Source organism: Vitis riparia, chromosome 9 (genome assembly GCF_004353265.1).
Source record: "Vitis riparia cultivar Riparia Gloire de Montpellier isolate 1030 chromosome 9, EGFV_Vit.rip_1.0, whole genome shotgun sequence".
NCBI classification, from domain to species: domain Eukaryota; kingdom Viridiplantae; phylum Streptophyta; class Magnoliopsida; order Vitales; family Vitaceae; genus Vitis; species Vitis riparia.
The window spans coordinates 10,723,966-10,792,154 of record NC_048439.1 but is presented as its reverse complement, the minus strand read 5'-3'; the positions used below and the strand labels follow the sequence as shown (position 1 = coordinate 10,792,154).

The 68,189-nt window shown below is 30.1% G+C and overlaps 1 protein-coding gene and 2 non-coding genes across 3 annotated transcripts; all 3 read left to right on the top strand.

Moving 5' to 3' along the window:
* The first annotated feature begins 3,356 nt into the window (after nt 1-3,356).
* On the top strand, nt 3,357-3,429 carry TRNAE-CUC. The gene has a single exon. It is a non-coding gene; the product is annotated as a tRNA-Glu (tRNA).
* A 10,918-nt stretch (nt 3,430-14,347) lies between these two features.
* TRNAE-CUC lies at nt 14,348-14,420 on the top strand. The gene has a single exon. It is a non-coding gene; the product is annotated as a tRNA-Glu (tRNA).
* Nucleotides 14,421-33,648: 19,228 nt separating this feature from the next.
* On the top strand, nt 33,649-39,618 carry LOC117921647. Its single transcript, XM_034839597.1, has 5 exons — nt 33,649-34,039; nt 36,334-36,384; nt 37,188-37,250; nt 37,373-37,441; nt 38,942-39,618. Exons 1-5 carry the CDS (start codon nt 33,746-33,748, stop codon nt 39,212-39,214), a joined length of 750 nt encoding a protein of 249 aa, XP_034695488.1. The 5' UTR covers nt 33,649-33,745; the 3' UTR covers nt 39,215-39,618.
* Nucleotides 39,619-68,189: the final 28,571 nt, after the last annotated feature.

The window sequence follows — 68,189 nt, the reverse complement described above, 5'->3', positions numbered from 1 at the left end:
TGAATGATTTATCAACATACATTTCCAATGTTTCATGAGTAATCATATCTATTCCATGATTTTATGAAAGTTGCAAAAATATGATTAGTAATTTAAATATGTGATTATGGAAATCTCAATAAATAGTTTTTCTATTATGTATGTGTATGTGTGTGTGTGTGTGTCTATATATATGTTGTTCAACTTATGAAACAAGTGTTGATCTACCTAATGGAAGATCATCACTATGTTTGGTTATATGACAAGAGTTTAATAATAAAAGGTTGATGAAGTTTTTACCCAACAATATTAAATTTCTTTATGTTTCAATAATTTTATTTTAATAATTATGTCATATTCATATAATTTATAAATTATTATAATTCAACCCAACGAAAGGATTATAATAATATACTTTTTCAATTATGTGATTGTAGTTCGGTCCAAGAAAAAAACTATGATATGATCTCTTATGTTTTATGATTAATGTGATATCCAACTAATTTTATTTTTATTTATTTATTTGTAGTTAGATTTTTAAAGTGTGGTGTTAAATATTGTCATAACATAAAATAATTTTCTTTTTGAATTAAATTTTATTTTGCAACAACGAATCCTATAGTTATTATAAGCTATTTGTTTGGTATTAAACAATTAAGTTGGCAAACTTTAAAAATGGAAGGAATAAATTGGAATTGATCTTGGTTACATGGATTTAGACTATACCTTAAGAGAGCTTACACCTACAAAGCCTACTTTTGAAAGCACTAATGAACAAAAGGCTTTATATGAAAAGTGAGAGTGTTCTAATAACATGAGTTTAATGATTATGAAAGATTCAATCACCTCTGCAATTCATGGAGCAATCTCAAATTTAGATAATATAATGAGCTATATTAAATCGATTGAAGAATAATTCTTGAGAACTTCCAAGTCTTTGGCAAGTACTCTTATTATCAAAATGATAATAATGTAATATGATGGTTATAGTGGTGTATATGAGCATATTATGAAGATAAGTGATATGGCTTCTCAATTAAAAGGAATCGACATGGTAATTTATGAAGGTTTTCTTGTTCACTTCATAATGCTTCCATTCCTCCACAATTTGGGCCTTTCAAAATTAATTATAATATACAAAAGGATAAGTGGAAAATGAGTGAATTAATTACCATGTGTGTCCAAGAAGAAGAGAGGCTTAAAGTGGAAAAGCTCGATATGACTCATCTCACTATTACAAGTCCAAGTAAAAAGTCCTTTAAGAAATGTAAGGCTAAGAAAAAAAAAAAGCAAGGTAATGATGCACCTCACAATAGGCAAAATGATGAAAATAAGATACAATGTCTTTTTTTTTTTTTTTTCTTTTTTCACACAAGAAAGGTAACAAAAAGAAGAGATTATCTAGTTTTAAGGCTTGGTTGGAAAAAAAAGGTAAAACTCAATACTTAGTGTCTTATGAATCTTATTTAGTTTATATACCACCAAACTCTTGGTAAATTGACATTGGTGTAAGCATTCACATAATGAATTCATTATAAGGATACCTTACAAGAAAGAGACTAAGTAAAGGAGAGCGAACCATTATTTTGGGAAATGGAACAGAAGTGGAAATTGAGGTTCTTGGCACTGTTCATTTAATTTTGGATACTGGTTTTATTATGGATTTGGTAGATATAGTTTATGTTCCTGTTTTTACTAAAAACCTAATTTCAATTCCAAGACTTGATTCTTATAGTTATGAATAAAAGTTTATACATAATGAAGTTTTCTTGTTCTATAATTCTTGTTTAGCTAACTTTGATGCTTTACGTGGTAATCCCTATTCATTGAATTTAGATTACAAATATTCATAGTCTCTTTTATCTTATTATGTGCATGAATTCTCTTAAAAATTAAATCAAGTGAATGGAAATTCATACATATTGTGGCATGAGCCTTTGGATAACATTTCAAGAGAAAGGATGAAATGTCTTATTAAAGATGAAATTTTAACTTCACTTGATTTTTCTAATTTTAATAGTTGTGTTGAATGCATGAAGGGAAAATACACTAAGGTTAAGAAAAAAGGTGCCTTAAGGGTTATTGATTTGTTAGAATGTATTCATATTGACATTTGGGGACCTTATCCAATTCCAACTATCAGTGGACATAAGTATTTTATTAGTTTTATTGATGCTGTTCAAGGTATTCTTATGTGCATCTTATTAGTGAAAAATTTGAAGCATTAGATGTTTTCAAGATTTATAAAGCTGAGGTTGAAAATCAACTTAATCGATGAATTTAACATGTAAGATTTGATAGAGGTGGTGAATATTACGATAGGTTCATCGAATCAAATCAATATCCTAGCGCTTTTGCCTTACTTTTAAGAAATCATGGTATCATTGCAAACTACACAATGCTTGGAGAACCAGAGCGAAAATGGTGTAACATAGCAATGAAATTGTACTGTAATTGACATGGTGAGAAGTATGATAAGTAACTTGATCTTGCTTGAATTTTTGTGGGTGAAGCATTGAAAACTGTTGTTCACATTCTCAATCGTGTTCTTAGTAAGGTTGTATCCAAAGCTCCTTATGAGTTATGGGCAGGCATGAAGACAACTTTAAATTATTTATATATTTGCATAGGAATGTCCAATTGAAGCAAAAAAATTTAACCCAAAAATAAAGAAATTGGATTAGAACACCATAAGTTGTTATTTCATTAGGTATCCTGAAAGATCAAAAGGTTTTAGATTTTGTTGTCATTAAAACTTATTTCAAGGTGTAGAAAATAAAAGAGAACAAGAAGAAAAAGTAGGTGAGGAAATTGGAGTGTTTGTTTTTGGATTTGCAAGTTTATTGCCTACACCACCATTATCATTTTTATAATATCAAATCAAGTCCTACTTCATATTCTCCTTCGTTTCTTCTCCCATACATCCTCCCCAATACAAGTGCCTATAACCTTAATTTATATTATTTCTTTGTATTTTATGTTTAGATACATTCAACAGTCATTTTTTAAAATCAATCTCAACTATCCACTTTTTTTTCTTTCTATTTTTTGTTCATGGACATTCCTAAATTGTGAATAAATTTGTTTTTGTTTTGAGTGTTTGGAATTGACATTTATTTTGCTCATTCCAAATTCAATAATATAATATTTTAATTTTATTTAATTTCATATAATTTCTCAATAATGAATGTAGGGGTGATTTCAAAAGAAATTAATTATAAATTAGCGCAATTATACTTAAAGTAGGTGTGCTTTATGATACATTGAAATGATATGTATGCTTGGATTTGGAATTTTTTTAGCCTTATGTTTTTCTGACAAACTTTGCTATATAAATTTTATTATTATATTTTATTATTCTAACAATCTATGCACAATCCGTTGTAGTCTAGTTGGTTAGGATACTCGGCTCTCACCCGAGAGACCCGGGTTCAAGTCCCGGCAACGGAAAATAAAATTTTTTAGTTTTAATTTTTTTCTTTGTTGGGCCTTACTTTGAGTCCCATAATTCCATTTCCATTTCCATTTATTGGGCTCACTTTCAACTACAAAGACCCAATTTTAATGGGCACCCAGAGTCTATAATTAAGGCCTTGCTTGAATTGATTGTGGAAACTAGAAGTCTTTTTGAAAGCCCAATTAAAAGCTTCCCTCCCAGTCCGAAAACAGGATAATTTTTTTGTTGGGATGCTTAAAGCACGTTTGAATTTGCTCATAATTTATCCTATCTGTTTAAAAACATAGCCTTTACCATAAAAAAATAAAAAAATAAAATAAAAGTACAATTTATTTCCTATGAAAGCACTTTGGGTTAATTAAACAAATTCATATTTAATAAAAATTTTATAATACATATTTGAGTTGGTTTAAGTTTCTATTCAAGTCTTGACAATGGAATTTTCTTTTCTTTTTTTTTTTTTTTGAACTTTTGAGACAATCTATACTTCTTGGTTTCAATGGATTTTCATAGCTGGGTTGTTCGAATTGACTTATTTGAAAGCCAAAAGTTTTTAAGGCCTAACTATTTTTTATTTTCTGTTTGCATTTTCTTTAGGTCAAACTATTTTAGACTCATTCCCTTCTGTTAAGTTAACCTACCTTGAGACTCAAAATTAATATGCCCAGGCCTATTTTAGTTGGTTCAAAATCTAAACTTTCGGTAGTCAAAACCATTTTTTTTTTTTAATTTTTAATGTCCAATAAGTTATTTTTATACTTATTAGCATGAGGAATTGTAGCAAAAGAAAACTCTTTAATAACAAGGAGTTTCTATAGAAGAAAACTCTTATAAAAGAGTGTTTTGGAAGATAAACTTGTTACCATAAAAATTTCCTTCTCGTGTGAAAGATATGTGATAAACTTACACTTTTATTTTTTATTTTATTCATATGTGATAAAGTTATATTTTGATTTTCTATTTCATTTATCTTATTTGAATGCATAAACATATACAAATATTATTTAGAAAATATTTTTTCTTTCTAGTAAAAATTATGAAAAAAAAATCATAACAAAAAATTATAAAATATATATATATATATATATATATATAATCCTCGTGATCAAAAGTCATGGGGTAAATTAAAAAATTACAAATACATAGTTTGAAACTATGCATATGATTCATAATTACATTTTTATACTGTATAACCGGAAGTTATACAAAACAACATTATATAACCAAAAGTTATAGAATGAAAAACTCATAACTTAAAGTTATGTGCAAATTTGAATTATGTATTGTTCATAACCTGAAACTATGTACAAATTTGCACAATGAATAGTTCATAATCTGAAACTATATACAAATTTGCATAATGAATAATTTATAGTTTGGAGTTATGTACAAATTTGCACATTTTTTTACTTTGAGAAAATAATTATAGCCCAAAGCTATGAAAAATATTAGTTTTTAATTTCTTTTTCATATTCATGCATTTTTACCATATTTATAACTAACAACAAAATATAGCAAAATCTTTATCATTATATCTTTAGACATTATTTACTTGACGAAATATTGTTAAATAATTTTATTAATTTGTTTATATTTTATTTTGATAAATTGAAATATTTTTCTTATTAAATTATTGCATATATAGTTTTTAGAAAATGTCAACCTTGGCAAAGCTTAAGTTTGTTGTCCTCAATATTTCGGGCAAAAAACAAATTATCTTGGGTTCTGGATGTTAAAATTCACCTAGATGCAACGAACCTTGGAAATACTATTTAAAAAGGAAATGATGCATCCATGCAAGATCATTGGAACAAGATTAAACATATATTGTGATATCTTCATGGGACAAGTGACATAGGTTTATATTCTTCAAATGAATCAAAATTACAATTGATTGGGTATGTAGATGCAAAATATCTTTCAAATCCTCATAAAGCTCAATCTCAAATAGGATATGCTTTTACATGTAGGAATGTTGCAATATCATGGAGATCGATTAAGCAAACAATGGTCATCATTTTCTCAAATCATTCAAAAATACTAGCAATTTATGAAGTCAGTCGTGAATATGTATGGTTGAGATCTATGATAAAGCATATTCAAGTGTCATGTGAATTATCCTCTATCAAATATAGTCCAACAATGTTACATGAAGACAATGTTGCATGTATTGCACAAATCAAAGGAGGATATATTAAAGGTGATCAAACTAAGCATGTTTCTCCAAAGTTCTTCTGTACACATGACTTCAAAAGAAGGGTGAAATTAATGTTCAATAAATAAGATCAAGTGATAATTTTGCCGACTTATTCACAAAAACCCTACCTACTATGACATTCAAGAAATCCGTATATCAAATCGAAATGCGCTAACTCAAAGATCTTAACACTAAGCCATTAAACATAGCATAATTATGTCATCATGAGGGGAAGCATCATCATAGAATATTAGTATATTGTACTATTTTTTCTTTGATCCGGGTTTTGTTACATTGGATTTTATTGTCAAGCTTTTTAATGAGACAGTTCTAACAATCAATGTTTACCTAATTATTTTCAATAGTGATGGTCATTCAAGGAGGAGTATTATAAATATATATAGATAATTGTGAATGACCTCACAACTATCCATATAGGTTTTCAATATTCCCTGTATAGAATTAAATACCATATTTAATTTCGATTCTCCAACTCCTATAAATAAGAGAATTCAATGAATGAAGGGTACACCTTTTAGAGTTCTTTCATAACTCTACTTCTCTATTTTCTTTTTCTTTCATTATTTTTTTCTAACATTTACTATAATATTATTTACAAAAGATAGTTCAATCCAATTCTTATCATTGAAAGAAGATTTTGTAATTTTTTTTATTAAAAAAAAAGACCTTTTATAAATTTATTTGCTAAAAAAATATTTGATTTTTGTTACCATGTATAAAAAAAGGTTCAAACTTTATTGTTAAAATATATATAGTCTAGAAGAAATGTTTAAATTTTACTAATATTAAAAAAGATCATCCTAATTTATAAAAATATATACATAAATACTTCAATTAAATTAAAAATGATTTCAATCATTTTAACTTTCTTTAAACAAGTTTATTTATTTTCATCAAAAAAAGAAGTCATTATTTCTTACTTATAAAACAGATAGTTTCAATTTAAAAAAAGAAAAAGGGTTTTCCAATTTAAAAAACGAATTGCAAAATTTGAATATTTATCTTGTTAAAAAAAGTTTCAAATTTATTGAAGAAATAATCTTCAATTTATTTAAAGAATCCTATTCAAAATTATTTTTAGTAGGAAAAGGTTGTTTACACTTTTACTCGGAGAAAATGAATTTTCCAAGAGAAGATATTTTTACAAATTTATATAAAAAAGAATTTTGCTTAAGTTTTATTAAACGAAGATGGTCAGAGAATTTCACTCAACTTTTTATTAAAAAGAACTCTTTTTTTCTTTTTACAACTTCATTTTAAAAAAATTATAATTTTATATAAAGAAGGATTTGCCTAACTTTTATTATTTTTACATTTTATTGAAAAAAAAAAAAAAGAGTTGTCTTTCCCGAAAAAAAAATTACAAGTTTATCTAAAAATGTTTAATTTTTCATTTTTTTTTTTAAAAAAATTGTAAATTTATTTCACTCAACTCTTATTAGAAAAGAAAATATAATTTTATTTAAAAAAACAAAAAGAATTTTTCTTTTTAAAATATCTTTAATGTTTTTATCTATTAAAAAAAAGTTTTACAATTTTATTAAAAGAAAAGAGAGAGAAAAAACTGTTTCAGATATTTATTTTTTATACAAAAATGACTTATGGATTTATTTAAAAAAAATTTCTCAATTTATAAATATATATATATATATATATATATATATATATATATATATTTGGTTTAAAAATAAATAAATTTCAAACTGCCCAAATATACACCACCAAACAAGGTAAAAACAATAAATAAACAAACAAACAAATAAACAAAATCAAACATAAATAACCAACCAATATTTACAAACTAAATTTATAGAATTGAAATAACCAACCAATATTTACAAACTAAATTTATAGAAATGAAACAACCCACCAATATTTAAAAAATAAAATTCCAAACCGAATAGAATAAATAAAAAATAAATAAATAAAGGGAAGAAGGTTATATCAACAAAACAACCCCAAGCGGCTTCAAAAGTGAAGCTCCGGTTCAATCAAATCCTCAATACGTTCTCTCACCTAAAAAAAAAAACTTAAATGAAGAAATACCGAGAGCCTCCTCCACCCTCTTCCCCCCCACCCACTCTCTGCCTCTCCTAAAATAAATAGTAAAACTCCTTAAAAAATCCTGATGAAAACTTGCAGAGTTGTTTTCCTCTTTCCTAGAGACTTGCCTTTCCATCAATCTCACCACCTCAGTCAATCAAACCATGAAAAACCAAATAGGCCATAGCCCATGTACCAAAGATAGTATAAGCCCAAATATCAATAATTAAAATGAGAAAATCAATCTTAAAAACCAAATAAATAATTAAGCCTAAGTAGCATGGAATCCAAATCAATTTGGCAATCAAGCCAAGCCCAAAAACAAACCCAAACTGATATCTAGATATAACATCTTAAAATAAAACCATTCAAATCAACAATCTAACCCAAATGAAGGGTCAAACTAATTAGGGCCCAAACCCAATAACACTCCATTAAACTACAATATTCTAAGGCTCCAATGAACAACCCAAGCCAAAAGCCCAACCCATGAGCATGAATTAATAATTGAAAGCCCGCAAACAAAACTCAATCTCACAAACAGTTGCCCTAAAGATTAAATGTGAGGGAAACTTACCAATTTTATATAACATGGAGGAGGAACAAAGGGTGGTTGCCATGGATGAGAGAGTGGTAGTGTGGATGGTGGGGGTATTGTCATGACAAGGGTTGTATTGGGGCTCACAGGACAAAATTGTTAAGCCATTCCTTGCCAAGACACCAATTAACATTTGAATGACCAGCCATGGCCAAGATGAGCTCTGTGTTGTTAAGTAATGTAATTAGTTATATTTTCTACATATGCTTAGTTGTAGGAGGTATTCCTTTGTCTCAAGCCTTGCCACATGTGTTATTTGTTTAGATTTTCTCTATTGTAATACTGTTTTGCTACAATATATAAATTTTCAGTCCCAGGCTCATTTTCTATGAGTGTTGGAATTCCATAATATTCCTTAATTCTATTCTCTTTGTTTCTATTTTCTCTGCCTTTCTTTTCTTCTTTGCCTACAATTCGATCTTGGTGTTAGAGCCAAAAATGTCTAGCACAACTTCTTCTTCGACAACCCTAATTGCAAATCCCTAAAATTTTAACCCAACTCCAGCCTCTAGTTTGAACATTACCTAAACCAATTACCCATCTCTTTCTCAGCTTCTAACTATCAAACTTGATGAGACGAATCTGCTACTTTGGAAAAATCAACTTCTGAATGTGATCATAGCTAATAGGTTGGAAGATTTCATTGAGAGAGAGGCACCTATACCAACCAAATTCTTGGATCATGCCCAACTACATATCAACCCACTCTTCATACAATAGGAATGAACAAATAAACTTATCATGAGTTGGATCTATTTCCTTAACTCTTGCCATGGTGGGAAGAATCATAAAATACAAGACTACTTAGGAAATATAGGGAGCTCTTAATAGAGTCTATCATTCTCCTTCGATTGCTATTGTGTTGGGGTTGAACTCTCAACTTCAGAAGATTCATAGTCTCCTTTACACCTATGAATATCGGTTGGAACAAAGGAATATTGCACAACAACTTCATTTTCCCCAGGTTAATCTCACTGCTTATCCTAGCCAAAACAAATTTAAAAAAAATCAGAAACCAAATTTTTCTAAATACCCACAAAGTTCATATTCATCTTTCCCAAACAAGCCTATTCATCCTTATCAGACCTTTCATCCAAATTCCCAACCTAGCATCCTTAGAAAACGTCAAGGACAACCACAATCATCTTCCAAAATGGTTTTAGAAACAAACAACTGGAAATTTTGGACCAAAGCCACAATGTCAAATTTGTGGGAAGTTCGGTCACATAGCTTTTAATTCCTATCATCGAGCCAACTTAAACTACCAACCATAGTTTCCAAATTCTCAACCCAAGCCTCAACTTCCAAATCTTATAACTACAATGTTCACCACTTCAACATCTGCTACTATGCCCTCTAATAGCTATAATAATTCTTGGTATATGGATTCTGAAGTAACACATCGCTTTACACTAGAGTTTAGCAACCTGACAGATCTATGTGTGTTTACTGGCGAGGAGCAAGATATAATGGGCAATGGTAAGTCAATTGGAATTTCACATATTGGTAATGTTATGATTTCTAGTCCTATAAATTGATTCATTTAAAACATGTCTTGCACGCTCCTCAAATCTTAAAACAACTCATCAGTGTTACTAAGCTTTCTTTTGATAATCAAGCTTTTGTTGAATTCTATCGCTCTCATTTTCTTGTGAATGATCAAGCTTTGAGGAGGGTACTTCTTCAAGGAATACTTGAAAATGGACTCTACAAAGTTTCATCATCAATCACTCCTTTGTCATCCCTTGATGCCTTTTCTTCATTAGCTTCACCTTCAATCCTTTTTACTCAACTATCCTTCAACCATGCTTAAGCCTTCATCACTCAACAAAATAATACCATACTGTGGCACAATAGACTAGGACACCCTGCTTCTAATGTAGTTACTCAAGTTATAAGGAGTTGTAATTTGAAATTCTAAATCTTTTTATTTTTGTTCCTCTTGTCAATTGGCTAAGGGTCATAGATTACCCTTTGTACTTTCAAAATCTAAAGAAATGAAACCTTTTTATTTGGTTCATTCTGATCTTTAGGGTCCTTCCCCTATCCACTATGTCACTGGTGCTCATTACTTCCTTCTTTTTATCGATGATTATTCTCGCTTTATTTGGTTTTATTTGTTAAAAGAAAAAAAGATACAGTTTTCTCCTACTTTCTAAAATTCAAAAATCTCATTGAAAACCAATTTAACATAACTATTAAGACCTTGCAAACTGATTGGGGTGGTGAATTTCGTCCACTTAAGTTTTTTCTAGAAAATCTTGGTATTCATCATCGTCATCCTTGTCCTTATACTCCCCAACAAAATGGGCGAGTTGAGTGCAAAAATCGCCACGTTGTTAAAGTTGGTTTCCATGTTGGCTCATTCTTCTGTTCCAATTTCTTATTGGCCATATGCATTCCAATATGTTGTGTACTTAATTAATAGGTTACCTACTACTATATTGAATAATAAAACCCTTTTTGACTTGCTTTATGATAAATTTCCTTCTTATTCTTCATTTTGGGTGTTTGGTTGCTCTTGTTTTCCATTTTTAAGACCTTTGAATCAGCATAAACTTCAGTTTTGCTCCACTAAATGTGTCCTCCTTGGTTTTAGTCCTCACTATAAAGGTTATTTGTGCTTAAATAGACAAACATGTTAGATTTATGTCTCCCGCCATGTGGTTTTCAATGAGTTCTCTTTTCCTTTCTCTTTTTCTCTCTTTCCTTCTTCCTCTCCTACTCCATCTACGTTCACTCCTAATCTCCCTATTTCTTTTTTCTTTCCTTCTTCAGCCACTCCACATCCCATTTTTGTCTCACCTTCTTCTTTTTCCTCTACTTCTCTTCTTTCCCTCTCTTTCTCCTCTCCATTTGTCTTCCTATTGTCTTCTCCCTTTCATTCTTCTCTTCCCTCTCATTCTTCTCCTCCCATATATCTCTCTCTCCATATCTCACAGGACACTCATCCCACTACTTCAATACGTCTAATTCCATTTGTTGTACCTACTGACTTACCGAAATCTATTCTCCATCGCCCCCCACCTCTCACCAACACTCATTCCATGGTGACTAGATCAAAGGTCGGGTTTTATAAACAAAAAACTCTTATGACAACATTTGATTCCCTTGTTGAACTTGCCCTTTTTGAGTTTGTATCTTTTCACCAAGCAGTCAAACATACTCACTAGCAAAATGCTATGATTGCAGAATATGAGGCTCTTAATAAAAATGATACTTGGACATTAATGCCTCTATTACCTGGTCACATAGTCATTGGCTGCAAGTGGGTTTTCAAGGTCAAGCTCAAATCAGATGGCTCCCTTGAAAGATATAAAGCCCAGTTAATTACTAAAGGTTTTCAACAAACACTAGGCTTGGATTATTTTGAAACCTTTAGCTCAGTTATTAAGCCCACTACTATACGAATTGCTTTAAGTTTAACTATTTCTCTTTAGTGGCCTATCAAACAATTGGATGTCCATAATGCATTCTTAAAGGGTGACATATCAGAAACTGTTGTTGGTTTTCTTAGTACTTTTACTCCGAACTATGTTTGCAAGTTGAATAAGGCTTTATATTGTCTTAAAAAAATCTTGGTGCTTGGTATACAAAGCTCAATACTTATCTACTACATTGTGGTTTCCGGGGTTCCAAATTTGATAGTTCAATGTTATTCTCCAATTAGGGCTCCTTCATTCTTATTTTGTTAATTTATGTGGATGATATTATTATCACAGGTAGTCACTCTATCTTAGTGAACCCCTTTATTAACCAACTCTATAATCAATTTGCTCTCAAGGATTTGGGGTATCTTTCTTATTTTTCTAGGCATTCAAGTTAGTCGTACTCCATATTCCCTACATCTATGTTAACACAAGTACATTACTACTTTTCTTCATCGAGCTTAAATGTTTGACTATAAGCACGCTTCTATTCCTATGAGCACCTCATCTTCCTTATCCTTGTGTGATGGTGAGCCTCTTTCAGATCCATCTTTGTACACAAGCATTGTGGGAGCTCTATAGTATTGTACCATCACCCAACCTGACATTAGTTTTTTTATCAACAAAGTTTGCCAATTCATGCACTTTTCAACCATAACTCATTGGCAAGCTATTAAGAGGATTCTCCACTATCTCAAGAGTACCATTTCCCATGGCATTTCTCTTCAACCATCCACTAATCTCTCACTCACTTGTTATACTGATGTTGATTGGGTCGACTGCCTAGATGATCAGAAAAGTACAAGTGGCCATTTTTGTTTCTTTGACCCCAATTTGGTTTCCTGATCTTGTACTAAACAAAAGGTTTTTTCTTGATCAAGTGTGGAGTCCAAATACAGAGGTCTTGCTAAAACAACTTCAGAACTTATTTGGATTGAAACATTCCTCATCAAACTGCACATTCTTTTCTTTACTCCCCTAACCACCCATCTTACTGCTCATATCATTTTTCATGCTTGTACAAAACATATTGAAATAGATTATCATTTCATTTGAGATCATGTGCTCTATAAATCCTTATTGGTCAAATTTACACCATCTGAAGACCAACTTGTAGATGTCTTGACCAAGCCACAGCTTGCACCTTGTTTTCAAAGTCTATTGAACTTTGTCTGCATCTACTTAGCTGTAGGAAATATTCCTTTGTCTCAAGCCTTGCCATGTGTATTGTTTGTTTAGATTTTCTCTATTGTGATACTCCTTTGCTACAATATATAAATTTCTAGTCCCAAACTCATTTTCTATGTGTTGGAATTCTAGAATATTCCTTGTTTCTATTCTCTCTATTTCTATTTTCTCTATCTTTCTTTTCTTCTTTGCCTGCAATTTGATCTCATGTAGACTAGAACTATCATGATTTAAGCAAAAGAAATAAAGGGGATGAGTATGGGGTGGAAGATATAACAATGGTGCTCAGAGAAAGGCTTTTTCTTGCACGTTGATAGAGCAATGAGCATAGAGAGAGAGAGAGAGAGAGAGAGAGAGAGAGAGAGAGAGAGAGAGAGAGATGAAGGGTTTAGGTTTTTGAGGGAGGATGTGTCATGGGTGGGAAGTTATGGGTAGGAAATAATGGGTACAAGGGATGAGTTAGAGAAAGAAAAAAAATTGGGAGAAAATAAAAGAAAATAAAAGGTGAGTGGGTTGTAAATGGGGATAGAAAGTGGGTATGAGAAAATTGGGCCAAAAATTTGGGGTCAACAAACCCATTGTCATCTCTCCTTGCCTTATCCTACCTATAGTAAGCCAACATTGGAAGAAATACAAATGAAATGAAATTTTAAATAATTTTTTATTTATCAAAACTCATATATGAAATACATCTTTATTCTCTATGTTCCAAAGTAAGATGTCTAATAAAAAAAATGAAATTTGTTTTAAAATCACCTTATTTTTAGTGTTTTTTTATTCTTATAATAGTACAAAAATCAAGTGAAAATAGTTAAAATTTATTTTAATAAAATCACTTTACTTTTTGAGAAAAATTTATAATAATTATTTTTAATAAAAAGTTTGTCTTATGTGTTTTTCAATTTATTTTTTAAAAATTCTATCTTAAAATTACAATTTTTTTTTTCTTCTTAAAAAAATAAAATAAAAATGAAGGGGTCAGAGAGACAATGAAGAGGAGAAAGAAGGCGGAGTGTTTGTCTTAGTATTTTATGTATGGGTACGTTCATTGATTATTTTTTAAAATCAAGTTTAATAGTCTACCTTTTTTATTATTTTCTGGTTAACAAAGATGCCTAAATTTTGAATGAATTTGTTGTTGTATTGAATGTGTAAAATTGATATTTATTTTGCTTATTACAAATTCAATAATCCGACATTTTAATTTGATTTGCTTTTACATAAATTCTCACAATGATATGAAATGGAGAGGTAAATTATAAACAAATTGATAATAAATTAACAAAATGAGACTTTTAGTTCGTGTATTGATGGCACGTAGAACCGGGAAATATGCTAGTATTTTTGGAGTTTTTTGGTATCGTATTTCATTATTTGTTGAAAATAAAGGTCAGTAGATTACGTTATATAGACTATATCCTAACCAACTGGGTAAATCCGTTGTAGTCTAGTTGGTTAGGATACTCGGCTCTCACCCGAGAGACCCGGGTTCAAGTCCCGGCAACGGAAAGTTTTTAAATTTTTATATTTTTAATTTGCCTTTGTTGGGCTCATTCCCTGGGCTTACTTTTCAGCCTATGTTCCATTTTCATTCTGTTTTGCTGAGCCAAATTAATTTTTGGCCCATATGTAAACACAAACCCAATTTCAATTTGACACCGTTTATGAGGCATTATTTGAATTGATTTTTTAAAGCCCAATAAAAAGCTTAGCTAAAAAGAGGAGTTTTAAAAGTTACAGTATTGTTTCTTATGAAAACGCTTTTGATTAATTTAAAAAATTATTCTATACTTAATTAAAATTCTATAATATCAAAATCACTTATTTCATAACTTTTTCCGGGCTTTATTTGAAAGTTGATTTTTTAATTGGGCCAAACTTCTTAATATTTGATTTGGCTTAAAAGATTATTTTATATTTAATGAAGATAGAATGAGGTCTTAACAGGATAATTAAGTGGTGTTTGTTTTTTGGCTTTTTGCTTAAAACAATTTGTTTTTAGAATTTAGATTGTTTGTTTTTCTATTTTTTTCATAACTTATTATAAACTTTTTACTAAATAGAAAAAACCAAAATATATAGTTTTTTTTAAATAAAAAAAATAACATATTGACTTTTCTTTATCTTTTAATACTTAATAGAAATAAAATATTATAAAAACAAACAACCTAATATTTAACACTATTAAGTTTTAAGGTTCTATTTAAAATTAAGTAAAAAAACAAACACCACTTTGGTGTTTTGCTTAAGAAGGTTTCATGTTAGACACAAACTAGAACTTCTAATTTTACTCCCATTATTAATGTTTCTATTTGTATTATTTATGATCTAATCCCACATTATAACTTCATTATAAAACCTTTAAGCTCCCCCAAAAAAAAAGAGGAGTGGCCTGCATAAGCAACTCATACATGTGGTTTGGTTCCTAAGAAAATTAAAAAAAAAAAAAAAGTCAAAAATTAATTCTTAGGGTATGTTTGATTGGTGAGAATTTTCACTAAAATTAGCAGAAAAGAAAAAGATAAGACCCCAAGTTTGGTTTCTTTATAAAAGATGTGGGAAATAAACTAAATAATTAAAGAATACACTTGAACTAATCATTACCCAATGAGCTTGATTTTTTAAGCTTATCATTACCCACAGGAGTCTCAGTGCCATTAGCACCTTTTTTTAAGTACTCCTTGAACTAATCCCTCATTGTTTTCGCGGATTAAGCTTAGAAATACGTTTATTTGTTCATATGATGGTCGCTCATGGTAATATATACATAAATATATATTGCTTCCCACAAGAAAAAGAAGGCAAATTCACATGCATTTCCACCCATATTCACGTGCAAAATTGACAAAAACATCTGCTTGATAAAACATATCTCAAATCATGTAAGTAAAAAGTTCTATATGTAATAAAAAATTCAAGATAACAAATTATAAAATGAGGAAAAAAAACATCTTTGATTAATCAACTCAAGGAGATCAAACAATGTTTTAAGTCGGAAGTCAATAAAATTTGTTAATAATGATTTCTATATCCTTAAGGAAATAAAATAAAATATTGAGCTTGACAATTTAAAATAAAGTTATAGAACTTACCAAGCTTAAGAATTTCCATTATTGTTAGCTCTAATGTCCATAAAATCAACTATTGGCTCAAGGTTTCCTTTAATTGGGTTTTAATGATAGCAAAATAATATTGAAGTTATTAATGATGTAATCAAGTTTATCATTCCAAGTTTCAATGAATATGGCTAATTTAAGTCAATTCAATGTTCGATCATAATTAATGAAGACTTGACAAAATTGAAAACCTTTGAAAATTTGGGAACTAATTGTTCATGTTGGTGCCATTGACTCATTTAAAACCATTCATGCACTTGCCGGCTTCAAAATCATGTTTATATGCTTTTTGATTGAATAAAATTTTGTAAAATATGATGATTTCTTATTTTTAAATAAACTCTAGTTTGAATTCTTTCAAAATTGAAAGGGTTTATAAGCTTATCTAGAAGTCTTCCATTATGTTCTCAACCTCTATTTGATCTTAAAAGTAATTTTTTTTTTTTTTTTTTACTTCAAACGATCAAGATTGTGAGAAACATGTTAAACCTATTTGGCTTGATCGATCAAAATGCATTTTGTACACCTTGAAGATCTAATGAGTTGTTTTGAATGGTTAAGGTGAAGCATCGACTGATTGAGGACCAGTTGAACTAGTTGCTCAATTGATGGAGGATCGATCAATCGAATTGGTTGCTCAATTGATTGAGGATAAGTCAAATTAATTGCTCAACCGACCAAGGATTGATCGAATTGATTGCTCAACTAATTCTTCAAATCCCCAATATTGACTTGGGTTCCAAGGTCCTCAAGCTACTATTTTGTATATTTAAACTTCCAAATGCATCTGAATAAGAGAGTTTGAAATCGAATTGCTTACTAACCAAAGATTTCATTCAAAGCTTTTTAGTGCATTTACTCTTATATTTGCAAATATCTTTGTATACAATCAAATAAATCATTATTTCCTTATATTGTGAGCCAAAATTTACTTCTCTAGGATTGGAATTTCTCTTCACTTTTCATTCTAAACTTGTGATAGTTACTGAGGTAGATTTTAGGTTGATTTGAGATTGTAATTATTGAGGGCTTATATTAAAGTTTTTGGAGATAGTGGAAGATAGTGGAAGCCTCATTCAAACAAGAGCTTGAAAAGAGTGGATATAGCCGAATTGCTAGACCACTATAAAAATTGAGTTTGCAAATTCCTCTTTCTATTCTCTTTATATTTATATATTGCATTGTATTTGATTTTTATCAAAGTTCGAAAAAGTAACCGACACTCAATTCACCCTAGTTTGGGTAATTACATCAAGTTTTAATTAACTTGTCTTTACATAACCATTTTAAACTCGTAAAAATGCTCAAAATGTAATAATAAAATGAAATCGGGAAAGCAAAAATTTGCTTATTCAAAGATACCGGGGAAGATTAAAGAGTTAAATTGAAGCTTAATAATAAGGAATTTTCTAACTGCTAAAATAGCAAAAAGAAATTAATGCTATTTTTTTAGAAAATATTGGTCATACTATAATTTTGATTACCTTATTGGACCCAAACAAATTAAAAATATGATTTATTATCTCAATAACTTAAGATAAGTTTAATTAAAAGAAGAAAAAGAAACAAAAGAGAAAAGAAGTCCATCTAGAAAAGGATGTACATGTATGATTTTCCACATGTACCATACTAGCCTTTTTTTTTTTTTTCAATTTATAGAAATATTTAAATAAGGATATTTTAGTCATTGGTTTTTTTTTTAAAAAATATGTTAAGTCTCCTTTCATAAAATAAAATGTATTTTAATCTTTTAAGAATAAAAAAGCAAAAAAGTTTCAGTGGTATTTGTTTTTGAATTAAACAGAAAAAATTTAAATATTTAACTTTTTCTATTCAGTGAAAAACAATTTATTGATATTAACCAACATGATTAAAGTGAATTTGTTATTAATAGTTCAATTTGATTATATTAATTGATATCAATACGATTACTTTAAACTTAATAAAAAAATAAAATATTTTGACTTTTTCTATTCAACTAAAAAACAAACACTACCTTAATTTTATTTTTTCAAATATTTGTGTATTTTATTTCACCTTTACCAATTTTCCTTAAATAATAATAAATGGAAAATACAAAAACTGAAGTCTGAAACCACTTGAGTCTTTAAGCTCAAGAATTTTTTAAAAAATATCTAAAAAAATACTCATTTATCCTTCATCATTCTATACTTTTTTAACATATAAAAATAAATTGCCACTACTCTTTATGATGTAAATATCTTATGTTGAATGGATTGTAATTGTAATGTCATTTGTTATGCACTGTTTGTAATTTAATAAATAGATGAATATTTCAAAATTCAAAATTTATAATCCTCCCCATTCTTTATTTTCCTATATAGTCAAAATCATAAATAATTTTGAAAATGTTTAAGGAAATTCTTTAGTATAGCTAACAGCAGATTTCACTCGGTTTTGTTATATTCTAGAAGTTTCCAGATTTCGTTTCTACTTGATATGTTGAGAGTTTCTTATGTTTTGAATCCCAAACCGCAGACACTTGGAACCTTCTTTAGAAAATTGAGAAAGCTTTCACATGTGAAATCTCCATGTGAAACCTATAAAGCTTTGGAATTCTAGTAGAAAACAAAAAATTACCTCTTTTGAATTATTTTTAAAAATATTTTTTTTGTTATAAATAAAAATTATTTTTAAAAAATATTTGAAAACACAAAAAATAAATTAAAAATATTCTAAATTATGGACTTTAAAAAAAAAAATTAAAGATTTGGTTTTAATATCTAAAAAAAAAATTAGTTTTTTGAGAATGGTTTTCGAAAACATTGTCAAAAACTTTCAAATGGCAACAAATTCCAAATTTTTAAGAATTTTGATTTTTTAATAAATGTTGACTAAATGCAAGTTTTGGTGTCAAAGTTTGAGACTTAAAATTATTCTTCTTGAATTATTTCAAGGAGGGGGCGATCATTGCTAAATTGCCAACAAGTTAGAACGATCTCAAAAAAAGAATTAAACTTTCTTATATATATAACCTTCAAGGGAATTTTCAAAGAATTAATCGCCATGATTATGCAATGAAGCATGGCAACAACAAAGAAATATTCTAATTGGTGACTTGATTCTAGGGTCATTGTGCACGTCATAAGTATTAATTAAAATCTTCTTTAGGATAATTAAATAAAATTTTAATGATGGCTCTCACACTTTAAAATATGATTTCATCTTGTTTTGTATAAGAATGGGAAATAGGTGTTTTTCTTGCAAAAAGTGTATATTAATTTAATTAAAATTTTTAAAAATATCAAAATTTTCATTATTTTTAATAAAAACCTTTTTGAAATAGAGCTAAAAAAAATTCCAATTCGCGTAGTAATTCTATTATTCTACTAAAAATCGCGGAGAATCAAACATTATTATTTAGAAATGTAGTTAATATAAGAATATGAAGGAGCAATAAATTGTCCAAAAGGTTTTAATACAAAATTATGCTTACGTTTGGTTTTCAAAAAGTATTAAAAAAAAATTAAAAATTTTATTTTATTTTATATTTGATTATACTATAAAAAATACAAAAGAAAATTAGATATAATTAAAAATAATTAAAAATTTATATATTTTTAAATTATTTAATCTTTACATTAAAAAATTAAAATAAATGAAATAAGTTTGAATTAAAATATAAAATAATTTATTAATTATAAATCTCTTTTTAATATTTCTTCACTTTTTTTTTTTCTATTTTCTTTCTCTCCCTGAAAATTTGCCATGTAAGAAAGGTTTTAAGGTTGACTAGAGTAACAACTTAATTATGTCGAAGAATGAAATATTTTCTAGAAAGACGTAGCTATTCTTCTAGTGGAATTCTCAAAGTCATTGATAATAGAATTATCTTTGTTTGTTTGGCATGCACGTTTCGAGCATTTGATTTTTAAATCACTGAAATATATGCCTAAAATTGGTTTAATCTCCTGTAGCAATATCTCATGATGTGTGTTGGGAATATCTCATGGGAATATTCACAATAACAAACATGACGTGTCTAAAATTGGGAATATTCACAATACTCATAATGAAATGTTTCAAGTCCTTGTATTTTAAATTCATGATTCGGTTTGGACTTGGAATTATATTGCAGTCTTGTCCAAACTGTCATGATAAAAATTAGAATCTTAAGATGCGATGGTGTTTGATCAAGTATGATATCATCTTTAGAATTGATTTAGTGATAGATATGACACCTAATAATTGCAATTAATTTATTAGGATAATTACTTAGCCCCACCGGGAAGTATTGTTTTGGAAGTTTAATTGAGACAAGATGGTAAATTATTTTTATGTTTACAACCTCTACCCACTAGAAGGTTTGAAGTTACAAATTGAATGTAAAATTGATTGATTCAATATTAAGGATTAATTTTATAGCATTGATGTTTATATTTTTTGTATGTGATGGTTTATAGTATTTTTCAATGATTTTAGAATCGGACTGGTCATCGAACCTGAAAAGTTACCGATTCATTGGTTGGACCGATGGTTGAACCACGGTCGAACTGGTGACGTCATAAATACGTAATTTATATATTATTAAAATTAAAAATAATTATAAAAAATTTAAAATATATATGAATAAATTAAAATTTAATAATATTATTTTATATATTTGAATTATCAAATTAAATCATACGAATATTTTAAATTTTATTAAATGAAATATGTATAATATTTAAATGTGAATATATTAAAAATGAAAGAAAATAAATTATTTAATTTAAACTAATTTTATAATTTTTAAAAATATTATATTATTTTTATTTAATATTATAAAAAAAAATCCAATATATATTGTTTTGTTTGGCATATTAGATAACAAAAGGTGTGTAGTCGATTGGTGTCCTAGGTTGGTTACTCAACCTATTAGCAATCCCACATCAGATTCTGAAAGGAATAAGGACACAAAGCACACCTATAAAAACTATCCTCATTGAGGGTACAGGCATCACCACATCTTGTGGGCTCAAGACTCAACATCAAATGGCTGGGGTGGGTGTGGGCTTTGTCATAATAAAACAGGGCCTGGTGATAGGCCTTAGCCAAAAATTTATATACAGTGGAACCTTCCATGCTTACAAAAAGAGGGGGCAACTTAAACCATTCGATTCGTTTAGAACCACCTAGTTCCATCGGTTCACCGGTCCGATCATTGGTTTAAACGGTTTGTGACTGGTCCAATGCTCAATTGGTTTAATAGAGTAAATTGGATCAAAAATGCGACCCATCGACGGTTGAACCGATTGGACCAACTGGTCCGGTCTAGTTTTCAATACAGTGGTATTTTCACTAATTCTTGTGGGTCCAATCTTATGTGGTTATCATTTTTTTTTATTGGAATGATAAAATTCTCCTAATTTTAGGGTGTATGGACCTTGACTTGGTGCTTCATGAGGATGAACCACCTATCCCCAAGGAATTATAAGTATGCAAAGTGAAAGATCTACCTTTCAATCATAGGAGTGATCTAATCACCTATGATGTTCATGAAGAATTATATATATCAACGAAAGCATTAGGGGTTCAATCCTTGAATCTAATAAGGCAAAGGACTTTATAAAGGTTGTCAATGATGTTCTAATTGATGGTCTATGTAGATTCAATTTGGATTACATGTATGAATGTTTTCTTTTGACCATGCAAGTTAATAATGTTGGCACAAAGTGTTGTATTAATAATGGGCACTCCTCTAAACCTTGGCATAGGAGATTGAGACATATCTCAACAAAGAGAATTTAAAGATTAATGAAAGATGGAGTTTTTAAAACCTCTTGATTATACTAATTTTAGTACTTGTATAGATCGCCATTAAGGGTAAGTAGATCAACAAGAATTCTAAGGTTTCCAAGAGGAGATTTGAAATTCTTGAGATTATACATATAGATATAAGTGACCTTATATATATAAAGTAGAAGTAGAGAAATAAAATAAATGAAAATCAAAATCATTTATCAAACATAGACAATGAACCTTATGGAAGGTGCACAAAAAATGGTCAAATGTGAAGTCTATTTGCTAAGTTTCTTCAAGAAGAAGGCATTATTGCATGATATACAATGTTAGGTACACCAAAACAAAATGGTGCAGATGAAAGAAGAAACCAAACCTTAATGGATATGGTAAAGAGTATGATAAGCAATTCAAGCCTCCCCTTAAACCTTTATAAGAAAGCCTTAACGACTGTTATGTATATTTTGAATTGAGTTCCCTCTAAAGTAGTTCCTAAAACCAAGTTTAAATAATCTATAAACGTATGATTGTTCAATTGAAGTGAGGGTTTATAATCCTCAATTTAAAAAAAAAAAAAAAAAAAAAGAACAATTTGTGGTTATTTCATAGGCTATTCAATGAACTCCAACAGGTAAGGATCATGAAGAAAGGGAAGATTGTTGAATTATCTCATAAAGAAGGTAATATGATATCATACCAAAGTACAACCACTCATTGAAGAACATTTAGTACCTATAAGCACTTAAACTCTACCAAATGAAAACAAGACAATATAATTAAAAAGATCTTTATGAATAAGGAAATCAACAATTTCTAGTTATTATATTGTATACTTTCAAGAGACTAACTTAATATTGGACTTGATAATAATTCAAGCTCCTTTTCATAAGTCATTAATGTAAAAAACTCTATGTTTTGGTATGATGTCATGAAGGAAAAGATGAAATATACAACTAAAAATCAAGTTTGGGATTTCTTTGAAATGTCAATTAGGCATATAGCCATTGACGGTAATGGTTTTACAAGACCAAGAGAAGTGCCTCTCACAAAATAGAATGATCTAAAACCATGTTTATAGATGAGGGTTTCACTATAAAATAAAATAAAATAAAATAAAATAAAATAAAATAAAATAAAAAACAATGATTATCATGAAACATTTTCACTAATTTCCAAAAAGGATTCCTTTAGAATAATTATGGATTTTGTAGATCATTTTGGTATGGAGTTACATCAAATAGATGTTGAAATGATACCCTTGAATGGGGTCTTGAAGAAAAGGTATATATGAAACGACTTAAAGGATTCAGTGATAATGATAACAATCACTTGGTTTGCAAATAAAAGAAATTTATATATGGACTAAAAGCTTCCTACCAATGGTATTTGAAGTGTCACAATGTTGCTACTTTATATGGCTTCACTAAAAACATTATTGATTATCGTATATACCTTAAGATCATTGACAGTAAATATATTTTTCTAGTCTTATATGTAGATGATATTTGGTTACTAGTTATTTGGGTTTGGTACATGGCATAAAACATTTTCTTGCACAAAACTTTGATATGAAGGATAGAGGTAAAGCCTCTTTATGTAAATAGCATAGAGATTCATACATTTGGGTTATCTCAAAAAGCTTATGTTGAAAAGGTTTTAGAAAGGTTTAGAATGAAGAATTGTGTACCTACCATAGTAGCCATTGTTAAGGGGGATACATTCAATTAGAGTCAATGTCCATAAAATGACTTGGAGTGAGAGCAAATGGAGACCATACCTTACACTTCTACTATAGGCAATTGAATGTACGCACACAAGTTTGCACTAAATCTAACTTTGCATATGCAACGGGTGTACTAGGTAGATATCATAGTGATCCTGGTATGTAACACTAGAAGGCTTCCAAAATGGTGATGAGGTGTCCCCAAGGAACCAAGGATTATAAACTTACATATAAACATACTGATCATCTCAAAGCGATTAGATATTTTTTAAACTCAAATTTTTCCAAATGCATAGACGTGAGAAAGTCTACTTCAAGATGCATTTTTCTTCTTGGTAGAAGGGTTGTACATAGAGAAACACTAAGAAAACAATAATTACTTTGTTTGCCATGGAGACAGAATTTATTAGTTGCTATGAAGTTATATCACATATATTATGGTCAAGGAATTTTATCATAGACCCGAAAATTGTTGATTGAATAGCAAGGCCCTTGAAAAGTTATTATGATAACTCAACTATAGTTTTCTTTTCTAATTAAGAATCATAAAAGTGGAAGTTGAAGCAAGCATATCAACACAAAGTATTTGGTCATCAAAGACCATATTAAAATGTATGAAGTTGTCATTGATTGTGTAAGAACTACTCAGGATAACAAATCTCACGACTAAAGGATCAAATGTACAAAGATCATGTAGATTTCATGGGACTTTCTATTTAGACTTTATGATATTGCTTTTATTCTTTAACTTTTGTAATACTCATTTAATTATTTCAATTATTGAAGTAATTTTTATTCATTTTTGTGCACATAAACTTCATAAATGAAGTTTTTCACTATCAATTGATTGATTTAGTGTTTGTTTGACAATGCATAACATAAAAAGCGCTCTTGAAATAAAAATCACTATTGGTATTTATCATTAATTTAACCATTAGTATTTATTTATTTATTATTAGTTTCAATTAAAGTAAAATATAAAATTTGAATCAGAGCAAAAGTTTACTATTAGTTTGAATTAAAATAGGTAATAGAGTTTGAAATTTTTTAAATAATTTTTTTTTCATTAATTAAAATGGGATTACAAGTAATTTTTAGAAATAGAGGATTTAAATATATATTTTTATGAGAATAAGATGAGTTATTTTTGCAAATTAAAGTTGTAGAAACCATTTTCTTAATAAAATTGGATTGAATTTTAATATTTTTGTAAATAAAGCTATAAAAGTCCTTTTTTTAATTAAAATTTCTTTTTCAAATAAAGTTATATTTTTTAAATAATTTGTATGAATAGCTTTTCTTAAATAGAAATCAAATTGAAATACCTTTTTCAATAAGTATTAAAAATTCATTCTTTAAGTAAAAATCATTTTTTATTGCCAAATTGAAATTTTGTATCAAAATTTTTTTGATATAATAATTGCAAATAACTTTCTTGAAAATAAAAATTGAATATAATTAAAATTAAATAAAATCATTTGTTGAAAATGAATTGAGTCTTTTTTATATAAATAAATTGAAATCATTAATTTAAAATTGTTTTCAATAAACTCCTTTGAAATTTCTTAGAAAAATAATTTTTTATTTTTTTATTTGGTTTAATGAATTGATCTATATAATTTTCATATCATTTGTCTCGTACATTCTTGTATACTTTCATCATTATTTTTGTGTATATTTATTTGTATTATTTAGTTCTTGGTATCCATAATTAATTAATTAATTGTCACAATTCCCTTAATTTATTTAGTAGAGGTTGTACGTATATAGACTTAGAGGAGTGTTATGACTCACTATCGTACCTTCTTAATGAGTAACTTGACCCCTGAATTCGGATTTGGTTTTTGTAAACATGTCTTTTCAAAATAAGAAATCGTATAAGTTTTATTTCTTGTTTCCCCTTTAAAAATAAAACAAAATAAGTGGTGATCTTAAATCTTTTTCTAAAAAGAAAAACAATTTTTTACCAAATAAAAAAGTGAATCTCACCATCAAGTTTTTCAAAGACAGGACGCACGTGAAAATACGGGTCCATACTTATATATTTATAATACTTTAAATATAAATGCATAACAAATAAATTTATCACTAAAGATCAGTGAAAATAAATGTTAGTTAAAATTTATGGGGGTAAATATGCCATTTTTTTTTATTTTAAAATTAATTTTAAGGTACTTTTGTAAAACAATATTAATACTTAAAATAAAAATCAGATAGTAATTTTTAAGTCAATAACTTAACTCAAAGTCAACTAAAATCATTAAATAGTAAACATCAATTTTATACTCTTTTAATATGCTCAATGCATATCTACCTTTCATATTTTTATGTCAAGACTAACATTTTATTGATTATCTTTTTACAAGATAACGTGGAACATTTACATTAAGTAGTAGAAATACAAGTAAAACTAAACCCTATTTAAGAGAGCTTCTAATGTTAACTCACATAAAAATTTTAAGAAAAAATTAGATGAAACGCTCAAATACACACTTCCTAACATGATTTAGGTCCCTTTTTTTCTCTAGAAATTTATGTTTTTCTTAAAGTGGATGTGGAAAGTAGATTTTACAATATAGTTATTACTTAATTAAATTTTTAAAAATTTTATCAAAATAGATGTGGGAAGTAGATTTTTAAAATATAATTTTTCTAATTAAATTTTTGAAAATGTCAAAAATATCCTTCTTTGTTATAAAATCATTTTTAAAATATGATTGGTAAACATAAGATTCAAGTATCTTTGTGGAACCATGGAATTTTCCATATTCTCACTTTGGTAGAAGTACCTCAAATTCTTTGAAGGTACGCATCTTGGCCTCTTTGAGGAATTTTGATAAAAATATCATTTTTTTTAAATATTTATTGAAATATGATACTTTCAAATTTATTTTTAAATTTATAGAATTGGAATAAACAATTTTAGTTTAAGTATTAAAATTTTCAAAAGATAATTTTAAAAGTTAATCGAAATTATTTTTTTCAAAGACAATTTTTAATTGGATTTCTTTCTATTTATATAGATTTTTTTTTTTGAATTATTATAATTTTTAATTCTTTTTTTTTCAAAATGCCCATCTTTGAGTTTCTCCAAGGGACATGAACTCTTTTCTAAGATTGTAGCTCCAAGGGACATGAACTTCGAGAGAATTGGAGTTTGTCAATTTTAATATTTGGTTTGAATTCCATAACAACCTCGTCTAACCCTTATTCCCCATTTTTTTCCCATAAAAACAAGTGTTTATACTCTCAAACCCTCGAGTATATATACATCGTTAGAACCAAATAGGCTTTTATATATTTATTATTAGTATTTAGATTTTTATCTATTATTGAATAAATGATTAAAGATTAATAAATTTTAGAGTCATATCACACTTGAACCGGTTTTTTTAGGTATCCACCCATCATGCCCCTCTAATGGTAGAGTTTAAAATTTAAATAAATAGGTGTAGACCCCTTTTGAAGTGAGGGGGGCCCCGGGGAGATTTTTTCTCTTCTCCTTCTCCTTTTGCATGACATTTGTGGAAGAAGAGAGGGGGGGACCTTCCCAGGCATAGGCTGAGACGTGGACAACTAGCCGGAGGCATGGCTGCCCATGAGGGGGGTTGGGGTCTCCCATACTGGCTGCCCATGAGGAGGGGGGGGGGGGGGGGGGGGGGGAATAGGAAGGTGGGTGATAGCTGATGGAAGAGGGGTTTTTGAGAGGGGTGGAGAGCTGAGGATGAGGAGACACTCAAAAAGGGCAAGCAAGAGGAGGGAAGGTCAGACCACCTTCAACTAGAAAGCTCAAGTATGGCCATCTCCTCAATTCTGATCTTTCTTTTTCGCTATTTTTGCTCAGTTTTTGCTGAAGTTCCTGGCATTAATGGTTGATTGAGGGTAGGCATAGAGAACAGCATACTGGTTCTGATCTTTAGGATACTCCAATGGTGTTCTAATGAATCTATTCTTCTCTGTTATTGGGCTTGTTGATTATTGCTTTGGCACCATTCTTTCCAAATCCCATGCGCGACCATTCCCTATAACTATCCACTTTTTCACCCTCACCACCCTCCCATTTCCATCATCTCTTTCACGTGTATGGAGTCTCATGCATGGCTACCCAAGCCCCCTTCAAAGCCATTACTAAAGTCCCAAAGTCCACCCTTCCACGTGCATGGGGACTGAACGTGCATGTCGCCACCCTTCCTCTCTCCATCACCACATTCTCTCTCTATATCCTCGCCCCCACCATCACTCAGACCTCTTCGTGCGCGAGCCTTCTTCAGTGGCTAGAGAACGGATAGTAGCCAAGCAGCCTCTTGTTTCTCACTAACCTTGCCGGAGCCGCCTTTAGGGTTCGACGCCGCTGCCCCAATTCAGAGCACCTCTCTCTATGCCATTGACGGCAGCCCACGCATCGTCCTCTTCGACTGCTTCCGCGACGTGGTCGACGGTGCCATCGGCAAAGACGCCCATCTGCTGGTGTCGTGGCCTCGAAAGCCATGCATCTTCGCCGCCTCGGCGCTGCCCCCGAAGCCGCCACCCCTTCCCTCTTCTCTGGGTCGCTGATGGTGGAGGCCTCGTTTGAGGGTGGTGCCTAGATGGAGGTTTAAACCCAAACCCAAGGCTGTGATGGGGAATGGGTTTTAGGCTTGCCCATGGGTGGAGGTTTGAGCCTAAGCCCATGTTTGTGATAGAAATGGGTTTTAGGCTTGCCCATGGGTAGAGGTGTGAGCCCAAGCCCATGTTGTGATAGAAATGGGTTTTGGGCTTGCCAATGGCACGAATTTGGGCTTGAGTTTGGAGACTAGCCCAAGCATATTGATGGGAAGCCTCATTGCTCCTCAAACTAGCCACCCTCATGGCCCAAGTCCATGTTGAGTTTGCCCATTTGGTGGCCTCAATTCCAAAAAAATATTTATACCTCTAATCCTTCAAAAATCCCATGGATTAATTTAATTTTCCAATAGATTCGTTTAAATCTCATTTTCATCCATTAGAATTATTTATCTCATGTTTATCTAGCTATTTAAAATCTAAATCTTTCAAGGAAATTCTATGTCTTAATTTAATCCCTCAATAATTAGTTCAAATCTCATTTTCATCCATTAGAATTATTTGTCCCATATTTATCTAGCTATTTAAAGTCTAAATCTTTCAAGGAAATCATGTCTTAATTTAATTCTTCAATAATTAGTTCAAATCTCATTTTCATCCATTAGAGTTATTATCTCATATTCATCTAGTTATTTAAAGTCCGATTCTTCAAAAATCACATGTCTTAATTTAATTTTTTCCATCCTAAAAATTCTACAATTCGTTTAAATCTTATTTTCGTCAATTAGAATTATTATCATATATTTACCTAATTATTTAAAGTCTAACCCTTCAAAAATCTCATGTCTTAATTTAATTTTTCAACAGTCCGTTCAAACCTTATTCGTCTAAATGTTATCTTCCTTAAGTAGAATTATTATCGTATATTTATTTATTTATTTAAAGTCCAAGTCTTCAAAAATCCAACGCCCTAATTTAATTTTCAATCTCAAAAATCCCACTACTCATTTTTCATTTGTTTAAATATTATTTTCATTAAATTAGCATTATTATTCCATACTTGTTTATTTATTCCAACCATTAAAGTTTAATTCATCAGAATCCGACTTCCAAATCTAATTTCCAATCTCAAAAGCTTCATTGTCCCTATATCGTCGTTTAACGATTATTCTCGTTATTAATGTTATCTCATCCACTTACTTATTCAATTATTCATATACCAAAGGTCTTGTCCCTAAATATTTTCTTAAATTTTCAATCTATGAGTTTAATCTCTAATCTCTAAAAATTCCATCTCTCATAATCATTTACCTGATCTTTATTATTTCACCATTGTCACCATCCCATTCATTTACTTACTCACTCATCCGCTTATCCACTCGTTTAAAATCTTGAACTCTCAAATCATTTTTCAAATTTCCAACCTCGTTCGAATTCAATTTCTAAAATTCTCGTTCTCACATTTAGTTTTTAAAAGTCCGATCTTCAAATAAACTTTAAAATTCCAATTTTTAAATAACCTTCGAGACTCCATTTTTTGAAATGAATTTCAAAAATCCGATTTTCTCTCAAATAGTTTTAATTTCATTTTGGTCTTCAAACAATCTTCTGCTCTTCTTGATTTTAATAAGCATGAATGAATTTTTCCTTAATTCCGAATAATGGAATTTATGGAATTAATTCATGCAAAAATAAACGGGCTTTGGTGGGGCCCCACATATGTGATTTATGATTGATTGATCGATCGATTAATTTAATTGTCATGCGCGATTGGTTTGTTCTGCTTTGTGATACGTATATATTCATCCTATATTGATTTACTAACCCCCCTCTTGATAGCGCATATTGGTTCGCCACCCAGGTACATATTTTCTTGCATCATGGTCACTCCTTATACTTGTTTTAATTCTCATACGTGCATGATCAATTTGAGTATTCATTGACTTTCTCATTGGTTGCCATGTCAGCTTCACTTTATTAGTAGAGACCCGACTTTAGGAACTTAGAGGGGTGCTATGGTCTTTACCGTACCTTCCCGATAAGTAACCTGACCCCCGAACCCGATCCGGTTTTTCACAGACCACCTTTTCCAAAACAAGGAGTCATACTTAGAGTTTTTCTTTCTTATTTTGTTTACCCTTTAAAAATAAAACAAAATAAGTGGCGACTCCAAGTCATTTTCGAATAAATAAATCATTTTTCAAATAAAATCGAGTTCGCTTTCGAGTGGAGAACGCATGAACGGAAATGCAGGGTCCACAATAGGTTAAGGGTTGATTTGAGATTTTATTTAAAACCTGATACGGGTGCTACCTTATCCGCATGACCTTGATTATATATATAATTAATTTTAAAAAATAATTTAACTTAATTTTTATTTTCTTTATTTTAATATATAATAATAATAATAATAATACTTTTCAATAAAAAGTTAAAAAAAATTATAATATTTTAATTATATATTTATTTTAAATGTAATTAAAAAATTTAATAATTTTTTAAAGAAACTAAAAAAATTTCAAAAAAAAAAAAAGTTAAACAAGGGGAGAAGTGAGGGTTACATTGCCAACTTAGCCATCCATCCATATTTTGAACTAATCAGGATCTACCTAGCCAACTTATCTTGAACTAATCTCGTTGCCATCCATCCATATATATATATATATATATAGTAAAATGTTTAAGTAAGTATTCATTGAAAAGAATGTGAATTTGAAATATTAAAATGACTTTGAAAGATTGGATTTGAAAAACTAAAATTTTGAAATATTAAAATGACTTTGAAAGATTGGATTTGAAAAACTAAAATAAATTTAAGATTGAGAAGTGAGGGTTACATTAAGTTTGAAAGATTGAGAAATGAGATCATTAGAAGCAACAAAAATGAAGAAGAGAATCTTTAAAGAGAAAAAAAAAAAAAAGGTTAATTATCAAGGAAAAAAGAAAAAGGAAAGAATAATACTTTAAAAAGGTATTCCATATTTTTGTTAACTCATTTAGAGACTCAAAGAGAAAAAGCTCAAAAGGATTTGGATTTGGAATATTAAAATGTGTTTGAAATGTTGAGAAACAACATAATTAGAAGAAGTTCAAAAAAATTATGAAAGAAAATCTTCAAAAAGTGATCAATGCTCAAGAGAACAAAAAAAAAAAAAACAAACAAACAAACAAACCTTTCCATATTTTTGTTAACTCATTTAGAAAATTGAGAAAAATATTTGAAAAAAATTGCACTTGGAATATTAAAATGAGTTTGAAAGATGGAGAAATGAGATAATTAGAATAAACAAAAATTATTAAAAAAAGAAAAAGAAATGGATAGTCTTATTTTAAATAAAAAAAACTTTTTTTAAAAAAGGTAAACACATCATTTTCCATTTTGTTTTTGTTTACTCATTATGACATATTTTACACTTTTTTCCCTCGCATTCTAAATTCAACTATTTGTCATCTAAATTTATTAAAGAGCAACACTTTAACTCAATTACAAACCTTTCTTAAAATTATAAAAATGATTACTCAATTTTAGATTCTGATTCGATCAATGGTTTGAACTTTGGTGGAACTAATTTTGAATTAATATCTTTGAAATGGAACGTCCTATAGGCTTTAGAAATACTATTATTTGTAAGTTTTTGCATGCAACTATGACATATGAGAACTTGAATTTGGGCAAAAAAATAAAAAATTCTTTACATTTCACATTTATTTTTTAAGTTAACAAATTGAGACATTTTTTACAAGTTTGAGGATAAAGTATTGTTTTTAAATAAGTTTGGAGAACAAAACGTGAAATTTGACCATAATGGGACAAAGTGTAAAACATGCCAAAGTTTGAGAGGCAAAGTGTATTCAATAATTATAATTATTGAAATAATTATAAATAATTAAAAAAACTTTTAAATATTTTGTACTTTTGTTTCTACATTAATAAATCAAATGATAATAAAGACAAATTTTAAATGCACCAATATTTCTAATTTAATTAATTAATTAATTAATTAATTAAATTTTATGATTTAATCCGCATTTTGCTATATATTTTGTTATTCTATTATCACAAAAATTGCTACCTTGTTATGCTAATATGTGTTTTTTTTTTGTTTTTTTTTTTATGTTTATCATTTAGAAATGAATGTGCGTAGATTGATTATAAATATTTTCATTTTTTTATATAATTAATAATTTTGAAATTAATATATGATATATTTATTGATTGGAATCATAATATCTTAAAAATAGATAATTAAGGATTTGTTTGGTAATTGTTTTCCAAAACGATTCTAAAAGATAGTTTTTGAAATTCATTCTTTGAATTTTGTAGAACAAAAGTCATGTTTGGAAACTATTAATATTTTTAAATATGTTTCAAAAATAATTTTTATATATAGTATTTTATTTTTAATCATTTTACATATTTGTATAATTATTTTTTAAAACAACCTTTTAAAAATAATAAAAAATAATTAAAACATGTTTTCTGTGAACATCATGTTTTCTATTCTTTACAATAGAAAACATAAGGTTTTAGTTATTTTCTATATTTTTTGTTTTGAAAAATAAAAAAATTGTTCTAAAAAACAATTCTCAAACATGCCTTAAATGTGTCATTTTATACACTTTTTTTTTTCAAGGACAATAACTATTAGATAAAATCCAATAATTTTATAATTCATTAAGGCTTACCCTTCTAAAATGGGTTTTCAAAAATTAAAATATTAAAGAATTAGACATAATTTTTAAGGACATAAAATAAATTTATACCTTTTATAAAGTTACAATATTTTACATGGAAGTTATTATTATTATAATTATTTATTTTTAAAAATATAAAAGAAGGAGTACATGAAAATGAACATTAATGAACACTAAGGATCTGTTTGTTCCAAAGGAAAAAAAAAATTAAAAAAAAAGACATAAATAAATTAAAAAATTTTTAAAATATTTTTACTGATGAAATAAATTGAAAATAAATAAGTTGTTTATTAATTTAAATTATATGTGATTTTTTTTGTATTTTTTTTATTATATATATAAACAATCATTTTCTAGATATTTTTCTTTTTTAGTATTTTTATAACCAAACATTACGTAAAATGGGTATTTCATAACCTTGCTCGTGAAGTCTTGAAAATAGGTTTTAATAGGAAGAAAGACTTTATTTATCCTAAATTTTGAATTTTATTTGGAATAAAAAATCTAATAATCTCTTTTTGTACATATATTTATAGTTTTTTAAGAATAAAAACTAATTTTTTTAATTTTTAGACCTTGTGTCATTTTATAGTTTACTTCGATTTTTACCATCGCATCCAGGAATAGAAAGTTTAAATTTTAGGATGAAAATAAATATTATCTTCATATCAAATTTAAAAATTATTAAAAAAATATAATTTGGAACGGGAGTGACCACCCACAACAGGCACAGCATTTATCCTCCCGCGGCAGGAGCGCGTGAGGGACACGAGCCGCTGCCAATGAGAACATGAAAGAACACAAAAAGGAGAGAGAGAAGGAAGGAGACCAGAGAAAAGTGGACAGTGGCACGTCAGCAGGTGTGTGGGCCCAAGCAAAAGAAAGAAAGAAAGAAAGAAAGGAAGAAAGAAAGAAGGGCTGTGAATTGGCATCTACAAAATCCTCTCACCACATATATAATCCCATTTTCCTCACCCCACACACATAACACACCGTTTCTCTGCTCTTCCGCCACCATGAACAACCGCGATTGGGTTGAAGCTGCTCTTATGAACCAGTCCGTGGTGGCTGAGCTGCTGATTCGGCTCAAGTACTCCGACCCCGCCCCGATGCGGAGCTCTCATGGAGTTGCCGTCGACTGGAGCGTCCGACAGCGTCGCTCCAAGCAGATACTCAAGGAAAAAGGCGAGCCCGCCAGAGACAGCCCCAGTACGCCGCTTTCTTGGAGAAGCGCCACCTCCGCTAGCGGTGGCGCTACGGACGTCGAGGATTCCACCCGAGCCGATAAGGCATCCGACATGAGATCTAAGGTTTGTTAGGCGTTTCCTTATCAGTTTCTTTGTCAGTGTTGCGGTGGGGTGCCGGCCGCCGGCGATAGGGTCGGAGTTGTGGTGGCGTGGCGTGTTATTTTGACCGTCACTCAGTTCGTTTTTGTGTGATTCGATGTTGCGTACTTATTTACGAAAATACCCTTCAAAAAAGTCTGATATTTACCTCGCCTTGTTCAGGAGAGAGATATGAGACTTGCCTAAAACCTGTCAGATTTTTGTTTTTGGGCCCTTTTTGGTTATTCGTTCATTCTTTATTCTTCGGGCTGTTCTGGTAATTTTCTTTGATATCGGCCTATTCACCGGTCGCCGGATCGTCATGGATGCTTTATTTCTTTTGGATCGTCCAATTTTCAGGAAATGACGTTCCCTTTTCATTTTTCTTAAAATTGAGCGTAGTTTTGTTTCTGAAATTAGAAAAGAAAAAAACGGAGACTTTCCATCAAAGCATAAAGTCAGAAGGGGATTAAATGAGTCATCACGTTTTTTCTCATCACTCTCCCGCTCACCAGCCGAAACCATAATGGTGTGACGATGTGGCAGTGTCTCCCCTCTGAAAAGACCAAAGCACCCCGTGTCAAAGGGCATTTCCGTCAATTCACATTGACAGTCATTCCTACGAAGACTCCGGAGTCTGTCTTAAACCGGTCTTGACACCTGTTGTGTTGGATGATGACATAGTCGAAATGACGGAAAAGTCCTCGTAGGGAGTCAAACCCGCTTCCTCCACACGGGGGGCAGTTTGGTCAAAGAGCCTTGGATACCTGTTTTATCGATGGCGTGTCACCGTGGCAAATAGGAGTGTGTTTGTTGTAGTGTTGGTAGTGGTTGTGCACTTTGATGTGGTGAGTAGGGGAAATGATTCCCTGTAGTCGCAGTCGTTTGGTGTATCCTGTGGGCGCACCTTCCATTATTTATCTACTTCGAAAATCTCGAGACCCAACTGTTTATCGTTAGCTTTTCCATAATGAGACAAATATGAATATGCCGGGAGCGGAACGACAGATCCATCTCGACCCTCCATTCTGAATAAAATTCAACAGTCAAGTCAGATCGTCATTGACACAGTCAAAAGCTTAAAAAGTTGCAGTCTTTTTTTCTTTTTTTCCCTTTTATTCTATTGCTGAAAGAATTCATGGCCTTTGATTCCCAGTCATGATAGCTTTCTCATTTGGTGGGTCCAAATTATACATCTATTGATAAATTATATTACATCTGTTTATCATATGATTTGAGGACTGTGATTATGTGTAGATGTGACATTTAGTTTTGAAAATGAGATACCAAATGAAAACCATGAAGAATTTTTCTGTCCACAAATGGGAAAAAAGGACAGTTTACTATGGGAGGAGATCATGGGGTAGTTTTCATAATGCCTTAACAATGGGGTTGTTTGGCCAAGGTGCAATGTGTCTCATATAGGTGGCATTTTGGACTTATGCGGTGATTTCAATCCAACATTTGCCCTTGGATTGGCCCTGGGATGTAGTTGTTTTATTCTCCTGCTGAACCAAAATTTTAATGACAAAACTTTCTTGGAAATTTCTCTTTTTGTAATCTTCCTCGTGGTTGATTACTTCCCACTTCTGATCGAGGTGGCCAATGTGTCCCTTATCCTATTGTTGTTTCTTATGTGAAAATGACTTGTATGCCGTCCATGCTGCCCCTTGCTGCGGCACGTGAAGTTTTTGCATGTGACTCAAATGGGATGGCTCTTGTCCATTCATTGTTCATATCGCTAATCCTTGCTTCTACATTGTGCATTTGGAGCTGATTTCTCTGCCGATGATTAGCCATTTTAGACCTTTATTTGGGTCTAGGAGAACCATGAGCACCGTTAAGCTGGTCTGAACAGCATGTAAATGAAAGGTCCCGAGTTTTGATTTGTTTTGGCATGAATGAAGTGTCAACATGTGGTCAAGGGAATTCAGTCACTTGGTGTGGGGTATTTTATTAATATTCGTTTATTTTTATTATTTGTGTACATTCAATTATTTTTGTTTTGAGTCTCGTCATTGTGAGGTTCTTATATTATATAAGGAATATAGGATCTTGAAACTCTAATAGAAGTGATTCAATTGAGGGAAGCGAGTTATGTGATGCATGATGTTTTGTTTAGATTCTTGGATGGTAGATGTTTCGTATGTGTAACTGTTTTCATTTGGTTTTAATTATTTGTGTTTGTTCAATTATTTTGGATGTATATAGTATAGGAAGTTACCTACAAAGATGGCTCATTAATTCATTTATGCTGTCCCCATAATGGCTATGTACAGAATATTGCTGTCGGTGAATCATCTAACATCAGGAAGCAACGAAAGAGAAAGGTATCTGATGCATCATTAACTAAGCCCATGGCATGATAGCTAGGTTCAGCTTCATTCAAGTTTTAACTCTCCATGTTTCATCAGTATCCAATCCCTTGAATGGTATTTGTTTTAGTAAAGTCAAAAAAGATGATGGAAAGAAAGTTTCTGAAGTTTTACTTTTAATCTTGAATTATGTTGCACAGATCCATTTAACGAGCCTTTTAAGAAAAAAGTTTTGAAGTGTATCTTTCTTAAATAAATGTTGTCGCATATGCATCTGCCATGTAATGTACAACTATTCCTGTATTTTTATATGGATCACCTACACTACTTGGTCACGCTGCCTAATCCATCTTGTGCTTTGTGGACTCTGCACAAATTATTTGATGCGTTTGTTTTCTTTTGAGTTCTGACCTTATAAAACATTATGATATATGTTATGGGTATGTCCATCTGGTACGATATATCAAGTATTAAATATTTCCTGAATGGATTCATTGACCTTGTGCCTCAAAATTCTGTGATTTTCTTGATGAGTACCTTAGTCACCTTGCTTCAATAAGCTAGTGTCATTCCCTAGTTGAAGAATTTTATCAGTAAAATTTTCATGGATTCATTTAGTTCTTTGTCTTCAAACAATAGTTGTTTCTGTATTTAAATTCTTACTTCCAACTTCTTGCCCTAATCACAAAGTATCATCCAACTTATTTACCAATAAGGGAAAAGGTGTTTAGGTGTTTTTCTCAATTTCAAATTGTAATTTCCAGAACTGCGTCATATACTTAACTAGTGCGGTATGTAATGTTTTTGGCTGCTTGCAGACTTTTGCTGAACTTAAAGAGGAGGAGGAGTTGCTGCTGAAGGAAAGGAATCATCTGCAGATGGTTTGTATTCTTCAGTGTCTTTAGACTCTTTACCGGGTGTCCTCCTTTATTATTAGTCTAAATATGTTGGGTTTCTTATACTGAATATTTATTTATTTATCTTTTAATTCATCCTTGAGCAGGAACTGCAAACTTTCACTATGAATTTGAAAAAACAGAGAGCAAAAAATGAACACTTGAAAAGAGTGAAGGTGAAATAGTTTCTTCCAGTTTCCTTCTCTACTTTTTCATTTTTGTTTCTATTAGTCAATTAGATTGATAATCTCTAACTCAGTATTATATGTGCAATTATTTTGATTAAAGAAAGTACATCCTCTTTATTGTAACCAGTATGTTATTCTAAGTTCTTTGTATATTAATTAATTAATTAATTTATATGTATATTCATTTCATGGGCTCTTACAATGAATATAGGTGTCTGTTTCAGGTCCTTATCCGTTTTTATGTCTGAAGGATTCTACTAGGATTAACTTTCCTTTTCTTGATTTTCCTGTCATTAATACGATGTACCATTACGTTCTTAAGCTAATTAGATTGCTGCTTATAAATGTATGCTGCAGTTGTGTTGATTTACCGCTATGTAATTTAACCTGTTACTTTATTATCATGCATTGCATTCTACCATAATCATTAAGTTTTTTTCCTATCAATATGCTTTTAATTTGACCTGTAGTCTGCTATTTTCGTTTTTTTTTTCCTTTTATCAAAGTGCCTTCTTGAAAGTTTTCCTTTGTTGATTCTAACTATAGACATAGATAGCATGCTAGATACAAATTCTTAGGTTTCCTAAATAAAAAATTGAAGGAGCAATCATAATAAGAAAAATTGCATGGCTTTGAATTCATAGTTGACAGTTTAGGTACTTAACTGTATTTTACTCTATGTTCAAGGCTGTTAACTTATCTTGTGGCCTGTATAATGACTGGTATAAGTGTAGTTGTTCCACTGCGTGGTGTATACTAGACTGAGTAATGCTGCTCTCACCAAAACGAGTATCCAAACAGTGTCTCCGATGAAATTTAATGCATACCCTTGATTTTGCCAACTACACCCCACCTCCATCTGTCAACAATTTGGACTTTGGCTTAGAGTGTCTGTTAAAGATAATTGAGAGAGTTGGCTTGGCAGATTGAAATATTCTGTGATTTTCTTCATTTGCTATCGGTTGCTCATGGTTGCTAGGTGCAGTAACATGTTGGCCTCTTTAACAGTTGCCTAAACGTAGAACTTGCTTTTTATCTACGTAATAAAATAATTCTTCTCTTGCTCTTTGGTCATTCAGAATAATATTTTTGTCTGAATCTGTGTGATGCCTGATATAAACATAGAAATTTGTGTTCAAGAATTATTTAGTTTTATTTTGTAATAAAGTTAATAAATGAAGCATTGCATAACTTGAATCATATTATGTAATTTCTTTCAAAGCTACAAGTTCTTAAGAAGGTGTTTCAAAGACTGTTTTCTCTTTTCATCTAGTTGTTGTCTAAGAGTTGCTAAGGTATTAAGTTGTTTTCGGTTTTGCTACAAATTCACAACACACACACACATGATAGTGAAGTAATAGTACTATCACTTTACACATTAACAATGTGGTATCCCTGCTATATAATTTATTTTACAAATTATAACGAATTTGGGCAGATGAGAATCTATATGTATACAATGTAATAGTGTTTTATTGCTCTTTACAGCTTGGTACACAATCACCTCCTGCAAAGAAGGCAGTTGCCCCATCTCTTGCATTCAAACCTGTGGCTGATCAACCTCATAAACAGAAAGCCGCTTGTGATCTGAGTCACCCAGCTCCAATGGTGCCCACAACAGTCATAGGCAGTGGTGAGTATGCTGTACCACACCAATATTTACCTAATGGTTCTTCAAAAGTTCAAGCTGTAGTGAAAAAGGAGCCTAGATTCCTGCTACCTGACCTAAACCGGCCTCTGGAGGAGGATTTCAGCTCTTAGGGTATATGGGAATGAGCCAAGTGATAAATTTTATAGGGATGTTCCTTTGGTAAATGAAGTGGAACCAAGATCGGCGAAAAGGTTTAATGCTTAATAAAGGAGTAGCCCAATTATGATAAAGATTAGTTCTTGTAATTACAGAAGCATGTGGCTTTGCCAGATCTTGAGTAGACTGGAAGTTTTTAAATTTCTTTTACACAGGAAGGTAGTGGGGCAGTGTAGAGATCCTAACCCAGTAGACCCAATCACATTCTTTTCTTTCACAGTTAGGGCCAACCCTCATTCCTTCTGTTTTCATTTGGAAAAAACTACATATAATGAGTAATTCTTTCTATTGATAATCTAATGCTTGGACATCTTCAATTCTGAATTTGACTTGGTTCTGCATGTCCTTTTTTATTTTATTTTTATTTTTATTTTTATTTATTGTCATACAACCAGACATCTATAGGTTGTACAGAACATGTTGACAGATACCTTCACACTAATATCTTTTATATTTTCTGGAATTGGCTTGGCTTTTTCACTTAGACACTGAATGAGCTCCCATGAAGTGGTGCTGGGGTCTGTATTATTAATTATGGAAACATGATATTTGACTTATAACAGCTCAGACTTTGAGTTTTGTTTTGAAATTGTTTTTTGTACTATTTGGGACGATACTTGCAAAGACTGTTTGGTCAAGGGAAAAATTGAGGGAAAGAATATAAAGAGGAAAAAAGTAATTTTTTTTCTTTTTCATGACAGGTTGTCCTTGGAAAAGTTGAAGAAGAAAAAGAAATTATTGAAAAATGCATTTTTTCCCCTCAATGAAGGAAACCATTCATCCAAAATAAAAAATGGGTTTCCTTGAGGTTACCCAAGAAGATCATTCCTTTTCCTTAAATCAAACTTTGGATAAAAATGTCATCAAATGCCTCCCTTATTTTTCTTATTTTTAGTCAAAAAAGGAAAAAAAAAAAAAAAGAGATAAGTGAAATTAAGAGATGTAAAAGGAGATAAAGTTTGGACAAGAGTTTCAGTATCAAATATCTTTATTTTAGTTGAAGGACAGGTGACTGATGAAATTACAAATGAGAAACAGATGAAACGGTTGGAGATTTAATGAAATTTTAAATTAAACGGTGGTTAAGTGTATTTAATTCAAATCTTCAAATAGGGTAAAATTAACATTTAAATGATATAGGTGAATACATTTAGCAAATGAAAAGGTTACGAGACATATTTGATGAAGAGTGTGTTTGACAGTGTTTCTACCTGAAGCGTTTTTTCTAAAAATGTTTGATAGTGATTCTTGGAAACGTTTATAGTATTTCTAACACTTGAAAATTTTTAGCTTTTAAGTATTAAAAACGCTTTTTAAGTACTCTAAATGAGTTTTCAACATTATAAGTGATTTTTCATATTTTTTAAAATATTTCTTAAAATTTGTCAAACACATGTAAAAAAAAAAAAAACATTTTTTAGGCTAAAAAAAACACTCAAAATGAACTTGAAATTTCAAATTAACAATGATTTAAGTTTATTTAGCTCAAACTTCATAAGAAATAAGTGAAATTAACCTTTAAATAATATTCATCTAGTGAAACTCTTAACACATAAAAGGTAAATTTAAAGAGCAATATTTTTATATTTATTTTATTTTATTTCTATGAATATTAATAATCACTTATTAAATTCAAATGCCATAAAAAATTACTTCATAATAGTTTATTGTCAATAAAAATAAATATTTTAAATCCAAATTCCATTCTAATTATATAAATCTAACATTTTTGTGTGAATAATTTTAAATTTCTCTATTTTTTTTAAATATAACATTTAATTTTTTTATTACCTTTTAGAAAGTACCATTTCTATCAAGGACATTATGGAAAACTTACATATTTTATTAGATCTTTTAATAGCTAGTAAAACATAAAAAAATTCAGTTTCATTCTCATTCCCATTTATTATAGTTTTGTAAACACTTAAACAAAATTCCTAATTTTGATTCATTTCATTCTCACTTTGATTTTGTTTCCATCCATTCTCTTTCCTAAAAAGATAAGGAAAATGATATTAGTTCATATCAGCTTTCCTCTAATGTGATCAACTTAGTGCTCAAGTTTATAGCTCACTCCTTTTTACTATATTTAACAATGTTTTCATAACTGAATTGGTGATTGAACCAAAAAAGTTACCAGTTCATAATTCATTGATCGAACTGATGGTCGGACCATAGTCAAACTAGTGGTCGAACCGTGGTCAACCGGTGACATTATAAATAATAATTTATATATTATATAAAATTTTGAATAATCATAAGAAATTAAAATTATATGTAATTAAGAATTTTAATAATATTTCATTTTTTTATATTTGACATATAAAATAAAATGTGAAGAGAAATATAAATATATTAATATTTTAAATTTTATTAAATAGAACATATGTAATATTTAAATATAAATATATATTTAAAATGAAAAAAGTTGTAATATTTAATTTTATTTGCATGTCTTTTGTATTTTATTATTTTGAAATATTATGTTAATTAATTTATATTATTTTTATAATTAAATTATATAATTATTATAAAAATAAATATGAAAGGGTTTTATACAATAAAAATTTGAAAAAAAATATATTAATTTTGTTATATATTTTGATTTGCAACTATAATATAATGAAGAAGCTTTATAGTTTAATAGTTAAGTTTCAATTTTTACACCTAAAGGTCCCGTGCTCAAGCTCTCCAGCTTGCAAAATTTTTTTCTTTTTTCTCACTAACTAATCCCACATCGGAAATGGATAAAAAATATGTAGGGATTGTGAGGTATAAAGGGCATGCATTCAATTTTTACACCTAAAGGTCCCGTGCTCAAGCTCTCCAGCTTGCAAATTTTTTTTCTTTTTTCTCACTAACTAATCCCACATCGGAAATGGATCAAAAATATGTAGGGATTGTGAGGTATGAAGGGCATGCAAGAGTCATTAATTTGAGTTTATATTAGGCCCTAAGTCTAATTTGTTTTTAAAATTAATTGAAACAAACTTGGACTTATGTTAAAAATATATTAAATGTATTTAAAATTAATTTGACCATAATATAAAAACAATGATATAAACAAATTTATCAAATATCAAATAATTATATATAAGTTCTAAAATATTGGTTTGGTTTGATTTTTATTGGTTAGAAGACAAGAAAATTAAACCAAATCGACAAAATCGATTTTTAAAATTTTCAAACCGAACCGACCTTTTTTATTTTTGAAAACCAAATCAATATGATCGGTTTTGAATAGTTTAGATTGATTTATCGATTATTATTATTATTTTGCTTACACCCTCATTTTAAATTATGCAATCTTCTTTCAAGCAATTGCAATCATTCATCTTGAATGCTTCTCATCCAAAACATATAAATATTTAAGTTTATATTATTTGGGATATTTTATAGTAATTCTAGGAAACACTTTTGTTTTCTTTAGTATTTGAAAATTTTTATCAAAAGAATTACGGCCGTTTGGCAGAGTTTTTTGAAATTTGTTTTTAAAATAGAGAACAAAAAACAGTTTTTAAAATGTTTTTAAAAACAAGAGTGTTTGGATTTTAAAAATAGTTTTTAAAAACAAAAATCAAAAAACTTGTTTGGTGAAAGAATTTGTATTGTTTTTAAAAAACAATGTCTTATTTTTATTTTTATTTTTTAATAAATTTAATCTATATTAATATAAAATCAAATTCAAGTTAAGTTTATTAAAAAAAGAAAAATAAATTTACAATTATGTATGAGTTAAAGATAAATAATTATTTTTTAATTATGAAACATTTTTTTTATTCTAGTGAAAAAAAATTACTATAAAATCAAAAATAATTTTAATATTCAATTTTAATACATATTAAATAAGTACTTCAATTAATTTTTTTCTATGGGTAAAATAAATAAATAATGAACTAAAAATAGATAGCAAAAAAATAAGCAAAAAAACATAAATATGCATATAAAGTAGTTCAAGTGAATTACAATAGTTGCAATTTTCCATACTCCTAAACATTAATAAAACTATTTAGCTATCAATGTTTACAAACTATTAACATAAGCATTCCACATTTTTCAACACACTAAAACAATGCTCAATAATATTTCTAAGTGAGGAATGCCTATAATTGAATAATTCTTCGTAAGTCCTTGTTTGATGACTTCTACCAGAACAATCTTGTAAATGATATCTTTCAAATCTGTATGGAGGAAGAAAACCCATGGTACATGGGTATCCAAAATCAACCACGTAGTATTCACCTATTAATATAGCATAACAAAAACAAAATGATAACCATAGAATTATATAACTAATTACTAAAGTAGTAATTTAAATGGTTTTATCATTTACCTTCTTTAGGCCATGAAAATTGTTTTTAGATCTTGTAATTGCATCAAGAAAAACTCTTGAATCATTTGCAGTGCCTTCCCAACCCGCATAAACAAATGTGAACATCATATCAAAATTGCATGCACACAAAACATTTTGAGTCACTACAACCTTTCTTCCTCTATAGCTAACTTGTTTTTTAGCAGGAACAAATTCACTTATATGTGTACCATTAATTGCACTAATGCATTTCTATTAACAACAAAACATGATGACTTTTAGTTTTGATTTGCAACTTAAAACACTTAAAATATTTAAAATTTATAATATATATATAAAGTCTTACTTGAAACCCTGGATAATATTTTGAGTTGTTGACAATATGAGAAGGCAATGGAGAGCTAATATGGCAAATCAAATCCTTTGCAAGCTTACATATTGCCCTCAAAGTTAAAGTGAAATGTCTATCCACGCTCTCGAGTGAATGTTGAAAATGATCTGCTATAACTCTCATTCCCACATTATGATCAATAATTATTAATAACATAACAAGTGCTTTTTCAACCATGACTTCTTGGGAATTTTTTAAATACTCATTTTCTTTCAAAGAGGCACAAAGAAGAAGAAATGTAGTTTTATCCATCCGAAATAATTCATAACATATTATTTCATGGCCATTCAATAGCTCTATCACAAAGTCTTCACCTCTCAAAATGGATGTCCTTTGAGGCATTTTTTCCAAAAATGTTTCATCATATTCACATACATAGATTAACATTATAAAATCTTCAAAATCATCATTACTTGAAGAAGATGAGGAAGATAAACTAATAACACAATATGATTTATGATCCATGTCTAGGGTTATCTTTTTATCTTGCATATAATATTACCACACATGTTATCATATATAATAGTTTTATTAAATGAATCAATAATAATATTATAACCAAATTTCAAGATAAAACCTAAAATAAGACAAAAAAAAAAAAAAAAAACAATACAATAGGAAAGACAACGATTTAGTACACACAATAGGAAATAAAAAGCATCAAGTAAACAACCAATAATTGAAAACAAAACCATGAAGTAGGACTATATATATAAACATAAAAGCAAACATATCCCAAACATGTCATACAAAGTAAATCCATCTGACCAATTAAATCCAAGTATATCCAAACAACCAAATAAAGTCCAAGTATATCCTATCCAGTCAAACAAAAAAACCACAAATAACTACAGTCTTGCTAACCAAGCTTTCTTTCTATCCAAACATATTAACAAAAATCTCTCTCCAATATGGATCCTTAAACTTTTCCACTACTTTCATGTAAGTGTCATCATCAATTTGCTCAATCCCTTCAAGGAGACACACACAATTAGTGAGGGAGAAATCTAAATTGATAGGAAAATTGTTTTCCCCTAAACCTTTAGCTTTTTTGTATATTTTTTGCCTTAGCCGTCTTAGTCCATGCTTGAATCGCATCACTCATCTATTGTGATCTATTCTCTTTTTTTTTTTAGTTTTGCGCTCAACACTTGTTGTTCGTTTTCCATGTTGACTTGTTGATCCATCAAAGATATTAATGGGATCACTATGGTTAGTGTTATTAGCATCAAGATCAATGTGAGTGCTTGAATGGAGAAATTATTTCTCTAATTCTATCTCATCATCTGTATCAAGTGGATCTTGAGTAGATGCATGGTGAAGCACTCTAGTAGCAATAGATTTATCAAATATAAGTGCCAATAGCTTGTAATGCTCACTTTTTTTCTTTCTAAATTGTGATGATTTTGGATGTGCCTAACAAAATAAACAAAAATATATGAATATATAATATAATAAATCAAGGTACATTATATGTGTATTTTATACTCTTAGAGTTTTAGCACATTTATCCTTAAATAGTTTTGCCACATCTTTTCTGTAGCTTGCACAGTGTTCATTTCAGCATTCCAACCAAATCCCATTTGTTTTAAAAGCTCACTAAATTCTCAATGCTTCGTGTGTAACCTATTTAATTTTTGCTTAACTTGTTTTAATGAGTAGTTCTAATTTCCTTTTCTTTTCAAATCTTCATGAATTCTAGTCCATATTTTTTTGTCTAAATACTCCATTTCTCATATCCCCTTTGTTCACTTCTTCTACCATGATATCTATGAAAAAATTTTCTATGGTAGAACTCCATAAATTTGAGTCATTTGCATAATTGAATTCAATAAATGTTGCTGGTATGGATTGATCCATTGGATGCTGTCAAAAAAAAAAAAAAAAAAATCATTGATGCATATAAGGTATTGCATTATATTTAAGTATAATTTATAGAAATGAATTTTATTACCACAGTTCTATAAAATGAATAATGTTACATGATGAAAATATATGAAAGACAAAGCAAACTTTCCAATTTTTGCCACTATATTATCAAGAATGAACACTATTTTGTTTGTGACTAGTTATAGAAAATTGGGACAAACTTGTAAACTTCTCTGCCAACTACTACTACACTGTTATTCACTAGTGTGTATTATTGTTTTTCACACACATGCAAGTTGAAACTCCTACATAATTATAGAACTTTTTTGGTTTGAAAATTGAGAGTACTCCTCCTTGACATTGAAGAAAATTATTGCAAAATGGTAGTATATGCTTTTATTTTGACTACTACCCTTTCCACCATAGTCTGGGTAGTTGTCAAAGTTTATGTCTCTTCTTTTTGGTGTTAAACTTTGTATTTAGGATGAAACCACACAATAAAAGAATCTAACATATGATTTTCAATTTGGCCTAATGTTGGCCTCATAGTTGGTGATAATTTTACTAGTCACTATTGATTTGACTATGATTGAATGGACCTGATTCATTTATTGCCTTGGCAATATGAGACCTTAGTGAAAGAACAAATGTTGCATGGGATATTTGCATGCAGTTGCCATCTATGCCAAATAGGAAGACTTAAGTATGCATGCCAGTTTTTGGTGTTTGTTTAGGTGCAAGACTGGTCTAATTCCCATATTTTAGAACCTAAGGACACTAGTGTGTCAACAAACTCTAGGCTAACACTAAGTCAACATGTAAAACAATTGTTCACATGGGTACTTCATTAACTCTACACATATCAGCTAGATTTGGCTAAACATATAGTTCAATTGGAAAATGTTCTTATCATCTTTTGGACACTTGTGTTAGGTGCATATCTGGTAGTTGGTGTCTGGATGCATATCCCATACCCATACTTACGATATCTCTTGTATGAAATGAAATTTATCTATGTAACACAAGTTGTTCTCTTCAACATTTCATGGAAAAGAAACCACTACATAGTTACTTATTTAAGCTTGGTTTGAGTATGATATTGGAGTCATCACCCATTGTCAGGTTGACAATCAACAAACCTTCTAGTCCCTAACATCAAAAATCCATTTGATTTAATGGAAACATGAGAAGCTAAGAACCTAATAGTTATTCTAATATAAGGAAATTAATGAAATGGTTAAAGAAGAGTATATTAAGTGACTGGTTGTTGAGCTTTCATTGTTTGAATGTGTAGGTGGAATACAGAGCAATCTTTCCAACTTCTAAAGTCTAGATTCAATCTCTCTGTAGACCCGTATTTTCACGTGCATCCCCACTCATCAGCGAGACTCACTTTTTAAGGGTAAAAAATTGTGTTTTATAAAAAACTGGAGTCACCAGTTATTTTTATTATTTTTTTAAGGAAAAATAAAATAAGAAAATAAAACCCTAAAAAAAATTACTCCTTAAACTTTTGGAAAAATGTGTCTTTGAAAAAACCAAGTCTAGGTCTAGGGAACAACTTTCCTATTGGGAAGGTACCTTAAAAGGTAGCACCCCTCTAAGCCCTAAAAAGATCTCTACTGACTAGGTTGAAGGAAGTGTGACAATTAATTGATTGATTGAAGGTACCAAGGTAGCAAAGGTGATCAAGCTTAAGAGTAAACAACATGCTATTCATAACCAAACAATTATACCACAAGAAACACTCATGTAGGAAGAGGGAATTGACATACTTGAACTGCATCCCAAAGCGCTTTCATGAAAATATCAAAGTTAGTTTAACAAATATAGCATACAACATGCATTTCATCTTATTCAAATAATCAAGTAACAAACAGAACTTACAAAACAACAACATATATCTAAATTTGCACATTGAAAGTTTGCATGTTTACATAATTATAAGGATAAAAGGTGTGAGAGACGTACCTAGATATCATGCATAATAAATAACTATGATGCAAAACACTAATATATATATATATATATATATATATATATATATATATAACATTTGTGTAGCTAAAAAAAAGGTAAAATTCCAAAGGAATATCATCTATCACCTAGGACATACATACAAGTTCATTGTTAAATTTAAATTAATACTCTAGACAGCCATAAGTATCAAAGTTAGTAACTAAGACAAAAACATGCAGTAAATGGGTAGAATAGTTGCATTCACTTGAAAAACCCTAAACAAATATTTAGAAATATCATTTCAACATGGGAGGAATCATACAAAATCCTCATTATGTCTATTTCCAATACCAAAGCCAAGATCAAGCAAAGATATATCAATTTAACTCCAAATTAAAAGATAAGTTAAAGACTGTACAAAATTTCAAGCATGTTGTCAGAATAGAAGCTTTCACAAAACAATTGCTAAAAAAATATCGCGAATGAGAATTTAATTACAAAAAAATCAGGGAACTTATCCTATATGTCTAAATGATCATCCAATTGACCAGACAATTTAATAAAGCTCCATTTAATCCTAGTTTACAAAAACTTCTGAGAAGGTCCAGAACGGGACATAATTCAATAGCATGCATAAATTGATTTTTTAAACTAACATAAAGGTGCCAAAAAATCATGCAAAAAATCAAGAAACATTTTTAGAATGCCTATTGTAAAAATAAAAAATAAAAAATAAATACAAGGTCATAAAGCATACGAATCAATTTTAGAAAAACAATTAAACATCCCCTCTGTTCAAGATTAGGGCAGTGTAGTGAGTGTAGAAATGAAAAATTATATCTTTCGATTAGGAAAACTATTTTCAATATTTTACGATTCAATTTGAAGAAGTCTAGAATCAAGTAAAAATATCAAATAAAATTAAAAGGTCATCTAATAATTTGTTTTTAAAAAAATATTTCGAATGTCTATAACCGGGTCATGGTTTTAAAGGCACAAGGCACACCAAAGGTACAAAAGTATCCTATAGCTTAGGCACAAGGTGCAACACAAAGCACACCCCTAAGTGAAGTGAAACCTGACCTAGTATGCATATCAATTTTATAAAATACAATCCAAAATCCAATCCAATCAATAAAGAATATAAGATTTCAAACATTTAAAAGAAGCATTCAACAAAATAAAAAATAAAAAAATTATATAAATTTCAATATACAATTAAAAATTTTAAGAATAAAAGTGTTTAAAAATGAAAAGTACAGTAGACAAGGCATGTCTCTTCAACAAGGCACATGTCTTGGCAAGCAAGACACTATATTCTATTTTAGAATTGTTTTTTAATTCAAACGAAGTTCTAAATTTATATTAAAGATGTCTAAAATATCATACAATCACTAAAAAAAGTTTTGGAGTGTTAGAAGTGAGTCAGATCAACTTTTCTTTTTGGAGATGCAGTAAAATAAGCAAGCTGTCAATAATAGGTTTTTTTTTTTTAATGTGATTTTTATATAGGGGTTCCACCAATTCCCCAATTGATATACACAAATCTAGCCTAGAATTATCTCATTTATTTGGGACCACAAAGTAAAATCTTTGACAACCAAGCAAGCTAAAGTGGTGAGATATGGACAAATCATCATTATTTTCTAATGGCTTTTCAAAATCAAATTTGACAAAGGACGACCAAAGCAATAAACTAAAACTTATTAGATCTTACAAGCAAAGGAGACATCGATCAAGAACTAGCCACTGGAACTTTAAAAGCATTTAAATTCAAGATAAAATCAATTAAGAGCTAATATTATTTGAGTTCTAAAACAAAATTAACAACACAAGATCAACTAATATTGACGATTTTAAATCATAAATCTAACAAGATGCAATCGACTAACTGATCAATTAAATAAAATAAAAAAGAAAAACATAAACCAAATAAAATCAGTCAAAAACTAAAATTAATTGTTTTAAACACGAAATGATAACATGGGGGTAGATTAAACCAATTGACTAAAATTCTAGAGCATGATTGGAGTATGAATTAACTAAAAACTTAAATTAACAATCCTAAAACATGAACCAAATAATATGAGACCAATTGAACTAAATACAATCGGAACTTGGAATTGAAACAATGACAATAGACATAATTAATCAAACTCTTAAATCTAAGATTAATCCACCTAAAGAAAGAAGAAACTTGGAACAATGGATGATCAATAAAAATTAGTCAAAATCCTCAATAAAAATCAAAACTTGGAACCAAAGTTAATCAATCAAGATTTCTCAAATTTGTAATATCATCACACAATTAACAAAATATCAAAACTTGGAATCATGGATAATCAATAAAAATTTGTCAAAATCCTCAATAAAAATCAAAACTTGGAACCGAAGTCAGTCAATCAATCAAGAATTCTCAAATTTGTAATATCATCATGCAATTAAAAGAATATCAAAACTTGGAATCATGGATAATCAGTAAAAATTAGCCAAAATCCTCAATAAAAATCAAAGCTTGGAACTGTAGGCAATCAATCAAGAATTCTCAAATTTGTAATATCATCATGCAATTAATAGAATATCAAAACTTGGAATCATGGATAATCAATAAAAATTAGTCAAAATCCTCAATAAATTTCAAAACTTGGAACCAAAGGCAATCAATCAAGAATTCTCAATTTTGTAATATCATCATGCAATTAACAGAATATCAAAACTTGGAATCATGGATAAGAAATAAATCCAAAATTAAAATATGCACGCAATCATCAACTTGGAACAAATAAAAAAATTTCATAAACTAATCCTTCAATCTACCTAGCGGGAGTTATTCTTCTATGCGGCTGCATGTGTGTTCTATCATGCGACTGTGGAGACTTGTTTGTGGGTGAACTCTTTCAAGGATGCAGTCGCTTTGCTTTTGGTAGTGTACCCTTTCGATGCTGAGATGCAGCCGTGTGGAGAAATGGTGAGGTTGGTCCTCCTGTTTCAATGGTGCGGTTGCCTAGAGAGAAACTCGTAATCCGCTCTTGTGAATGTGCGTGATTCACTTTTGGATGGGATGCGACTGCTGCTGAATTCCAATCATATATGGTCCACGAAGGGTGCTTCAGTGGGATGGATATATTGTTGAGTGGGACATCAGTGGAGAGATAGTTCTTATCAGCATGCGTGCTCATTTCCTTGGAGATGCAGTCGTGAAAATCAAAAGTGCGTGTATGCTGCTCTATATCGTTCAAAAACGATTGCCCGTTGTCCCCTCTCTCAAATACGTGCCCAAAGTCCCTTTTCAAAAACCTCCTTTAGTATGATGGTGGAGGCCTCTTGTGTTGGCCGTTGTGGAGATCCAACTCTGGATGACAGCCCGTATGTGAAAGATATCATGAAAGTCAATTTAATAAAAAACTGAATGGCAGATGTTTTCCACCTCCAAAGTAGACTGCTCCCCCTCCAAAATCTGTGCGCTAGAATGATTTCTTCATTGCTTGGAGAATAGTGCGGCTGGTTGATGGTTCCCCCAAAGACGTGAATTCCTCTAAAAAAATCCCTATAAAATCTTCTCTTTCTCCTTGATCAACAATCTGATCTTTCCCCTTTTAAAACTTATCCTCTCTATTTAAAAAATAAAATAAAATAAAAATTCTAATTTTCCCATAAATAAAAATAAAAATAAAAAACTAAATCACCTTTTTAAAAAAAAAAAAAAATCCGATTCTTCAATTTCAAACTTATTTTCGAACTTATCCTCTCTTTTAGATAAACAATTTAATTTTCAAAATTTAAAACTTATCCTCTCTATTTAAAAAAAAAAAAAAAAAAAACTTTGATTTAAACCCTTTCTTTTCCATTGGCAAGTTTCCTTGTAAAAGCATCAAATTTGTTAAATTAAATAATTGAATTAATAAATAAATAAATTAGAAAACTATAAAACAATAATAAATTGATTAATTAATTAAAAAAAAAAGATAACAAATAAAATAAACAAGTGATTGATAATAATAAAAACAAAAATAAATAAATAAATTGATAAAAATGAGACATGCAACCATGCAAGTCATACAAAGAATGCCTAAAAGGTGACCAAAGAGTGTCTAGATGAACCTAGGTGGACCTTGGTGAATCTAGGTTGGCCCAAATGAGTCTAAGTGAGTTAGGTGAGCTTAGGTAGGCCTAAAATGGGTCTAGGTGGGCCTAGATGACCTAAGTGAACCTAAATAGGCCTAAGGTGTCTAAATGAGCCTAAGTAACCTAAACTGGCTTAAGTGAACCTAGATGGGCCTAAGTGGGTGTCTAAGTGAACCTAGGTGATCTAAGGTGTGCTTATGTGGGTCAAGTGTGCCTAGGTGGGACTAAGTGAACCTATGTGGGCCTAGGTAAGCCTAAATGTGCCTAGTGGTACCTAATGGGCCAAGTGTACCTATATAAGACAAGGTATGCCTCATGTCAAGGTGTGCCTAAATGGGCTCAAGTCTACCTAAACAGGTTAAGGTGTGCCTAAATATGCCCTAGGTGAAGCATAATGTGCCTAAGTGAATCTAAGTGAAGTGTAATGTCCCTAAGTGACCTAGGGTTAGCCTAAGTGACTTAAGACGTGACTCATTGGTTTTAAGTGATCTATGGTGATCAAAAAGGTACCTAAGTAACCTAAGGTGAATATGTGTAATCTAAAAGGTGCCTAGGTGACCTTAGGTGAGTGTGTGCAAGCTAAAAGGTGCCTAGGTGTGCCTAAGATGTGTCTAAGTGAACATAAGTGATTTAAGATGCATCTAAGTGACCTAAAAAAGTGTGCCTAAACATGCCTAAGTATGTTATCCTAACGGTGTACCAAAATGAGTTATCCTAAAAAATAAAAGGAAAATCCTAAGTCTAATTCGAGGCTGCCAAGGGTCACAATGGGGCCAGATAAATCCCTCAACCAAAGTGTCCAAGATGGCTTAAAAAGGTAGGTTGTACGATTAATAATGGGCCACCAAGGAACTACTATACAGTACTGAAAGAACACCTAAGGTATATGCTAAGGGGACAAAATGGAGGGTTTACACTCTCCTTTTGACATATAGTGCCTCTTAGTTTGCCACTTTACTCCACTATTTGCACCTATAATTTCCAGTTGATGTTCACAATTCACTACAATTAAGTATATTATATAATGAATGAAAAATAAGGAAAACTCATTTGCTCCCAAAAAAGAACTCAAATTAATCCCAACTTGTCAACAAGAGCTAATGGAGAGAGGCTCAATTCTTCCAACATACTTCTAACAAAGAACGGATCACCCAACTTTTGAACTGACAGCTCTATGTCACAGACTGTTTATTTGGTGTCCATTACTGTAGCAAAGGTGTTGATCAAGACTAGTATGTTGACTAGTTTGAGCTAAATGTAATGCGAATTGCTCTAAGGAAATAACATGTATGTGATGTTAGAATGCTTCTTCAGAGATCAGGCAGGCCGACCTGGTTAAGTTTGGGAAGCTTCTCGCTAGTCAAGGACTTGACAATGAAGAGAAGCTTAGCCATCTCCTATACAAACTAGCCGGGAGATGGAGCATTTCCCCTGATAAGTCCATGGAAAGACGAAACCAATCGGCATAGTAGCATTGAAATGCATGGCGTGTAGGTTGAGCCCTTTTGATTATTGCCTATGGGGTCGCCGCACGAGCTATGCCACTGTGTTGGAACTCTAAGCCCGTGATAAGTGGTATTAGAGCAAGATAGGAGGTCAAGCATGGTGGTGTTCCTTTCCGATGATCTATGGCCGATGAGTTATCTCTCCAGATGGCAATACAAGTAGCCTATGAAGCCTAACGTTGCGAAAATGTGAGGATGGGCACTGTGGCATGAATCAAAGCTGTACTTATGAGGACCCATGAGGGAGTATGGGTGTCTTCAGATCGCAAGGTGTCATTGGTTGTCTAGTAATGCGCATAGGTGTCACCTATTAGGGTTATTACTCGGTTAACACGACGAGTGGATGTTACATCCGAGGTGTGGATGTCCCCTTTGGCCCAGTGGGTTTCAACAATAGACCTTTGGTTATTAATGGCTCGTGGAGAGCAGCAACATTCGAGGGCATTATTTGGTGAAGACATGAAACCTTGCATGAGGGCGTGTAAGAGATTGGGTGGGGGGGAGTGTCACAGACTATTTATTTGGTGTCCATAATAGTAACAAATGTGTTGATCAAGAATTGTATGTTGACTGGTTTGAGCTTAATGTAATGGAAATTGCTCCAAGGAAATGACATGTATTAATGTTGGAATGTTTCTTCAGAGTTCAAGTAGGTTGACTCGATTAAGTTTAAGAAGATTCTCGCTAGTCAAGAATTTGACAATGAAGAGGAGCTTGGTCATCTCCTACACAAACTGGTTGGGAGCTGGAGTCGTTTCCCTTATGAGTCCATAGTAGGATGAAACCAATCAGCATAGTAGCATTGAAATGCATGGCATACTAGTTGAGCCCCTTTGATTCTTGCCCATGGGGTTGTGCCACCGCGTTGGAACTCAAAGCCCATGACATCTATCTCTTAAAGAAATTAAATCATTTGTTTGCTTTAATCCTTTCATGCCTTATGTTATAGTCTCATTACTTCCAAAAGCGTTCCAAATCAACAGTAGCTTTAGATTAAAGTAGAACAATTTTATGCAACAACTCAAGGGTTAGTTATTTAATCACCACCTGTTTCTTACATTCTATCAATGGTTAAATAACAGTTGTAGTTGTTGTATATCTAGTGGCTTGACCATATGGATGATGCTTAAGGAATACTGAAAGGCAAAGTTCACATTCAAGTGTGAAATAAATTGTCTATGTTTCAAAAGGAAAAAAATATAACAAATCGGCATGAACAAATCACTATTAGTCTGATTGGCATCAATAGTAGGTCCATTCAAAGTTAAGCCATATGATTAGTTCACTACCATAATTTACTTTATCACTTACCATTAGCATCTCACACTCATAAGCCATCACAAGAAATACAAAAAAATTGAAACACAATATTAGGAAGAGATGTCCTACATACTAATACAGCAAATACAAGATTACCCACATCACCTTGAATGAGCTATAACTTTCTTAGAGGCCCAAACAGACGACACCTCATTCAAAGAAAAATCAAGCTATCACAATTTGTCTATGAAGTTCATCAAGAGGGTTTTTTTTCATAGGCTATGTTTGCATTGATGAAAGACAGAACAGGAAATCAAGAGAACCCCAACTCAAGACTGATCACCATGTACATTAGTTTTGTTCTCTTCTCGACTTTCTTCTCTTTCAAGTTTTGGAATACTCAACAGTTTAAAATTATATCATACCAAACAATCATATTTAATCATATCAGATTGAGCTATCACATTGTTTGCCTTCTATATTCCAGAACCAAAATTAGCAAGCCTTTATGAATTGCTAACTTCTGGATTAACAAAATGATTCCATTAATGTCCAAGTTTATGTTACCCTATGGTATAATATAACACTATGAATTGCTAAAAGTTTCTTGGTAGGTCTATTCTTGCCAATAGTTGTAGCATTTATTGGTGCCTTTTTAGCTTTTACAGATTTTTGTCATTTCAAGAAATCCTTAGCTAGAAACCCCACCTCTTTGTAAACCATAAATTTCAGTGGACCTGAGTGTTGCATTATCTTCCCGAGATTCTTAAAGGTGTCCGAATCTCATGGAGAGGTGATTGGATTTTGATAAACAAAGATTAGCCCATTAATCAACATATCCTACTTGCTAAATCAAGCATTGAAATAGACATAATTGCACACAAAATTGTCAACAATTCGAACCAGATTACCTCAAATTTATAAATATAAAAAAATAGTATACAATATATTTAAAAAAAAAAAAATCTAAAACCCATATCACATATTTCCTAAATATCAAAGAAACTTTAATTGAAAGCCTCAAAAGTCATATTCCTCTAACATTACAAACAAAAACACACAAAATGCACTAATCAAATGTGAAAAAAAAAATGAAAGGAAAACCTAGAAAATCAAAGCTAGAAGAAGGTGGTGTTTGTTTTTTGGTTGAATAGAAAAAACCAAAATATTTGGCTTTTTCTATTCACCTAAAAGTACCTTGTTGATATTAACCAATATGACTAAAGTGAACTTGTTATCAATAAGTTTAGTTTAATTATGTTGGTTGATATCAATGAGTTACTTTTAGTTGAATAGAAAAAGCCAAAATACCAAAATCTCCATGGAGAAGCCAAAAAAATGAAACAAAAACAATGAAAGAACAGAGGAAAAACATTATAAAAAAAACCCTAACCTAAGAGACGAAGTCTATCTTCAAATTGATGAATGGTAGTTTTTCATTGATTATTTCATTTGTTCATGTACAGAGTATATATAGAGGGTAACCACCATTCTAAGAATGGGAAAGCATGAAACAAGGAAGGAATGATATAAGGAAAGAACAACTAATATCCTAATATCTCAACATTTTAATATCTCAACATTCCTAATATCTCAACTTTCCTAATATCTCAACACTCCCCCTCAAGTTGGTGCATAGATGTCACACATGCCCAACTTGTCTAAAATTTTTTAGAACACTCGACTTGAGATTGCAGCTTTGGTGAAGATATTGACCAATTGATCTTCTGATTGAATCTTAGGCAATTCCACAATCTTATCATCCAACTCCTCCTTAATGAAGAATTTGTCCATCTCGACATGCTTTGTACGATCATGTTGTACTGGATTATGAGCAATATCACATGCGGCTTTATTGTCATAAAACAATTGGATTGGTTGCCTAGATAGGCAACCTAAATCCTGTAAGAGGAGTCTTAGTCATAATGCCTCACAAAGTCCTAGAGCCATACCCTTAAATTCCACTTCTGTACTTGAACGAGCGACGACATTCTGCTTCTTACTTTTCCATGTCACAAGATTACCACCTACAAAGGTAAAGTAACCAGATGTAGATCGCCTATCATCCACTGCACCGGCCCAATTAGCATCAGTATATACTTCTATACTCTGATGATCAACATTTTTAGTGAACAAAATTCCCTTCCTAGGAGCATTCTTCAAATACTTCAAAATACACATGACTGCATTCATATGTTGCCCTCCAGGATTATGCATGTATTGACTTACTACACTCATGCATAAGCAAGATCTGGTCTTGTATGAGCTAAGTACATTAATCTTCCCACAAGTCTCTGGTATCTTCCCTTATCGGTTGATACTTGATTAGGCTCAACACAGTTCAAGTATTACTGTCTTTAACTGCAAAGGTTCGGGTTGGGTGTCGTTGGACCTATACGGTGAAGTACAATGCAAAGGTTCAGGTTCTACATAGCAATAATGGTGGAGAATATCAGAGTTCTGATCTTCAAAAGTATTTGGAAGGACATGACATCATTCATCAGACTACTTGTTCCAATACACCCCAACAAAATGGAGTCATTGAATGGAAAAATATGCACTTGTTAGTGGTTGTTCGTGCTTCCTTGATAGCAGCAAAAATACCGATATCTTATTAGGGAGAAGCAATCATATCTGCCACATACTTGATCAATTGGGTACTTTCTAGCTCAATTAACTTCCAAACACCTCTCCAAGCTCTTACTAATGTCGTAGTTGCCCCAACAGTCCCAAATCTACCTCCTCGTGTTTTTGGTTGCGTGGCATTTGGGCATCTACACAAACACCAACGCACCAAGTTAACTTCCCATGCTTTGCAATGTGTGTTTGCTGGATATGCATTGCACAAAAAGGGATATTGATGTTAGCATCCTCCAACTCGATGAATGTTTATTACAATGGATGTGGTGTTTCATGAAGATTCAATGTATTTTTCATTTGAGTCTGAACTTCAGGGGGAGTACTAGAAGGAAATTCAAACTCTCGATTATGATTATCATATCTCTGAAGAAGATGAATCTGGACAATCTGAACTAGTGAACCAGGAAGCAGGTGAGTTGGGTATGAGTGGTACAACTTTGGAACCAAGTAGTAATGACCACCCAGAAATTGAAGAAGTGATAGAAGAAGAAAGGAATGATATAAGGAAAGAACAACTAATATCTTAATATCTTAATATCTCAACTTTCCTAATATTAAACATTCCTAATATCTCAACAATTTGTTCTTCGTGTCTTCTCTGCATTCTACTCTTCTCTATGCATTTTGAGGATGAGAAACTTTTCTCTCTATCGAGCCTCTCATTCACAATTTCTTTTTGCCTTTTTTTAATTTTCTTTTGTTTTAAAAAACAATAGAAAACAACCTGAGGTTGTTCTTTGAATTTTTTTTTTTTTAATCTTGTTTTTAAAAAATTACAACTCAAAAATAATTACCAAACATGTAAAAGAATTTTTAAAAGTTGTTTTCTATTCTTTTAAATTGAAAACTGTTTTTAAAAACTTTTTCAAATAAACCCTTACTTTTAAGTGTTAGAAAAACTAGAAAAGTTTTTTTAAATCATTATTAAACTTGAATGATTACAAAACAACCTTTCACTCTTGGATAATTGATGAGTGGATGAGAAAATAATTTGTAATTATTCCTTTTGAAAATTGTAGAATTTGTTTCCAATCAAACATGAAATATTTTTCTATCGTCCAAAGCAAATTTTTACATTAAGAAAAAAAAATACTTAACATTTTAGAACTAAACACAAAAAAGATCATTACTTTCTTTTTTAACATTTTTTTCATTAGTCAAATAAAAAGGAATTTGCTTTCTAAAAAAGCTACTTAATACTTTTCATAAATGTATTATCTAAATTAGGTTTCATAAAAAATTAAAATAAAAATAAAAATAATTAAAAAAAATAATAGATATATTTATAAGATACAAAACCTATATCATTAATATAAACAATCAAATGAAAAGGTTTTCTAGGAACAATTGGACTGAAAGAAGGAAAAGAAGTAGAAGAGAGCAAGAATCTTAGTGAAAATGATGCATACATGACCATAATTATTTTTTCATTTTAAAAGAATATAAAAATTAGGATATGTTAGTTATTGTCTTCAAAAAATATTAATTAGTCTTTTTAAATGAAATAAAATGTATTTAATCTTTTTAACTTGAAATTTGAAAAATTATTATGATTATTTTTAAATATTTACATTATGTTACATATTTTTCCAATTTTCTCAAATTAGAATTGAAGTTCATAATTCGTCTTGAAGGGTGGAGGAGGTGCTCTTTGTTTTGGAAATTCTTTTACCATGGAAGGAAAATTGGAAATTCTTCCGGTTCAATGCCCCTTCTCCTTTTATCATTCAAGTAGGCCCAACCCACCCCCCTCATTTTTATTATTCAAAAAGCCCAAGGCCCAATTGAACAATTCCATTAAATGTACAAAATCCCACCCAAAAGACTTGAACCCTGACCTCAAGTTCATTAAATGAGCTAACAGACCGCTGAACTACATCCAACTTTTTTTTACGGCAAACAAAAGAAATATATTCTTTGCTAAAAAGAATTATAATATTAAATAAAAATAGTAATTTTTATAAAAATTAAATAAAATTAGTTAAAATTAAATAATTAAATTTTCTTTCATTTTCAATATATTCACATTTAAATATTATACATATTTCATTTAATAAAGTTTAAAATATTAATGCATTTATATTTATACATAAGACAAGAAAAATAAATATTATTTAATTTTTATTTATTTATATATTTTTTAAAACTTTTATAATTCTTTTAAATTTTAATAATATATAAATTATATATTTATGATGTCATTAGTTCGACCAGAGTTCAACTAGTGAATTGTGAATCAGTAACTTTTTAGGTTCAATGATTGGTCCAATTCTAAAAACATTGGGAAAACTAGAAGATTAAATATTTAATAAAATAAATACTACAATTGAATGTATTGTGAGTGATTTCCAATATTGATCTCTAGGGTTGAATCCTTCGATTTATGATGAGAGTCCACAAATCTCCTTGTCTTTCACGTCTTACAAAGGTGAGACTTCGATGACTAGATCATACAAATATAATTTTTATTGAGTTATAATCACCACTAATTCATTGTATTGAGTTTCAACTAGCAAAATCCTTCGAAAAAAATATTTTTTGGATTAAGAGATTTTCGAGATCAAGAGAAATTATTATTATTTCAACAAAGTTATTGATTTATTAATAAATATATATTTATTAATTTAAAGAGAGAATTATGTTTCTACTATATGATACTTGTATATGCATGACTTATAAATCCCAAAATAATATATACAATCAAAAGTTAATACAAAGAAGGCTAAGAGATTTTAAAAGAAAAAGATATAGTGTGAAAACTTAATGCCTTAGAAGATAAAGAAAGTTAAGTATGCGATGATTCCAAGAAAAAGTTGAATTTAGAAAAAATATAAAATTTTTAAAAAATATTAAATATTATATTATGAAGAAAATAAAAATTACAAAAAGTTAGTTAATATTACATTATGAAATTTTGTTTGTATTTTTTTTATTGCAATTATTAATTTATATTTATTTAGGCCCTTAAGAATTTCTAAAAGAATTATTATCTTATGCATTTAATGAAACTATTAATTTAGAACACTAGATTCAAGATGGGAGCAAAAGATTTTATTATTTAAACGAAAATTTTAATTTATCGAATATTTATTTATTTAAATTTTACTGTAACTAGGAGTCCTTTAATTAATCACTCGTAAACCATTAAGATCTCTACTTATATTGGCATGCCACTAGCCTTTCATTTCATCTCTTTAACATCTCCAATCCAACTTTTCAAAAGTATAATATTGAAATTAATTTTTGTAAGCCTCTCTCTATATACATTCACCTCTTTTGAGGCATGGATCAATTTTAGATTATTATTATTAATAATAGTGGTATTAAATGGCTCTTCGAATTGAAGACATCATAAATTAATTTTTGTAAGCCTTTTTCCATATATATATATATATATATATATATATATATATATATATATATATATGTGTGTGTGTGTGTGAAATCAAGGTTTGATTAATTTCAATTTTGATGAAAATAAAAAAAGGTTTGAAACTAATAATTATAATTCAAGTGTGATTAGGCAATTAGATTTTCAAAGTGACAATCACAAAGACAAAATCAAGTCAAAATCAAAGGAAAATCAATAAAAAATAAAAAAAATAAAAATACCTCAAAGCAAAGTGTTTTTCAAGACTTAAGTTTCATATGATCTTTTTGTAAGGTTGTTGGTGCATTAGGTTTTTCATACATTACATTCTTTATTTATGCACCAAAATCATCCAAGAGTTATTTTGTTTTAAATATTTTAAAATTGGATGATTTCATATTTTTAACTAAAACCTTGTGTCAAATGCTTTTCGAACATGTTTAAAAGGTTTAAGTTGAAAAATATGGTTGTTGAGTCAAAAACGGTTCAAGCGGTTGAATAGGATGAGGAATCGATCAACCTGTTCAGCTCAACAGGTCGAAGGGTGTAAAAACCTTCTCTCTCTTCCAGAACACTTGTACGACCAGTCAAGGTTAGACCCCAACCAGTAGAGAGGTGATCAAGGTCCAATGGTCACCTCCCATGCATTAAATACTAATAGCTAGTGAACCGGTTGAATTGAAGCTCAACCAGATAAACCCCCAACGGCTAGTTTGGTTTTTTTCCTCTATAAAAATGCTTCAATCTCCATTATTTCAAGAGTTTTAACCTTCCTAAACATTTCTTGAATATATTTGAGCCTTGGGAGAGTGTTTTTGAGTGCACCATTGTTCTAAAACTTGCATATCATTAGTGCACCTTTCAATCCTAGTTTATTTTATATCATTTGAGCCTAAGTTTTGTACTATGATTTTGTGATAATATTTCATATCTTCATTTTTAAATCTTTGAGAAGAAAAATCTAAGTGTAAGGTATCACTTAAGGAGTCTCAAGTGTGGGGTATCACTTGAGGGGTTGTTTAAGAGTAAGGTATCTCTTGAAGGGTTGTTCAAGAGTGAGGTATCTCTTTGAGATTGTTAAAGGGTGCTTGGAGCCAAAAGTCCAAAAGGGTTGATTGGAACCATAATCCAATTGTATTGCTTGAAGGATTGGGTTGGAAGCTTTAAATTAATGGAATCTTAATCTTGAGATTGAAGCTAGAGAAAAGTGGACGTAGGCTAGGTTGCGTCGAACCACTATAAAAATCTTGTATTTGCATTATCTCTTCCCTACTCTCTTACTTTATATGTAATTATTTTTATATTTTTATATTATATATTTTATATAATTTAAATTTGCAAAAAGAGATCATCACCCTATTCACCCTCCTTTTAAGGTCATTACCTTAAGTTAAATTAGCTCAATTTTTCTAACAATATATATATATATATATATATATATATATATATATATATATATATATATAAGTTATTAATATAGGGAACATAAGAAGGTGACTATCAGAAATAAATACCCATTACCTCGAATTGATGATCTATTTGATCAATTGCAAGGAGCTTATGTATTCTCAAATATTGAACTCTGTTCTAGTTATCATCAGCTTAGGGTGAAGGGGAAGGATGTACCCAAGATCACTTTTCAAACTCAGCATGGGCATTATGAGCTCTTAGTGATGCTTTTGGCTTAACCAATGTCCCTACAACTTTTATAGATTTGATGAATAGGATGTTTAAACCCTATTTGGACCAGTTTGTGGATATCTTTATTGAGGATATCTTAGTATAATCCCAAAGTAGTGAGGAGCACAAGCAACATTTGAGAATTATTTTGCAAACTTTGAAAGACAATCAACTATTTGCTAAGCTTAAGAAATGTGAGTTTTGGTTGGATAGAGTCTCCTTTCTTTTCTATGTAATTTCGGAGACAATATTGGTAGACTTGGAAGTCGAGCTTATTACTAGTTGGAACATGCTTAACTCGATAACTAAGGTTAGGATTTTCGTAGATTTAGTGGTCATTATCGACGTTTTATGGAGGGATTCTCTAAGATTGCTCAACCTTTAACCAAGCTTACTCAGAAGATGGTCAAATTCGTGTGGTTTGATGATTGTGAAAAAAGTTTCCAAGAGCTGAAGAATAGATTGGTGATTGCCCCATTGTTAACAATCCCCTCAAGTTATGGGGTTTATGTTATTTATAGTGATGTTTCACATCAAGGGCTTAGTTGTGTTGTTATGTAGAATAGGAAAGCCATAACTTATGCTTCTAGGCAACTGAAACCCTATAAGTGAAACCATCCTACTCATGATTTGGAATTAGTAGTAATGATTTTTGCTTTAAGATATGTATTATGAGACATGTGAGATCTACACTAATCATAAAAGCCTAAAATATTTGCTTTTTAAAAAAGAATTGAATTTGAGACAAAGAAGGTGGCTTGAACTCTTCAAGGACTATAATTGTTCTATTATATATCATCCTGGTAAAGTGAATGTAGTAATAAATGCTTTAAATAAGAAGTCTTCTAGTTCTTTAGCAACCTTAACAGTTCGACAACCACATATGTTATTCGAATTGAATAGACTACCAACTCAATTTGAAGTTTCAGAGTCTAAAGTATTATTTTCTCAAGGTTTAACTAAATTTGTTTAAGAAGATCAATTCCTTACATAGAGATGATCTATAAGTTGTTCAAATTATAAATGGGATCAAAAGAGGAACTAAGTCTAACTTTGTACTTTCGGATAATGAAATATTGAGATTTAGAACCCGTTTATATATACCCTAAGTTGGAAATCTCAAGAAGGAATTTTTGGAGGAAGCTCACTCTTTCAAGTTTGTAGTCCACCTTGGTGAGACGAAAATGCATCAGGAATTGAAATAGCTTTACTAATGGCCTGGTTTGAAGCCTGATGTCACTTAATTTGTTGCCCAGTGCTTAGTTTGTTAGCAAGTCAAAAGTTGAGCATCAACGTCCATCTGGTATGTTGCAACCACTCCTCATTCTTAAGTGGAACTGGGAGCATATTACAATGGATTTTGTTTCTGGTTTTCCTAAATTTGTGGTGGATTGTAATGTAATGTGGGTGATTATTAATAGACTGATTAAATCAACCTGCTTTTTGCCTAGTAAACTACTTAGTCCTTGAACAAATTAGCCCTATTATATGTTAAGGAGATTGTGAGGATGCATGAAGTTTCAATATATGTAGTAACAAATCAAGACACTCGTTTTACCTTCTAGTTTTGGAAGGGGTTGCAAAAAGCTCTTGGAATTCAGCTAAATTTTAGTACAACCTTTTACCCTCAATCTGATGGACAATCTAAAAGGGTAATTCAGATTTTGGAAGATATGCTTCAAGCACGTTTTATATTTCGGAGGTAACTAGACAACCATTTACCGTTAGTGGAGTTTGCCTACAATAATAGTTTTCAAAGTAGTATTGGTATGACACCTTTTGAAGCTTTGTATGGTTGAAACTGTAGGTCCCCTATTTGTTGAGATGAGGTTGGTGAGTGAAAAATTTTAGGACTAGAATTAGTACAAGCAACTTCTAAAAAAAAATGCCTTAATCAAAGAAAGATTGAAAACAACTCAAAATGGACAAAAACACTATGTTGATATTAGAAAGTGAAATTTAGAGTTCCAAGTTGATGATCATGTGTTTCTCAAAGTATTGCCTATGAAGTTAGTTATGAGATTTGGTTTAAAAGGGAAACTTAGTCCTAGGTTTGTGGTACCATTGGAAATTTTAGGGAAAGTTGGCACCTTAGCATACAGGGTGGCTTGACCCTCAAGTTTGGAAAAGATTCAAAATGTATTTCACATATCAGCTTTGAGAAAGTAGGTTTATGATCTTTCACATGTTGTGGAACTTGAACCGATTCAATTAGTAGAAAATCTATCTTATGAGGATCGAAGTTATAATTTGAATTGTTGACATGATGGATAAGGTGTTACATCGTGCAACAGTTAGATTAGTCAAAGTTCAGTCAAAGTTCAATGGAGTAATCACTTTGAACGAGAGATGACTTGGGAACTTGAAGGTGAGATGAAGGAAAAGTTTCCATATCTTTTTCTGATTTCAGGCATGCAAAGTTTAGAGGACTAAACTTTTTTTTAAGAGGGGAGAATGTTATATCCCTAATTTAGTTTTCATTCCCAATTCCAAGTATGCTAAGATTAAAAGATTAAACTTTTTTATAAGAGGGGATAATGTAATGTCTAATTTAGTTTAAGGGAATAATAATAATAATAATAATAATAATAATAATAATAAGGATATAAGGATAAAGATAATGATACATTAGTTAAAAAAAGAAAAACCAGGGAAATTACAAATTTTAAACCACATTCGGAAGTTTTAGTTTAATATATAGATATATTTGACAAATCTTAAGAAGATGGAAAAGAGAGAAAAACCTTAAAGAGATGGATGAAGAGATTAAAAAAAGAACAACAAAGAGATTAACGTCAAGATTGATTTCACTATTGGTTATTTTTATTCTCTATGGAGTAAAATTTAAGGTAAGTCTTTCAAGAAATTTATTTTTGTTTTTTTTTTTTTGGATTTTTTTAAAGATATATGTTAATTATTATCATTCATCTAATTATTAAGGGTTAGAAAGTCAAAAAAAGAAAAAAAAAATTATGATTTAGAGTTCATTTTCGTGATGAAAAACTCTTTTTTTTTTAAACATAACTATGTACAAAGAAAAAACAAAAATAAGCATTTTCAACTAGTTCCGTTTGTGAATATTTTGCATTCATTGACTTGGTTTGTCAATTCCAAATCATTTTAAAAAATTACAAGACTTCTAAACTATTTCAACATATCAAGTTTTACTTAATTTACTTAATTCCAAATCATTTTCCAAGTGAGGATGTCTTCTAAAAGTTGACTTGATTAGTAAAGCCGCTACCCGCAAAATAATTCCAAAAAATGATTAATTTTTAAAAATGTTAAAAAATTATTAATTATATTTATTGTTATTTTAAAACAATAAAATCAAATGAAATTTAAAATGATAGGGGTTAGGATTCATTTTTTTTATTATATCAACTCTTTTTATTTTTTTTCTAAAACCGAACTTTTTTTTTTATACAATACATATGTACTACCACTTACGATAGGGGTTAGGATTCACTTTGATAAGGGAAATTTTGATATCAATTGGTTCTTATTTGAGTTTCAAGTTATTTTTAAAAATTATTAAAATTGTTTTTTGAATCTCACATATTAAGTATCAATTGATTTGTAGTTCATTTGCATGATGAAAAACCTTTTTTTAAAACATAATTGTGTACAAAGAAAAATAAGCATTTTCAACTAGTTTGGTTTGTGAATATTTTGCATTAATTGACTTGGTTTGTCAATTCCAAATCATTTTTAAAAATGACAAGACTCTTAAACTATTTCAACATAACAAGTTTTACTTAATTTAGAGTTTATGTACCCAATGAAAAAATTAGAGAATTTAGGGAAAATTTATTAGATGCGGGGTATAATTAAACACACATAAAGGTGTAATTAAATATAGGATAATATTATCTTAGAAATTATTAGATTAATTGGCTTAATTTTTTTACTTTAAAATTATTTTAAAAATTATTAGTTTTTAAACTAAAAAATAAAAAATTAAATTTTTTTAGAATTGTTTTATACAATAAATCTAAAAAATCATGAATTTAAAAAATGTTAAAAAATATTTCTTTGTTCGTTTCAAAAATTCAATAATTTTTACATTTGAAAAGCATAAAACACATATAGGATAGTCTCCTTAACTTGCTAGTATGGAGAGCAATTGAGATATTTGAGAGAAAAATGTTGAAATTTTACGGCGGAATTAAGTAAAAAGTCAATTTGTTATTAATAAAACTAAAAATAAATAAATAAAAGAATGAGGCTTATGTTAAACAGTGCGTGGATTTTTTTTAGATAAAGTAAATAATTAGGGTGATTTTAAGGAATTTCGAACAAAATGAGCATAAGGGTAGTTTTGACATTTTCCAAGTGGGGATGTCTTCTAAAGGTTGACTTGATTAGTAAAGGCAATAGCGCGCCCCCCCCCCCCCCCCCCCCCCCCACCCACCAAAAATAAAAAATAATAATTTTCAAAATTTTGCATAATAATTCCAAAAAATTACTAATTTTTAAAAATTATTAATTATATTTATTGTTATTTTAAAACAAAAAAATCAAATGAAATTTTAAATGATAAATAATCAGAAATATGACAAGACTTGGGAGGCAACTCCAATCCAAGCTTGCGTAAACGTGTCAAACATGAATCATGCAAATGCAAAACACTAAAGAGGGAGCAAAGAGCAACCCCACCATTAATTGCTTCCGATTACTATTCTTACGAAAGAGAAACAAGGGAAAAAAGAATATTGAAAAGTGGCTTCCATCCATGGCTTCAAAAAGAAGATGCAGGAAGCACTTTTACATTTCCCATAAGCCCACACACCGCATCAAACTTTGCAAAGAGCAAAGTACAAGGTTAATAAAGATATCATGATAACATACTTTCTTTGTCTTGTTCCTTTTTCTCCATCCCCCAGAGGGAATGGTTGGGAAGATCTCTCGGACCGAAGGGTGTCGTAGAACACTAAAACTCTCGCGTGCTCCGCTCTTCGTCATTGGGAAACTCTCTCTCCCTCTCTCTCCCTCTCTTTCACTCTGTGTTGAGGGGGTTATGTAGACCGACATTCTCTTTTTCTTCCTAGTGATTGTCCCTACTCTTATTATCAATTAGGAGAACCTTCTTGTTTGAGTTTTGCAACAAACAGAGAAAGTTAAACTGGGTGTTCTCTGAATGTGTGCAGCTGGATGACGAGATGGTGCTGCATGGAACACCACCCTTGTACTGTAGGCTTCAAGGGTATAGCTTATGCTTATTTTGGGATCATATATTGGAGTATGATTTGAAACTAATTAATTAATTATGAAGAATATATTTGATAAGATTTTTCAAAAGAAAAAATTTAAGAAAATAAACTTTCTTTATTTCCTGAGGAAAAATACAAGAAAAAAAATAAATGAATAAAATAAATTTAAAACTAATTAATTATTTTTATATCTTATTTCAATTTTATTTTTTCTTATTTAAATATTTTATATAAAATTTAAATAATTTAAATATATATAAATTTTTTATTAATTTTAATTATATTTTATTTCTTTCGTATTTTTCATAATAAAATCAAATATGAAAAAATTTATTTTTTAATATTGTTTTTAGTATTTTTCAAGAATAAAAGATAGCCTAAGAAAATTTTACAAAAATTAAGGTTGTGTTTGGTTCCCGAAAAACATTAAGAAAAGAAAAAAAATATAAAGAAAAATTATTTTTTTATATTTGGTTGTTTTATAAAAAATATAAAAGAAAATTAAATATAATTAAAATTAATTAAGATTTTATGTATGTTTAAATTATTTAATCTTTATATCGATGAGTTAAAATATATAAAATAATTTGAAATAACAAATAAAA

Bases quoted from the DNA above. Each gene is read 5' to 3' on its own strand.
- LOC117921647 (XM_034839597.1), top strand. From the start codon at position 33,746: ATGAACAACCGCGATTGGGTTGAAGCTGCTCTTATGAACCAGTCCGTG. The intron at 34,040-36,333 runs GTTTGTTAGGCG...GGCTATGTACAG, and splicing joins CATCCGACATGAGATCTAAG to AATATTGCTGTCGGTGAATC. The intron at 37,442-38,941 runs GTGAAATAGTTT...TGCTCTTTACAG, and splicing joins AACACTTGAAAAGAGTGAAG to CTTGGTACACAATCACCTCC.